This window comes from Equus quagga, chromosome 11 (assembly GCF_021613505.1).
Source record: "Equus quagga isolate Etosha38 chromosome 11, UCLA_HA_Equagga_1.0, whole genome shotgun sequence".
Taxonomy (NCBI): Eukaryota; Metazoa; Chordata; class Mammalia; order Perissodactyla; family Equidae; genus Equus; species Equus quagga.
The window spans coordinates 42022564-42077128 of NC_060277.1; the positions used below are offsets into that span (position 1 = coordinate 42022564).

At 46.7% G+C, this 54565-nt stretch overlaps 1 protein-coding gene across 1 annotated transcript; it reads left to right on the forward strand.

The window, feature by feature from the left end:
• Positions 1-1965: 1965 nt before the first annotated feature.
• Positions 1966-47860, forward strand: GABRR2 (gamma-aminobutyric acid type A receptor subunit rho2). The gene is made up of 9 exons (XM_046674714.1): positions 1966-2192; positions 10134-10240; positions 30449-30516; positions 32120-32343; positions 33103-33185; positions 33385-33525; positions 38859-39011; positions 40006-40202; positions 43622-47860. The coding sequence occupies exons 1-9, from the start codon at positions 2005-2007 to the stop codon at positions 43919-43921; spliced, it is 1461 nt and encodes a 486-aa protein (XP_046530670.1). The 5' UTR covers positions 1966-2004; the 3' UTR covers positions 43922-47860.
• The last annotated feature ends 6705 nt before the right edge of the window (positions 47861-54565 follow it).

Here is a 54565-nt window from a genome sequence, read left to right on the forward strand (position 1 = left end):
AAGTTGGTAAGACCTAGTTGGATCTGGAATGGAACAAAACAAATATTTCTTGAAAAAAAACCCATCTGGCACAGTGCTAGGGTTCTAGCTAGTCCTCGGTAGGCCTGTTCCATATGGAACAGAGGAAAAGAGAGATCTTTTGATCAAAATCTATGGAAAAGAACTTTAATAGGTCTCACCCTTTCCCCAGTAAGTCTTCGCCAGGAATGGGACTTTTAAACAAATTGCCTGGATAATTCTGAAGAATGGCCAGATTTGGGAACCACTGAATTAGTCTCCATACTGAATTATTCCCACTCCCAAGTTCCTATTTAACCCATCGTAGTGTGTCTTCCTGCGCATCTCGCAACTGAAACTACGGTTACCTGAAGTTAGGAACGATGTTCTGGTTGCCAGATCCAGTAACCTGTTTTCTGCCCTCACTTCTTCGCAGTACCTCCGTCCTTCCTGAAACTCACCTTTGGTTTTCATAGTCAACCTCTTTGCTACATCTATGCTTTTGTTCTGGCTGCCCATCCATCCTTTAAGAGTATGGATTCTCCAGGATTCTGCGCTTGGACTTGAACTTCTATTTCCCTAGAAGATCTCACCCTTTCCTGTGGTTAAACTACCACGATGCACTGATGGACCCAAACCCATTTCTCCAATCCAGCCGTTTCTCCTGAGCTCAGGCTCATACTCCAGCTGCCTGTTGAGCATCTGCAGCTCCCATGGCACCTCACACTCCACAAGTCAGAATTTGTCTCCTCTCTCACAAACTTGTCCACCTCTAATGTATATAAATTAATGGTGGTACCATGCACCAGACCTACCTCCAGACCGGAATCCTAGGTATCACTGTTGACATCTCTTACCTCCTCTATTTAGTCGCCATATGTATTCTACTTCAGTAATAACTTGACTGTCTCATTCTATCTTCCCTCCTTCCCTTCCCTTAGGGTAGGACCTCATCCTCTTTTGTTGTTACAACTTCCCTCATCTAACTGATCCCAGTTAGGAATTCCTTAAAAAATAAAGCGGATCATGTCATTCCAGTTTGCTTAAAAGAAATTCTTCTGATTCCTTCTTACATAATAAAATGCCAATTCCGTTTCATTTCTGGCTATTATTCTTCTCGCCCTCTATCCTCATCTCCCTACGTCTCTACCACACTAAACTCCATTCTCAGGACGCAGCAGGCAAGCAATAAGTAGTTTTTAAACATTTTATTCTGTGCAGTACATTAAATCTAACCACATATGTCTTTACAGTTCTAATGTTCATAATTGCATATCCCAGGATAGGAATCCAGTCTAATTCATGATGTGTGACATTAGACATCTTAGGATGAAAGACCAAAATTAATCTAATGCTCGTAATAGGAAGAAGAGCTTATATGATCATGAGTTCTCCTTTGGTTTTATGTTTTCCTTCAAAATCAAAATGTCTTTTATGCTTTGATAAGATATGTTTTCATTGAAAACAAGGCGTATATTTGGGGGAAAAGCAAGCATCCTTGGCCAGAGGTTAAGCACAATCTCTTAGACAGGAAACACAGCAACCCTGTGAAAACAGGTCATTTGTGTGCTTCTTAGCATTTCCTGAACACATTCATGTGCTCATCTCCAGGGTCCACTGAGTCTTCCCTGCAAATCCACTCAGGATCCGAGCTGACTCCCTGGTGGATGTGACAGACTGGTTTTACGCAGCCAGAGAGACGGATTAATGATCTCAGCAAAAGCTGACATGTTCAAGAGATTTAATTTATTTTTTTTATATAACAGTTTTAGCCAAAGCTGTTTTAGGATTCAGCGGAAGCAGTGTTTCACAGGAGGACAAACTTGTTGACTAATGGCCAATCAGCAGGGGAGAGCAAAGCCTTGGTGTTTGTGTCACGGCCTGGGGGGTGGCGGGTGGGGTGGGACAAACATCATTATCAAATATTAAATCGGGAAAATCAGCCTGGCCAGCCATGCCCTCGCAGCCCCTCTGAGAAGCACCGTCACAAGGCAGCAGGCTGAATCAATGGTTAAGCCCGGGGAGATTTGCTCTGCCGCAGCTTACTGGAAAGCAGCTTGTGGCATCATAGACATTCACAGAATGCCTTATTTTACAAGACTCATCTTGTTCTTGTTTTGCCTGATGGTTCTTGTGGAGAGCAGAAAGCTCAAGAAGAGGAGATGGACAGGGCAGCTGGAAATGCCCAAGCCAAGGTAAAGTCGCGGGTGGGAAGGGAGGGAGGTCACCTGCGGCAGCGACAGCCACGCACAGTGGGACAGCTCTCAGGCGGGCTGGGGGTTATATCATCCTATTGGAATCCGTTTTCCATCCCTAAGTAGACGGAGCCTCACAGCCTCTCACTGGGCACAAATACTCTTCGTGTCACAAGCAGCGAGAGAGCGAAGCTAGAGTGGGTTGAGCCGTTCATTTTGATGTCTGTGTTCAGCCAAAGCATTTTGATTTAAGGCGGATAGTTGAAGACTTGGTAGATAAAACTTCTCAGACTGTGCATTTTTGTGTCTCAGGATTACATCCTCTAGGGAGCATAGATGGCCTGCTAAGTAATTACACTCCAGTATTTCGGGGGGAACTATATATAGGAATTTAGCCTGAACTGTTAAGAAAAAATGTAACTGGGAGTTGTCTTCTTTAAATTATTGGATTGGGAGCAACTTTATAATGATATCGAGTTTCATTTTACTGTTTTGATCCTAGAAAAGGTGTTTGAAATTTGCTAGGTTATCAGAAATATATGTGTGGACAAGAGTGAATGCCATTTCATGATGTAATGGAAATGTTTCCAGGGAGTCCTGGTTGGGCCCATAATTTGCATTCAAAACCATTACATTACAAATTAAAGTTCCTTAATGACTTTATGTTGGATTGATGCACAAAAGACACTCCAGGCCTGATGCACACATAAGGAATGTTCAGCATGAAGAAAAGAGCAAGCAGTTAAGATAAAAACACCACGCGTGAGAGGTTACACATCTGTTTTCCATTCTACTAAGCATTGGGTGAACTAATGATTATAAATATAATCTAATATCTTGAGGCACATTTTCTAGGTCGGTGGTCTCCATTTTTCATCCTGCACCACTATCAGTGACAATTTTTTGAAACTGTACCTCCAATATATGTATATTTACTTACAAATTACATACACGTACTATTATAATATGTATATTAAATTAAAGCTTGATTGCTTCCTTATTTTTAGATAGACACTATAAATGAGAATTACGATCTCTACTTCCTGCATCCCAGTGGACCACTTAGCATCCCAAGTGTGCGCCCCTGAGTTGGAGATGCTGCTCTGGGAGACGTAAATAACTCTGTAGGGCCTAATCCTGCTCAGTCAGAAAGTGAACAGATAAAAATCATCCTGGGTGATGGGAAGAGCTCTGCTCTGGAAGACAGCCTGCACGCATCGCCAGACTCACAGGCTGTCGAACTGACAGGGACCTCAGAGATCACCCGGTCCAGCAGTTACTCTGAGTTCTAATTCTGTGAGATGTGAGTAGGTGTTGTGTGAAAAGGGGATTCTAGCGTCAAAGAAGCTTGGGAAACCACGTTTGAGACCATTTTAAACAGATGTCTTTATAGCAGAACTTCTAGAACATTTATTATGCAAATAGACATTGTGAATCTTAAAGAGGGGGATAAATTGTGCAATGTTTCTCAAAAGAACTCACCCTTTTTTGAACTATCTTGTGGGATTCATTTCCGCAGAGCACACTTGGGAAACGCTGCCTCATTTGACAGCTGCTGAAATGTTGGTGCAAAGGCACGAGTGATTCACACAGTTTGCTAGTGGCTCACCGGGACGGGAACATAGATGCCTGATTTACTCAGCCTGAGGGAAAAGCATTGTCTGGAGTTGTCTATTCCCCAAGAAGGGGGTTGGGGTTCCGCCCAAGTCCCTCAGGAATCCTTGGGGATCCCACTTGGCAGCCTGGGCTGTCACATCTCTGTCATTCCTCAGAAGAGCCAGTCTCATTCCCAGACACCTGCATGATTGAATCTGACCCGTAGGAGTGAGGAGAATTTCTTGAAATCCATCCCCTGAGGTGTTAAAGTGAATGAAAAGATGAACACATACATTCAAAGAATATAAAATAATTCTTGAGCAGAGGCTGGGAAAAAGGAAAGAGAAAATGTTGCCTTGGGGAACACGGTTCTAGGCCTTTCTGCGTCTACCATGGCATGCACCTGGTCAGAGAGTCATACAACTATCTTGGTCTGTGAAAAATTTTAGCCAAGCATCTGACTAAAAAATTACTTTCATTATTGACACACAAGAGTTAAGCTACACTAACAAATAGGAATAAAATGACCTGACCCTCTCTCGTTACAGTCTTAGAAAACTTCACCTCTGTAGAGTTGCTCCTTTTCTTGGAAATCCTGTTCACACACTCCCCCCTCCACACTCAGTCATACACACAGGCCATATACCACACGTAGGGTTTCACACAGTCACACACGCACAATGTACATGATCACACTCACCACACACATGGTCTCAAACCCATAGTCACACATTCACATGCAACACATATGGTCACACACACACATACAGTCACACACATGCACACACACACACTGTTGGAACCTCTTCTAACCTGTAAACTTCCCCTGCCTCACCCTGGCCAAGGTACCCTCATGAAACAGTTATTTCGCCCAGCAGCTTTTTCAAAAACTGTTTCTGGTTTCTGATTCTACGTGTCACTCTGGGTGAGCTTGTTTTCTCTTAGTGGTTTGTTTTGTTCTGTTCTTCCGGCCTCTCAGCTTCACGGCTTTATTCCAACTCCCGCCCTGCTGCCTAAGTGGCCTCCTGACCACACAATTGCTTTCTTGTCGAGGGAGGCTCTTCTGAAAATCTGAAAATAAACCCAGCTCTGGGCTCTGCTCTGGTATCACCCTTCTGGTCCCGGAGCCCCAGGGCCCCTTCCATATTTCTGTCCCCACTTGCTGCCCCTTGGTACCGCTTGCCCTTGGCCATCCTTCTCGGTTTGCATCATGGCTCAAGTTGTGCTGGACCCAGGAGCAGCTTCGCTCTCCTGCTACCCAGTGACCTTCATCCTCCCCAGAGGGTCTGGGGAAGGAAGTGGGTTGGGACCTCAGGGAAACCAGGTCCAGGCCCTGGTTCTGCTGCTCTCTGGCAGTGTGGCTGTGTAGCCATGTGGCTGTGTTTCCCGATCTTTCTGAACCCCATTTCTCCAACTGGAAAGGGGGTAGTGACACCTTCCCCACTGGGCTGATGGGATGACCGCAGCTGACGGCCTGTGCAGAGAGGGGGCGACTCGTGGAAGCGTGGTCACTATGATTGCTGCCAGAGAAACCTCAACACGATGGCACTAGCCTTACTTCTCAAAGGCATTGTGAACACATCTTTCTTCTTCTCTAACCCTCCCCAAAGGCTGGGCTTAGGTCCTGTGAAAGTTCTGGCTGCCTTGCTGTGGCGTTGGGACTCCGGATATTGCCTCAGGGGTCTGGGGTCCAAGGCCAAGGTCCAGGGATCTCCTGTGGAAGGACAAATTGAGGGCGTCCAGCTCCCACAAATAGCCAGGGCCTGGATATTATCGAATAACTGGTCCCTGAAAAAAAATTCTAGGCCCTCCTTGATGGCACCGGGACCTCAATCGCCCGTCCTGCGGGGGTGCTGGCATTCAGGACTTCCGCTCCCCTGTCCTGGCCTCTAAACTGTGCCACCAAGAGGGATTTGCTCCCTGGAGGCAGAGGGGCAGGGAGGCGGGGGCACTCACACTTCAACGTCTGTCATGTGCTAAGCCCTCCACGTCCCCGGGTGTCTCTGCTGGGGCGTCTGAACATGGCCCCCCGCCACAGTCGCCACACAGAGAACAGGCCTGGCCCATCTCAGCTTCTCCAGCGAGGTTTGGGGAAGAAATGGGTGAGAATGGAGGGCCCTTGGCAGCCCCCAACCATGACCCCACATGCCTCAAGGGAATGGGACTTAAGTCTCATGCTCCAGCTAACGAGGATGGAGAAGTCACGCTGGACTTTCCTGCTGGAGGTGCAGCTACGAGGGCTTGTCCAAAAGCAAATCTGACGATGGCTTCTTCCTCCAACTGCCTAACACCCTTCAGTGTTTTCCCTCTGCCGTTGGATGGAGACAGAATTCTTAACATGATCTTCAAGGCTCTGCCTGTCCTGGCCCTGCTTGCCCCGCAGCCTCAATCTGCCCATTTCAGCTGCACCCTTCCTACCCTTTCCTCCTTTCATCGAACGTCCACTCACCCTCCAGCTAGGCCACCCCAAACTCAGCATGGCCCAAACCAAACCACGGATGTGTAGACTTTAAACGCTTGTAGGATACCCAGCTGGGGCTGATCAGTTAGGCAATGCGATATAAAGGTCTAGAGCAGGGGATGTTGATTTAGGCATCACCGCCATGTCGCTGACAACTGAAGCCACTGACACCGCGAGCCTGCCAGGAGGTGTAGAGAGAGAGGAGAAAGCGGCTGGGACAGGGCCCTGGGGACACTGGCATTTAAAGGATGGGCCAAGGACGAGGGGGAGGTTGCAGTGAACATTGAGAAGGAGCTGTCCGAGAGGCAGGAGGAAAATGAGCGGCCTGGCCTGAAAGACGAGGGTTCTGATCCGCCCTGCGGTGGCGAAGCCAGCCCTCAGCAAGGGTGCCCGCACCCGGTTGGCGAGGGGGCCGGCAGAGCTTGGCAGTGGGGAGGTGGCAGCAGTGCGTGGAACAGGGCTCTTTGGGAGAATTACTTATTTATTGGGAAGGAGAAGACATTTTGTTTTTTAAAAAAAGGAAGTGTTCAAAGAAGAATGTAACTACCACACCTGTACTATCACTTTTCAATAAATTTTGCATGAGGACGACGTGTGGTCTAGCCAGATTTTCTGCTTAGTTTGGTCCAAGCTGGGGGGTCTTGAATCTGGTTTGAACGCTGATGAGAATGAACAGTGGAAACAGGAGACGCCGAGGAAGCCAGGGCCAGGGGCAGGCTAGCTGGCCTTTAGACCAGCACTGAGTAAGAAAACGTCAGTGACTGCGGAAATGTTACGTATCTGCACTGTCCAATATGGTGGCCACCAGCCACAGGGGGTATTAATCATAGAAGTATGGCTAGGATACCTGAGGAACTGAATATTAACTTTTCTTCTTTTTTAAAAGATTGGCCCCCAGCCAATAGCTAACATCTGTTGCCAATCTTATTTTTTCTTCTTCTCCCCAAAGCCCTCCAGCACATAGTTGTACATTCTAGTTGTGAGTGCCTCTGGTTGTGCTATGTGGGACGCCACCTCAGCATGGCCTGACGAGCGGTGCCATGTCGCATCCAGGATCTGAACCGGTGGAAACCTGGCCACCGAAGTGGAGCACGTGAACTTAACCACTTGGCCACGGGGCCGGCCCCTGAACACTAACTTTTAATTTTAATTAACTTAGCCACACGTGGCTAGTGGCTACTTGCCGGGGTCCCGCCCCGGCGGAGTCCAGGTTCCTGAGGGATGGACGGCGTCGGCGCAATGAGGGAGGGGAAAATAAAGGGGACGTGAGACTTGGGTTGGTGTTAGCAAGTCCGACTTTACTGTGCACAAGTGTCGTTTATATATTTTTCAGGATTAGTACAGAAATAGTTCCACAAATATTCTCAGAGAGATAAGGAAGTAAAAAACGAGCACAAGAATATTTATTAGCATTCCATTCTATAGAGCATAAGGTTAATGATCGTCTTCTCTGCAATTAACTAGTGTTTGTTGTCTCTAAGCTAAAGGAGATAGGTACCTAGGTATCTGTTGTAATTCATGGTAAAGTTAAATCAAAGAGAGAAGGTCCAGGCCTCCAGACAGGACAGCAGTCTGTCTGGTTACATCCTGGTGGAGCCATCCCTGCCTCCCTCAATCATTTACGCCATTAGTGTAGATGGTTAATGGGAACAAAAGGCGACTCCAGGGTGTCTTATCCCCAGGGCTATCTGCATTCTCAGCGGGCAGTTAAACATCTTTACTTTTTCGCGCCCTTTAGGGGGTGGAAGCATTCCTTTGTCTTTTAGATTGTGGAGCTAACAGTCCCTTAAGCACACTGCTGGAGAAAGTATCATTTTGTTAGTAAAGTAAAGGGCTGAAAAGCTAAGCTAAACTATATATCTTCAAGAATAAAAAAGAGAAGTAAGTATACACATAACCTTGATAGAAAGCATGCATATAATTCAGAAAATATCGGGGGTGTTGGCTGGCCATCCTTCACCGAGGGGCATTCTTGCACCCCTCGGCCCTTCTACTCACCAATTATTTATTATTTATTGCTTTTAGGAGAAAAGCTTTATAACATTTTAACAGAAAGCAGAAGGTCAAGAATAATATATAGATACTTCTTGATCATCCAATTAACCAACAAACTTAGAAGGACGATGCATATATATATTTAGACAAAGAACTGGAGGGAGAAGGAAACATTAACCAGATGGAGGCCATAAACCTAATTCGACATCTTATCTGGGCAGGATTCCTTTCTGATTGTCTCAAATAGGACTGTGTGCTCCTCCAATAATTAACTGAAAAATATCTTGAAAGTTACCTGCAGGTGGTCACATTCTCTTACTATATCTAATTTTCCCGGGAGGTAGTGCCTCCCAAGCAGCCACCCAAAGGAGTGAAAACTGGAGGTTAAGAAAGGAAAAGGAATGAAGGGCAATTAGAAGCAGCACAGGTTTCAGAACTATGTGAGGGGCTGGCCGGCTATTCTTCACCAAGGGGCGACCCTGCACCCCTCAGCGTTAATCGGCTGGACCCTGTCAAACAGCCGATCAAATGATGTAGCCACGGCTCCCAGCAGCTACTTTAGTGGCCACTTCTGCGGCCAGCTTTAGACCTCCCATCAAATGATATCATCTGGGCAGAGCTAGTAGGGAAGGAAAGTTAAGAAGGATTTCATAGGAAGATGTCTCAAAGAACAGGACTTCAAGAGAGAAAACATGTCACTTCCCTCTTACAGAGTTTAAACAGGAAATATGCTAGTTTCTCTAAAAAAAATGCATAAAGTGTGACAAGACCTCTGAGAGTAAAATAGAGATTTGTATAAATGAACAACAAACACTCAAAAGAAAATCTCTTCATTTGCTTCTAAAAACCTTCAATGTCCTACACATAACGGAAATTATAGCAACACTGACTTCTTACAAGGTTATTATTTTCTGTCAAGAATTAGACCTCACATCTTGTCAGACCCAAATGTCCAAATGATCTGCCCTTCTTCCTTTCTCCCTCCCTCCCTTCCTCCTCTTTTGTTTCTTCTTCCTTTCTCTCTCTCCCTTTTTTCTCCCTCCCTCCCTCCCTCCCTTCCTCTCTCTCTCTCTCTCTCCCTCCCCTCTTTTCTCTTTTTCTTGTTTAGTGATAACTCTGTCAGTAGAATATTGCTTTAAAATATTTTAAATTTCATTACTTTAAGATTATGTGTGGTTGCAGTAAAAAACAAAATGATCTGGAAAGAGTGTGTGTGAATGAGAGAGAAGAGAGAATTACTCCTTTGTCATCTGGATTAAAAGGAAGAGACTGAACCAGGGTCTGAGATCCTGGGCTCCAGCTTCCACCACCTGGCCGAGTGGCCAGAGCAACTGCGTCCCCTGTTGTGGCCTTGCTCCCTGCTGGCTGTGGGTTGTCCTAGGGGTTGAGGCACTGCCACGAGCTGGATTCTGCAGAGAGCTGCCAACTGGACTGATGTAAGGAAGATCAGGTCTGGCTAAGATAAAGCCAGCATTTTAAAACTTTATATTTGTCTCAGAATTTTATTTATCACAAGATCAATATTTTACAACATAAGAGAAATATTTAAAAAGAAAAAAACATCATAATGCTCCACCATCCAACCCAGACATTGTCATCCAATCATAACTTCTGGCAAGACAGTTAAGAGCTTGCCAAGGAAGAATGCTGTCCTGCCCAAGGAAGACTCTAGAAGGGCCTGGTCCTCAGCTCAGCCTGCCTGTGAGGGCCTGGGGTGGTGGGGGCAGGGGACTGTCCATCGGCTCTTGGTATCCCCTCCGTGGAGAAGGAGATGGGAGGACGGAGAAAAGGTGCCTGACAGGTAGACCCTGCAGGGAGTAACTGCCCCACATCATCTCACACAACGCCTTGGGGGGCCAGTGGAAAACGGGTCTTGCTTGTCTTTGCAGTCACCTATACAAGAAGAACCTCGACGTGACCAAAATCCGCACAGGAAAACCTCAGCCGCTTCTCAGAGTGGACGACCACGATTTCACCATGAGGCCCGCCTTTGGAGGTAGGACTGCGTCCTCCCCTCAGCCCGGGGGGCCTGGTCCCCAGGGCTGCCTGCTGCTGCTCTGTCCGGTCCTCTCAGGCACAGCTCTCCCTCAAAGCCCTGATTTTCCCGCTCACAGTCAGAACAGCCCAGCTCACTTCCAGAGTCACTCTTTTCCCAAGGAGAAAAGAGCTGGAAGGAAGTGAGTGGAGAGGGTGGGAGAGTGACTAACCTGTTCACTTTCAGCATCTGCCCTGTTGCTGCCAACTTTCTTTTCCTAAACGAATGAGAGGTGGTGGGGAGAGTCTGGACACAAAATGGCTCCCTGGTTCCGCCACCTCATGCTTAGCTGGGAATTTTGGGTTTTGAAGGGTCCCCTGCTTTCCAACACAGCAGCCACAATTGAACCCACTACAAAGTCTCCTCTCAGCTTTGGGGTCAGGGAGGAGTGGCGTTGCCGGTGGCTGTCCCTTCCAGGAACTGGAGAAATGCCACAGGAGGCCCTGAAAAGGAGCCACTGTCTGCTGGGACCAGGGGGAGAGTGGGGCAAGAAGAGCTGCATGCATGAGATGTGGGGCCAACATCGCCCATGTGCTTGTGGGGAAACTGAGGCCTGGAGCATTGCAGCTGATGGGCCCTGGCTTCCACTTCCCCCTTCTCTCTGCTCTGGATCCCTCTTAGTTCCCAGCAGTCTCCTGGGGTCGCAGGAAGGAGTAGGGGTGACCTGTAGGCAGGTCTCTGACCTTCTCTGAGCCTCTGTCTGCTGGTTTGTAAAATGGAGACGGTAATCCCTCCGGCCGAGGTTGTTGTCAGGATTAAACGAGATAATATATGTAAAGCCCCGGCACATACGGGGTCACGTCCCCTCGGAAAACCCAGCTGTCAGGCCTTCCTCTTGTGTGACTATTAAGGGATTAAGACATTAATTTATTCCAGAGGCCTCTGCATTTTAAAAGGCCTCAGAGCCTCCCACTCAATTCCCTGAGCTCTGACATCTGCCCAGGGAGGAGGCGAGTGGGCGGCAGTTTACAGCCCCGCCTCTCCTTCCGCTGGAGGGATGCTCACCCCGGCTCAGGGCTGGGGTGGAGGACGCCGGCTCCCTGGGAGGGCCCGTTCCCTCGGGGGCTTGCCCTGGGTGACTCTGCCAGAGAGTTTTAGGAAAATGAAGTTTTCCTGAATAAGCGGCTCTGAAACAGCTGTATCTGCTCTCGGAGGTCCGAGTGAGGTGTCCCGCAAGCGGAGGGTCTGCCTTGCCTTTCTCCTAGAAGGTCAGTTAAGATACAGAAGGTCAGCGAAGCAGCTAGAACAACAGTAAACAACAGTATTAATAACAACCAACACTTTGATAGTGATTACTCTGTACCATGCCCCTTTCCAATCAAGGTCATTACATTCTGTGAAGTAGATACTATTATCTCCAGATGGGGAAACTGAGGCACAGAGCGGTGAGGTGATTGGCCCAGGTCACACTGCTGCTGAGGTTAGGCCCTCCCTCCTAGCTGGGTCTCTTTCTTGTTCCCTCTACCTGTGTGTCCCTAAGGCAGGGCCCATGTATTCATTAGGCAGAGTAGACACAGTATTTAGAGCCCACAATACTCTTAGGGGCCTCTGAAAATGTTTTAATTTATTTTAAAATCAGAAAAAAAAAAGAAAGTTTAGGTAGAAGAAAATGTTTTTTTAAGTGTATAATATTAATATATTCATCTTTATACCAATACAGTTGTAAAGTATGCTTTTTAATATTTTTTATGGTGGAGGGGACCCATGAAGGCAAAAGTCCCCCGGACCCTCAAAAATCATAGCGTGGCCCTGCCTCAGTGCACAGTTTTGTGGGGCAGGTGGGTGATATTCTGAACAATGTGTTGTAACTTTCTAACGGGGCCTGTTGTGACTGGCAGGGGCCTGAGCCATCACCTGGTCAGTACCTTCAGTTTACAGAAGAAGAGCCTGGGTTCCAGGAGGTGAAGTGTTGGTCACAGAACAGCTGGGGGCTTTCTGCCCTGTCTGCTGCAGAGCTGAAAGCCTCATGGAAACGGCCCCTCCTCTGAGAGAAAGCCGGGAGCTGGCTCTGAGGCCTGGCGGGTGAAGCCCTGCCGCGTTCCCGGGAAATCTGCTCCGAGCAGAACCATCCAACAGGCTGGAGCCGCAGTCAGGGTGCTCCTGCCTCAAGCCACGCTCGAGGGGCAAATTGGACTTCCTGTACCCTGATCTGGGCCCACCGATGGGGTCCCCTGTGTGGAGGGTCAGGACAGTCCCCCCCTAGCCTGAGTGAGCTGCTGAGACTGGGGAAGGCCTCGGCTTTGGGGAAAGCTGCATGGGAAGGAGGAGCCCTGAGGGTCTGCTACATTAGGTGTCAAGGTCTCAGTCACCAAAGCCTGGGGTGGGGGCCGCTCCTCCTTCCTTCCAGCCCTCTCCCCCAGGACAGGTGGTCCTCTGGGCACCTTTTGTCCCTGCAGGGTTTTCCTGGATGTCCAGATGTCACTTGGATGAAATAGGGGAAAGGGAGCACATAGTGAGCTGCCAGGGCTGCACCCGCCACGAGCCCATGAATAAGAAGGTCTGTGACTCCCGGAGTCCTGGGCAAGCAGGTGGGATGGGGCCTGCTTGTGGTTCCAGTGATTGCTATAATCTGTGATCCCTGGGAGCATCCAGAGATGGTTTAGAGCCAGGAAGCCTTCCTGGCAGGTGCTCCTGAGGGTCTCCATTCCGCCAGGTGCCTCATTCCTGGGCGGGGAGCACTGGCCAGAGGGCAGGTGGGTCTCTGAGGAAAGAGGCTGGCAGATGGCACATAGGTGACTCTGCGCTTAACAGAAGGCTCTCCTTCCTTGGCGGTAGCCCTCTGCAGGCCCTCGGGAAGAAGCCGAGCCTGGGCCCAGCCTGTCAACACCCTCTTCCCTTGGCACCCACGCTCACAGAGCGGGTCATCTGCACAAAGCTGTCCGTCCACAGTCGTGGGATATGTCTTCTCATTCCTATTTTATTTCTCCAAGAGGGACTTCCTTGTGGATTGATGTTTAAAAGTAACTGATAGAGAAGAATTTATCTAAGGCTATATACCCGTTGGATGACCTTTTCAGTCTGGAAAGAGAAAAGATTAAAAATCTAGCAGCTTCCTAATAATCCCAGGGATCAGTTGAAACAAAAATACCGTGTCTAAGCTCCCAGCTGCCTCCCAGCTGCCTGATTCGGCGCTGTGTCCTGGTTAGAAGGAACTTCAGCGGCCGGGGCTTTCTCCTCTCTTTGTTAGGAGAAATATTGCAATGCTGATTTTTTTAATTTAAATTTTTGAAAATGTGGTAAAAAGACATAACATAAAATGTATCATTTTAACCATTTTTAAGTGTATGGTTCAGCGGCAGGAAGCATGTTCGCATGGCTGGGCAACCAGCACCTCCATCCATCTCCAGAACTTTTTCACCTTCCCAAACTGAAGTTCTGTCCCCATTAAACACCAGCTCCCCACTCCGCCCTTCCCCCCAGCCCCTGGCAACCACCGTCCACTCTATGTTCTGTCTCTATGAGTTTGACTCCTCTAGGTGACTCATCTAAGTGGAATCCTACAGTTTTCAACTGGCTTTTGTGACTATCTTGTTCACTTAGCATAATGTCTTCAAGGTTCATCCATGTTGTAGCATGTGACAGGATTTCCTTCCTTTGTAAGACCAAATAATATTCCATTGCTTGAATTACCACACTTTGTTTGTCCATTCATGTGGTAATGGACAATTGGGTTGTTTCTGCCTTTTGGCTATCATGAATAATGCCACCATGAACATGTCTGTACAAATATCTGTTTAAGACCTTGCTTTCAGTTCTTCTGGGTACATACCCAGAAGTAGAGTTGCTGGGTCATATGGTAGTTCTGTGTTTAACACTGGTCTCTCCTACTAGAGTGTAAGACTCCAAGGACTGTGGCTGTCTTGACCACTGGGTCCCCAAGTGCCCCAGACTCTGACTGACACATAATAACAGCTCAAAAAAAATCATATTTGTCTTATGAATGAAAGTGTTTTGATTGGAGAATCTAACTCACTTTGTTGCCACTTCTTCTTGACCATCCTGACAAACTCCTTGGATATGGTTCAGAAGAATCCATGACGACCCTACACTCCTCCTTTTCCTCCCATCTATACAGTTCGAATGAAAAATCAGCATGGCACTGGTGGGAATGTAAAATGGTGCAGCTGCTGTAGAAGCGCGGGAGTTCCTCAAAAAATTAATGAAATCTTCACATCAAGATGTCAGACTGTGAGAGCTGCTGGGAAGGACAGCCGGGAGCTGCGGGTGGGCACAGCAGGGTCTGGGCAAGGGCACCAGAGAACAGCTGCCCCAAGGAGCCGGCGAGGAGGATGGGCGAGGAGCCGCCCTCACCTCGGAGTGTGTGCTGTTGGAGTCCTTTACATTCCGTTACTTTGCCAGAAGCGATAGATTGTTCTCAAGAAGCTAACAGTCTACAGAGAAAACAGCGAGGTGATTAAGTGCAATCAAGTGTCACAGAAGCAATTTAGGACGTCTCTACTGCTGGAGTGGGAACTGAGGGAGCAGTCAGCTCTGCCCAGAGCGAGGACCAGAGAAGGAGAGGATCACAGAAGCCTTCCCTTAGGGCCTGAAGCTCCCAGTGAGTCTGGAAAGAGGCGCAGTGGGTGAGCCCAGTGAGGGAGGAGGAATTGGGGAGACGGGTGATCACTGATAAAGGTGGAGCGTGTCAGGGGAACCTGTCCTTGCACTATCTCGTCTGTTTGTGTGTGTGTGTGTAGTTGGAGAGGGCGTGCAGGGCCTGGACAGAGAGATAAGGCTGGGGCGCCGGGCAGGGGCAGCTCTGGGAGCACTTAGGACTCTTGGCAGCACGGCGCAGACTGAGGAGTGACAGGATGAGACCTGCGCTTAGATGGCTCGCCGGGGGCCTGTGGGGAGGATACTGGAGTGCTCAAGAATGGATGCCGGACACGGGCTGGCCACTTCAGCAACGGGCCAGACCAGAGCTGATGAAGGATTAAGCTAAGGCTGTAGGAAGAAGCGGAGGGACCTGTGAGATGCTTAGGAGGGAGATGGCTTCAGATGGAATCGAGGAACCTGGGACACCCAAGTGTCTGACCTGTGGGAGACCATACACTGAGATGGAGCTCCAGGGGAGCCCCCAGGGCGACTGCACCACGCAGGTGCGCACGCCTTGTCCTGAGAGGTGGCCGACAGGTGGCTGCCGGAGGGGGCTGGATGGGAGCTGAGATACGGGGTGGGGTGTCACATGCACACACACGAGGTTCTTCTCTGTGTGGGGCGCTGCTGTGAGTGGGGAAAGAAAGGCAGCTGAGAAGTGGGGCCCGTTCTCCCTGCCCTGGGACAAGATATAGAGGGTCAGGAGACGGATGGCCTGCTCATAGGGGTGAGGGCAGAGAGTTTAATGAAGGTCTGTTGACAAAGGTGTGGGCAGGGATCAGGGAAACCAGCGAGCCCTGGCGAAGCCGTGAGGCAGGAGGAGTGGGGAGCCATTACCAGGCTGAGGCCAGAAGGATGAGGGGAGGGAGTGGTTTCCTGAATCTGGAAAGGGGCTAGAGCTGAGGAAAAGGGCTGTGGATAGGAGCCATGGCCCCGGGAGAAGGCTGCAGCCTGTAACCCTGCAGGGGATGCTCTGGAGAGAGTCAACTGCTCCCACCCTCCTCCTGTCTTCTTTACGTACTGGCACTGTCATTGGCTGAACCCAACCAGAAGGCAGAAGGGAAGGGCCTGCTGTGGTCAGTGGCAGCCTTGGGCTTGGGCCAGGAGCCCTGCCATGGCCACCCAGCTGCCCTCACCTCTGGGGCCAAGAGGACATGCCCACCTGGGGTCTCCTTTCTAGGCCATGCTGGGGGCCTGGGACCCAGAATGACCTGTCCACACAGCCCTGAGTCTGCTTCCAGGACCTGCACAGGCCTCTTCCCCAGGGGAGCCCCCAGGGCGACTGCACCACGCAGGTGCGCACGCCTTGTCCTGAGAGGTGGCCGACAGGTGGCTGCCGGAGGGGGCTGGATGGGAGCTGAGATACGGGGTGGGGTGTCACATGCACACACACACGAGGTTCTTCTCTGTGTGGGGCGCTGCTGTGAGTGGGGAAAGAAAGGCAGCTGAGAAGTGGGGCCCGTTCTCCCTGCCCTGCCCTGCGCCCAACCAAACTCTGAGGAGACTGAGAGTTCTGAAGTGGGACTTGGCCTTCTGGGTGGATATGGAGGTGTATTTGTCAAAGAAGTAGGATAGGCTGTGTGCCATTTTGCAGTGTCTTAACTTGCTTATAGCCTTTAGATATTCAGGCATACAGCATGTGGGTCTCCGGTAGTACTCTTGCAGGGGTGGGCTGCAAACGTGGGTGCTGTCCCTCAATGCTGTAAATGTTGATGCAGCCCCTGGCACAGAGCAGGGTGGAGCAGAGTGGAGAGCGGGTCTGGAAGGGTAAATTGAGACCACCCAGCGCAGACCCAGCGGTCAGGTTGAGATTGAGTGAGTCGGGGGACGGGACCCAGCCTGTGAGCAGGGGCGAGTCGGGGCACTGGCTGGGCCTCTAGTGCCGTCCCCATGTCCAGATCACAGGAGAGAAGACAGCACACGTGTTGGCTCATGGGCTTCCTTGAGGTAACTGCACAGCCCGGTGCTCTGCCTTCTGAGCGAACCTGCAGATTTTCCGTCAGCTCTGTCTCCAGTGGCTCACCCTGGGAGCTGCGGGACCCTTGCTCATCTTCCCTCCTCATCCTTGTCCTTTCCCCCTTCCAAATCAATCATGTTAAATCCATTCGTCCATCAAACTATCACTCAGATCTGCCCCCTCCGACCCCTGCCCCACCCCTTTAGCTCGCGCGTTCTCACTGTGTTCTTGGTGAAAAAATCCTAGACCTTGCAATGGTTTGTGGCCCTCCACTGCTTAATCCTCCCCAACAAAGTCTTGTTCCTTACTATTTCATTTAAATTTAAATCGGTTACTATCCTTAAATTCAGTTAAAATTTTCTCTTTGGGAGGCACTAATGATAAGAAGGTTGGAAGCCCTGCCTACAGCAACACCATAGCACCCACCCTCTGTAACCAAGTTCGCCTTCTGGGTTTCCCATATTTACCAGATGAAATGCAGCCCCCACCTCCCCCACACTGGGTCCTGAGACCTCCACAGTCTGGCCCAGCTGCCTCCTCGGCTCACTCTGCTCTCCCCAGTGGACCAGGGCTCTTCTCTCCTGGAATGTTCTCTGTCCACGCACATCGGTGCTTGTTTGTGTCTGGGAGCGTCTGTCCACAGCGGCCCCCTGTGCCGTCCTGCTTCATCCGACATCTGTCCATGCCTGAGCCCAGCTTAATTCCATTCCTCTAACATGAAGCATCTCTTGGCTATTTTGAACTGTACGACCTTCTTCTTCTTTGAAATCTTTGCACAGATCCATTCTTTCACTCACTCATTGGTTAATTAATTAATTTGTTCACAGTGTAATGATTAAGAACATAGATTCATTTCTGGTTTCTGGTTATCCACTCCTTCATAATAAGCCACCCTAAGACTGTGGCTTAAAAAATAATGCATTATTTTTGCTCACAAATCCGGGTGACTGAGCTCAGCTGGGTGGTTCTTGCTCGGGGTGGGGGTAGGTGGGGGGCAGTGGTTCTCATGTGGTTGCCCCAGATGGTGGCAGCTGATGTGTCCTCTCAGAGGTATCTCCATTCTCATGTCTGGTGTGGCGGTGGGAAGACTAACACTGGGCCTGAAACAGCTGGGGCTCCTCTGGCATCATGGCATCATTCCCATCATTTTCCCTCTCTCTGGTCTTTCTGTAATCTGGCCACATGGCAGCTGAAGAGAAACCGGCAGATCCTGGAAGTTTCACAGCATCGTTACTCCTGCTGCATTTTATTCCTCAAGCGAACCACGAAGGTCCGCCCCGGTTCAAGGGGAGAGGAATTAGACTCCATCTCTTGGTAGCAGGAGTGTTAAAGAATTTTGCAGACCTGTTTTAAAACCGCCACTCTGTGGCTGTGCTGCCTGGATTGGTCCAGACTTCAGTGTTGCCTCTTAATAGCTGTGTGACCTTGGGCTGGTTCCTGAGCCTCTCTCTTCCTCAGTGCCTCACATTTAAAAGGGTAATAATAGTTCCTGCTGAGAGGATTGTTCTGAGGATTAAATGAGTATTCTGTGGCTCTTAGCACAGTGCATGGCACCTAGGAAGTGCTTAATAATGTTCGCTATTTTTATTAAGAATGTTCTGCGCAGCACAATGCGGGGTTAGAGCAGGTGGGCTGGAGGTGGACCGCCTGGGATCAAAGCGCGGTTGTGACTTCCTCTAGCTGGGGACCTTTGTCACCTTTCTAATGTCAAGTCTCACCTGTAGAACGGGTATCTGCCTTGCTGGGGTGCTGTGAGGACAGACTCAAGGGTGCTATGCGAAGCACTCAGCACAGCCCAACACAGCAGAGTTGGGGCGCCTGAGGATGGTAACAGTGGTGGCCGTGTGTCGAGCACTGGATGCGAACGTGATAAAGGCACGGCCCCTGCCCCGAGGAGCCATGCCCTGGCCCCCTGCCGCGCATCATATGCTCCCTTAGGGCCTGTCTTGGGGTCAGGGCTTCTACTGCTGCGGCTACTCTGATCTGGTTCTGCCCACAACACTTCTGACACTGATGTGTGGGTTTCCCACACCAGGCAATCCTCCAGTTCTCTGCTGACACCAACTGGGTGCCCTATAGTTTACTTCAGTTGTCACACTAAGTACCGGGAGTTAGCGTAGACCCCACAGGGCAAGGGCTCAGTTCCAGAAGACTGCCTCCCCCTTCAGACACCAATTACAAGGGGTGGGTCCCCAAGTTACCTGGACTTCTGTCCGACTTGGCTATAGAATCAGAGGTTCCCACAAGCCCCTCCTCAGGTTCAATAAATTGCTATAATGGCTCACAGAACTCAGGGAAATTAGTTACAAAGAGTATTATAAAAGACAGATGAACAGCCAGATGAAGAGGTACACAGGGTAGAGACTCGAAGGTTCTGAGCACAGTAGTTGGGGTATGCCACCCTCTCTGAATGTGGATTTGTTCACCAACCGGGAAGCTCACCGAATCCTGGTGTTTAGGGTTCTTATGGAGGTTCCATTACATAGGAAGGACTGATGAAATCATTCACTATTGGCGATTAACTCAATCTCCAGCCCCCTTTTCTCCTCGGAGGTCAGGGGATGAGGTAGGTGTTCCAGCCCTCTGATCACATGGTCAGTTCTGACAACCAGCCCCCATGCTGAAGCCAGCTAGGGGTCCACCTTATAGCATAAACTCAGGTATGACAACCAGCCCCCATGCTGAAGCCATCTAGGAGTCACCTCATTAGCATAAGCTCAGGTATGGTTGGTAGGGATTTGTTATGAATAAGAAAGACATTCCTCTCACCCCTCTCACTCAGGAAATTACAAGGATTTCAGAGCTCTGTGTCAGGAACTGGGGAGAAGACCAACTATGTATTACTATATCACAAGTGCTGTGTCACTTCGCAAGGTTATTGTCTATGTCAATGAAAATAATCCCTAACCAATCTATAAATGAAAATTTGGGTGAGTTTATTCTGAGCTGAAATCTGACGACCATGGCCTGGGGCCTTTCTTCCCAAAGGAAGAAAGGGCACCAAAGAAGTGAGGTGCACAGAGTGGTTATATACCCCCATACAGGATGTCTCACATATGATTGAAATGTCCCTCCCACAATAGTCACAGGATTGCCCTGTCGGCACAGTGCTTGATGGACACAGCAGGTAGTGGGTCTGCTGTCTCGGAGGGCATAGCAGGAGGCAAGCCTATTGTCTCAAGCTGGGTGGTCACAGGTGAGCACAGCAATCAGTTCCTAGCCTAAGGAAAGATGCTTAATCCTTAAAGAAATGCCAAGGTTGGGAGGGGGAGGGAAGTTGCACCTTTATCTCAAGGGCCTTTGTTCTTGCCATAGGGAATGTCTAAAGCAGATATACAATGCATGCTCAACGGCCTCGGTCAGGCCCTTTTGGAAAGACAAGGTCAGGCTGAATTAGGTTTATACCAAATGGCTTCCTCATATATCCTATTGCTTGCCATTTTTATTTGTCATTTAGTTACTTCTGCAGCTGGACTGTCTCCAATGGGCTGCCTTCCTAAGGAATTTTCTAGGGTAATTCTGACACGTGCTTTTCACCTTGGATCATTCTCTGGTACCACCCCCACTGAAAGTGCCCTCTGTGTTTGGGGCACAGACTGTGGGCACAGACCCTCCCTGATGGCCTCAGGGCTCTCTCAGTCTTTACTCTGTGACCTCCTCTCTAGGAGGTGTTCAGCCCTAAACTTCCAAGCCACAGGAGTCTGGCCACCAAAGCCCCAAATGCCACTTAGCTGGTCCTGCTGAGGCCCGTGGAGTGAGCTCCAGGTTCCAAGGAGCTGTGGCCTCCTCTTTTGAGTGTGTTTTGGAGCTCGTGGCTCTGCCTCCCCGCTTCCCCATGCTGGGAGGGGTCTAGTGCTTCACTGTTACGTTGGAGGGTAACTGGGCAGGGGAGCTGAAGTTGGGGAGAAGGCTGGCCCTCCTGCAGCCTTTTTCGCAGGAGCTACTGCCCTTGGAGGAGACCCTTATGACTCTTCCTCAGCACCCTTGGCCCTTCTCTCCTGGAGCACAAACCCTAACTTGCCACCCACGCCCTGCTCCTACTCGCTCCTTCCCCTAAAATTAGTCTTCTCCTCCTGGCCTCTCCCTCACTCAGCCCCTCCTCTGCAGTCCCCCTCGGGGCAATCTCACTCTTGCCCTCTCCTCCTTCATGACCCCATCTGAGCCCAGGTGACCAGAGAGGTCACCATGCTCCTGAAGGACAGGATGCTGGTGACAAATAAAAATGACAAGTAATAGGATATATTGGAGTATATGAGGAAGCCATTTGTTGTAAACCTAATTTGGCCTGACCTTGTCTTTCCAAAAGGGGCTGACCGAGGCCATTGAGCATGCATTGTATATCTGCTTTAGATATTCCCTGTGGCAAGAACAAAGGCCCTTGAGATAAAGGTGCAACTTCCCTCCCCCTCCCAACCTTGACATTTCTTTAAGGATTAAGCATCTTTCCTTAGGCTAGGAACTGATTGCTGTGCTCACCTGTGACCGTCCAGCTCGAGACAATAGACTTGCCTCCTGCTACGCCCTCCGAGACAGCAGACCCACTACCTGCTGTGTCCATCAAGCGCTGTGCCGACAGGGCAATCCTGTGACTATTGTGGGAGGGACATTTCAATCATATGTGAAACGTCCTGTATGGGGGTATATAACCACTCTGTATACCTTACTTCCTTGGTGCCCTTTCTTCCTTTGGGAAGAAAGGCCCCTGGCCATGGTCCTCAGATTTCAGCTCAGAATAAACTCTCCCAAATTTTCATTTATAGATTGGTTATGGATTATTTTCATCGACACCACATATAAAATAAAGGAAGATGGGCACAGATGTTAGCTCATTCTTCCTCAGCAAAAGGAGGAGGATTGGTGGTGGATGTTAGCTCAGGGCTGATCTTCCTCAAAAAAAAAAAAAAAACTTGTTAGATACCCAGTGGAGACTTCTTTTAGACTTTAACAACAAGTAGGGTCAGAGTTTGGATCAGCGATCAGGCTCAGGAAGGAGACTGAGAATTGTCATCAGCTGTAAGGGGAGAGCCGGTCATGGGAAGGGCTGAGTGTCTGCAGGGCAGAGAAGGGGCCCAGGGACCTCAGAGAAGGAGCCAGGGAAGAGCTGTGTTGCAGAGACTGCAGAGGGAGGAGGTTTCAACAAAGGAGGGGTGGCCATCAGAGAGAAGTCCGGGAGGCCAAGGTCCAGGAAGAGATTCCTGGACTCAGCAAGTACAGTAGGGACAGGACGGGATATAAGTAGGAAGTGGAGACAGCTGGTGGAGACGGGAGAGTAGAAGAGTTTGACAGCAAAAGGAAGTGGTCACCAGGACATGGGACATTAAAATCTCACTTCTGGAAGTCTGCTTAAAGGTCAGTTGTCCAGTGGTTCTCAAACACAAGTGTGGAGTGTCATCACTGCAGGGCTTGTGTAAACCCAGACTCCTGGGCCCTACCCCAGGATTCGCTGCTTCAGGAGGCCTGGGGTGGGGCCGCAGAATTGCATCTCTAAGAAATGCCCGGTGATGCTGATGCTTCTAGTGGAGGGGAGTGCCCCTGATCCAGGCCAGCCTCGCCCACCCCATCTCACCCCAGTTGGATGGTTAAATGCCTGCCATGTGGCACTCACTGCCTGCTGAGGAGGCAGCACTCACTATGAGAAAACTTGGGCATATTTTAAAACTGAAATGTTCAATTACACCCACCAACAACAGCAATGTCTCAACCATTATTTCAAATTAACTCAAACTTTGCAAGAAGCCTTCAAGGAAATGGGGAGAGCCATGGAGGAAATGCAAAGTCAAGGCATCCAACCTGCAGTGATGAAAATTCCATTCACTATGTATGCATCCATGAGATGAGATTCATCCATGTCATTGCAAGAAACTATAATATTTGATTATATGAATATAGCAGAATGTATTTATCCTCAACTGTAGAGGACATTTGGGAGGTTTCCAGCTTTTAGTTATTACAAAGATTGTTTTGTGAACATTTTTGCATATGTGTCTGTGTACACATTCACGGTACATTTCTAAAAGTGGAATCACTGGGTCGTAGGGTGTGTATATCTTCCATTTTACTAGAAAACGCCTTCTAAGGTGGTTGTGTCAATATATACCCCTGAGTGACAATGTAGGAGAGTGCCTGTTGGTCCATATCCTTGTTGACACTTGGTGTAGTCAGTCTTTCCTTTGAGCCAGTTTTGTTACTATATAGTAATAATGTCTCATTGTGGTGCTAATGGAGCTATTAATGTAATGGCACACTTTTTTCATGTGTCTATTGTTTATTTCCTCTTTTTTGGAATGCCTATTCAAGCCTCTTGCCTGTTTTTGTATTGGGCTATCTGACTTTTTCTTAGTAAAACTCTTCAGAGTTATTTATATATTCTGTATATGAGCCCTTTTGTCAGTTATATGTATTGTGAATATCTTCCCTCACTCTGTGGCTTGCTTTTCACTGTCTTCATGATGTCTTTTGATAAGTAAGAGTTCTCGATTTTTTCAATGAAAATTTTTTATTGAACCGCACATATACACAAAAGCACACAAGTCATAAGTGTACAGCTTAGTGAATTATCAAACAGCAAACACCTTCCTGTAAGCAGCACCTAAATCAAGAAACAGTGTTTCCAGAACTCCAGAACTCTCTCCCTTCCCCCATCAATCTCCGCCACCACCGACAACCGTTATCCTGATTTCTAAAGCCAAGGATTAGTTTTTCCAGATAGTCTTAATTTTAATGTAAATTTATTAGTCTTTTCCTTCTGGTTAGTGCTTTTTGTGTCGTGGTAGAAAAGTGCATTGCTATTTGGAAGTAAGAATTTGTTACCTGTGTTACCTTGTGGATCTTAGCTGTTTTGCCTTTCACATTTGGATCTACGATCCACCTGGCGTTGTCTTGCACGTTGCATGATTTTCATATATGTAGCCAATGGTTCCGCGTTAGTTATTAGACACCCTTCTCTCTTCAGTGATCTGCAGTGACACCTTTATGATAAGAAGTCCAATGTTCTTAAATGTGTGTGTCTGTTTCTGGACTCTCCACTTTGTTCCATTTGTCAGTTTGTCCATTTTTATGCCAGTCCTTCACTTTTTAATCACTGTAGTTTTATAATAAATCTTGATATCTCGATGAGCAATTCCTCCCACTCTATTTTTCTTCAAGAAGGACTGCTATTGGACTTTCGAATTTGCTAACAATCTTTTTTGTCAAGTTCCACAAGAAAGCCTAATAGGATTTTTGTTGGAACTGCATTGAGTCTATAGATTAATATGGGGTAATTCATATCTTTGCAATATTGAATATTCCAATCCATGGACATGATCTATTTTTCCATTTATTTAGGTATTTTAAATTTCTGTCAATAATGTGTTGTAGTTTTCTTCATAGAGGACATTCAGATATTTTGTTAGATGTATTTCTAGGTACTCATTCCGAGCTTTTTTTTTTTTAAAAGATTGGCATCTGAGCTAACATCTGTTGCCAATCTTCTTCTTCTTCTTCTTCTTTTGTTTCTTCTCCCCAAAACCCCCCAGTACATAGTTGTATATTCTAGTTGTAGGTCCTTCTGGCTCTGCTATGTGGGACGCCGCCTCAGCATGGCCTGATGAGTGATGCTAGGTCTGTGCCCAGGATCCAAACTGGCGAAACCCTGTGCCACCAAAGAGGAGCTCGAACTTAACCACTTGGCCACAGGGCTGGCCCCGCCTAGGTATTTGATGCCACTGTTAATAGCATTTTTGAAAAATTTCCTTTTTTTAACTTTGCTAGCATATAGGAATACAGTTGATTTTTGTGTCCTGAGTCTGTCTTCAACATCCTTATTAAAATCTCTTGTGCTGGGGCCAGCCCTGTAGTGCACTGGTTAAGTTCGCATGTTCTGCTTCAGCGGCCCAAGGTTCTCTGGTTCAAATCCCGGCTGTGGACCTATGCACCCCTTGTCAGGCCATGCTGTGGTAGGGGTCCCACATAAAATAGAGGAAGGTGGGCATGGATGTTAGCTCAGGGCCAGTCTTCCTCAGCAAAAAGAGGAGGATTGGTGGCAGATGTTAGCTCAGAGCTAATCTTCCTCAAAAAAAAAATCTCTAGTTAATTCTAATAATTTACCTACTGACTTAAAAAAATGCATATACCCAATCTTATAACATACAAATAATGGTGGTTTTGTTTCTTTCTTTCCAGTTGTCATAACTTTTTTCATTTCTTACCTTATTGTACTGTCTAGGACTTTCAGTACAATGTTGAATAGAAGTGGCATTAACAGGCATTCTTGTCTCATTCTCAATCTTAAGGAAATTTTATAACACTTTACCATTAAATATGATATATACCATAATTAAATGTATTTTTTGTGGCTAACTCTTTAAGTTCCCTTCTATTCCTATGTGTTTTTAAAAATCATAACTGGGTACTGATTTTAGATTTTCTTTTATCAGTTGAGATAAATTTTTTTCTCTTAGTTTGTTAATGTGGAAAATTATATTGATAGATTCTATATTTATAGATTCCATTTTACACATTCTCAATTTTTTAATCTCTTTGTACTTAGTACACTTAGATATTTTATTTTATTTATTTTTATTTTTTGCTGAGGAAGATTCTCCCTGAGCTAACATCTGTGCCAATCTTCATCTATTTTGTATGTGGGTCACTGCCACAGCATGGCTGATGAGTGGTGTAGGTCCACACCTGGGATCTGAACCCACAAACCTGGGCTGCCAAAGCAGAGCATGCTGAACTTAAGCACTGGGCCATGGGGCTGGCCACATGGCTTGATGAGTGATGTGTAGGTCCATGCCCAGGATCTGAACCTTTGAACCCTGGCCCGCCAAAGTGAAGTGCACAAACTTAACCACTATGCCACTGGGCTGGCCCCTCTTTTTATCTTTTTTTTTATGTTTACAGTGTATAGAGTGATGTCTTTATCATTCCTGATATTAGCGATTTTTGCCTTATTTTTTGTTAGATCAGTCTCAGAGTTTTATTAATTTTATTCATGCTTTCAAAGAACTAATATTTCACTTTATTGATCCTCTCAGTTGTATATTTGTTTTCTATTTCAATACTTTGTGTCCTTACCTTTATTGTTTCCTTCCATCTACTTTAATTTACTGCTCTTTTCCTAACTTTTAAAGGTGGATGCTTAGCTCATTAAATTTAAACATTTCTTCTTCTTCTTCTTTTTTTTCCCCCACCAGATTCCACCAGAACATAGTTGTATATTTCAGTTGTGGGTCCTAGTTGTAGCATATGGGATGCTGCCTCAACATGGCTTGATGAGCAGTGCCGTGTCTGTGCCCAGGATCTGAACCCGAGAAACCCTGGGCCGCCAAAGCGGAGAGCATGCAAACTTAACCACTTGGCCATGGGGCCAACCCCTCTTCTTTTCTGATATATTCAGTTAAGGTTATAAATTTCCCTGTAAGGAATACTTAGTTTGCATTCCATGAATTTTGATATGTAGTATTTTTTTAATCGTTTAGTTAAAATTCTCTAATTCTCATTATAATTTCTTCATTGATGGATCTTCCAGAAGTATATTGCTTAATTTCCAAATACATGGGGATTTTCTAGTTACACTTTTCTTATTAATTTCTAATGTTCATCGAGTTCATACTTTATCTAAATTCCAGTTTTTAAAAGTTTGTTGAAATTGCTTAAGGGCACAGTACATGGTCAATTTTTGTAAATGTCCAGTGTGTGCTTGAAATGAATGTGTACTATATGGTTTTGCATTCCTTGTCCTATACATGTCTATTATGTCAAGTTTGTTAATTGTTCTAATCTTATATGTCCTTATTGGGCTTTTTTGCCTGCTTGTTTTATCAAGCCCTAAGAAAGATGTATTAAAATCTTTCATTATGACTGTAGATTTGTCTGTTTCCTCTTCAATTCTGTCCATTTTTGCTTTCTGCATTTTGAAATCATATCATTAAATGCACACAAATTAGAATGGTTATATTTTATTGGTGAATTGAATAAATTGGTCATTTATTGTTATGAAATGACCCTCTTATCTCTACTTTCATTCTCTGTAAGTCTACTTTGCTTGATATCATATGGCTACACCCAATTTCTTTTGGTTATTATTTGCATGTTATGTCTTTTGCATCCTTTTATGTTTAACTTTAACATAGCTTACATTTTCAATGCATCTCTCTAGACAGCATAAAGTTACGTTTTGTTTCTTGATCCATTCTTATAAACTTTCAGCATTTCCGAATTATCAAGTCTGAAAATATTTGTTAACTGGAGCATTTAGTCTGTTTACATTTATTGAATTATTTATTTATTGGTTTTAAATCTATCATCATTTATTGTCCAACCTATTCTATGTTCTTTCTTTTTTCTTTCCTTTGTTGCTTTCTTTTGGATTGATAATTTTTTGCTATTCCTATTTTGACTTTCCTATTTTAGTTTTGAAAATACATGCTCACTATTTTTTGGTGGTCCCTCAGAAAACAACATGATTCCTTGACTTATCATCTGAGTATGTTAATTAGCTACTTTTACTGTTCTCCTGGAGAACACAAAGACCTCAGAATACTTTTACTCCATTTACATCCCTCCCTACTTAAATATTGTTTTCATTGTGTATTTTTGTTTCGTTTTTTCAACCCCACAAGACATTATTAATATTGTTCTATATAGTCAATCTTCACTTATAATTATATGGTTTTTTTAATACATATTTACCATTTTTATTCTTCTTTATTTGTTCTTGAATCTCCAGCTTTCCCTTTGGGATCACACTCCTTCTGTTTGGAAAATCACCTTCATTTAGGGCAGGATGCCTGTCGGCAGATTCTCTCATTTTTAGCAGTTTGTCTGAAAAGTCTATCTCACATTCATTCTTGAAGAGTTGGTGGGGAAGAAATGACATATATCTTTATTTCAAAAGTGGATAAATTCCTAACGTGTGCTTTCAAGGACCACACCAAGAAAAATAACGTCAGAAAGGCTGGGACCCAAGAAAAGCCCTTGGCTAAACATGTATTTCCTGTAGGCTGCCTTGAATTTGTCACCTTGCTGGCTCCACTACCTGAAATCCCACCAAGGACTTGTATTTGGCTTACCAGATCCCTCTCTTAAAGCAGAAAACCCCACAGCTGTGTTAAGGGGCCAAGGCATGGATGCCTAGTTTAACTAGACTATATTCCTCCTAATACCTGGTAGGACTCAGTCCCACTCAAAACATAAAATTGTTCACAGGAGGAGGAGAGGACCAGTAATTTGGAAGAATTTCTCCCAAAACCAGGTAGAGAAGGGCTACAAAATGGAGAGTTCAGAAGAGCTCGGAAGTGTTGGCCTTGGGCAGTGGGGTAGGTTAAAGAGAAAGGTCAACTCCATTGCCGCTCAGACGTAGGAGGGCAGGGCCATTGGTTCTGTTCAAGCTTGTGGTGTGAGTGCCCCTGAATGTAGCTCTAGACGCTCCTGCATGCACAGATTGTTCACCTCCAGCAACCAGGTTCCCTGAGAGCCTGACCTGCACTCCCACGTGGGCGATACCTCCAGAGCACTGACGCCACCCTCACTGGCTTTATCTGATTTCTCTTAGAACGGAGGCTGGATCTGCGAGAGCAAGGCCGAGAGACACAGTAACAGGCACCCAGCAAGCTGATATATTGTATCTGGAAAATGTCCTTTGTCAAAACCAGCTCCTGACCGAACACTGTGCTCATTATCTGAAAACCAGGCCGCTGGGAAATGGGTCCAAAGAGAGTGATAGCTATATCGTTTCTTCCATTTGGCTCTGGAACAGCTAGGTGTTGCAGGTCACGTGAGACTTTAGAGAAAGGAAGAGAGGGGGAGCGGCGAGCCAGGTGGAGTATAGCACACCTTCCATGAGAGGCAACGCTGCTGGGGGTCGAGAGCTTTGCTCTGGGCTGTTTGAATATCTCAGGCTAAGGCAGGCCCAGAGGATGGGGAAATTAACCAGCTCCACTTTCCCCATGGCATTGTGGGGCGCACAGAGCCCTGTGCAGGGGCGATGGGGTCCGGGTCCTGGGAGAGGCCCTGGCCAGGCTGCGGGCAGACCCTCCCTCGTCTTACAAGCCTCTTGGGTGAGAAAGGCAGGCCAGTCAGGGGACCTCCTCGCCACACTGAACATTCCACTCCTGGCATCTTCCAAGCACTCCTGGAGCTGAGAATAAGAAGAGAATGCGGCTGTTTGGGCAGGGATTTCTCCTGGTCCCTGACCGAAGCCATCAGTTGAGGAACACGGGAAAATAAGAGGATCAGTTTACACCCTGATTTATCTGAGAGAGAAAAAGTAAAAATAAAAAGTAAAGCGCTGTACTCATTTGCTTTCACATTTGGGAACACAGAAAATATCCACTAAATCCCACTAGTAATAAATAAAATGCTCCCATTCTATGAGGCTCAGCCAAAAAAGCAAATCTTTAAAGGAGGGATTGCAAGTATTAGTAAGCCTATGGGGGAGACGTGGGGGGAGACGGTGAACCCCTCCAATGTCCTGGGTCACCTCCATGAGGACCTCCTGCTGCCGCATTTGGGCTGAACCTGAGGACTGAGCCTTCTAGCTCCTACTCCACCTCAGAGCTCCGATCCTCCTTCCCTTCCCACCACCAGTCTCAGTCCCTTCCAGTCCTTCTCCCCCCCTGAAACCCAAACTGCCCTGCCACCCTGAGGTTCTCTGGTCCTGCACCCCCAGGCGCAGCAGGGCTGGCCTCAAGATGCCCTCTCCCCGGGAGGCCCAGCCCAGCTGCCCCCCGACTCTCTCAGAGAACTTTTGTACTTGTGAGTGTAGCGGTCTTCGTTAATATGCTTGACAGACACAGATTTCCAGATATTCCCATTCTAGGGGTTTTGAAATATTAATATCTGAAAAAACATGTTATGGGAGCATAACATATACACAGAAAACTACACAAGTTATAAGTGTACAGCCCACTAAGTGAACCTACCAATGTAACCATCACCCAGCTCAAGAAATAGAACAGGAAGCCATAGGTAAACCCATAGATAAGCATGATTTTAGAAAGCTTGCCTCAGGCCAGATAAAATTGGGTGTTGAGTGTCTGTACTACGTATGTATTCTTGTACTTTTCATCTGACATGTGCAGTTTCAAAATCTCACACAGTGTCGTCTTTCACTGTGATCTAACTGTGCACAGACAAAATTTTGTCTCACACCAGGTCGAAAGCTTCTGGAGGGCAGGACCCTGGCTATGTGTTCAATAACTGAATGAATCCAGATCTGGCATGCAGGTGCCCCGACTCTGGGCTAGAGGCTCAGGCCTCATTCTGTCCTTTATGGATGTCATGGGAGGACAAGTGACTAGGGTCCCCACTCAAACACTAGAGCAGCGTTTTTACCTCTGCCCTACAGAGACAGCCCTGTGATGTAGAAAGTGGTAATCCAGCTTGTTGACTCCTCCAACAAACATCCCCGTTGGCCCAGGAAAGGCACGTAAGGCAGACACAGTCTCTACCCTCACGGCAGAAGCTCAGGAACCCAACACGTCAGGAATTTGCAAGAAAACCCTTATAGAATTGGAATCACTGCCTCACCCTTGCTCTAGCCAGACTACCCAGGAAGAGGTTTGGGGCTGTCTCACAGCCAGGTGGCAAAGAGAAATGCGCCATAACCAGCTGTCTTTGCTCTTCTGCAGGCCCTGCCATCCCAGTAGGCGTGGACGTGCAGGTGGAGAGCCTGGACAGCATCTCGGAGGTGGACATGGTACGCAGCGCCCTTGGCAGGGCAGCCCTCAGGGCAGGGTCTTGAGACTAAGTTTCTGCGAGAGCCATGGCTGGAGGGCTATGTGGGTGCAGGCTGTGCCTGAGTGGGCACAGCCGGGGATGGGGGGGAGACAGCTTGGAAGTGGAAGTTGGCCCAGGTGCAGTAAACTCTAGAGCAGAGGTTCTCAAGCTTCGTGGGTAAAAATAACTTGGGGAGTTGGTTAAATGCAGATTCCTGGGCCCTGCCTGATTCAGAGTCTCTGGGAGTGAGGCCCAGCACTTGACGTTTTGAACACACTCCTGAAGTGGTGCGTGTGGCCAGATGAACACACTTGGAGGAGCACAGAGGGTGGGCGTTTTCAGACTGACGTTCTGTGGTTCTTTGATCTCCAATGCCCGCGGAGGGCATAGCTTCCCTACGTGCCCTTGGCAGTGCCCAGTAGGGTCAGGTGGTAAGGGAAGGCTCTTTGAAGAAGTCTCATTTCAGCAGAGACCTGAAGGATAAGAAAATGACAGCCATGGGGAGGGCCAGAGCAAGAGCATGGAAAAAGTGCCCGAGGCAGAAGAAACAGGAAGTTTACAAACTAAAACAGCAGCGTAGGAAACAGGGAAATGGGGTTAGAGATGGGTTTGGAGAGGTAGGCCGGTGGAGGTACTCTCTCATGGGCGAGCCCTGCAGGACAGCTAGGATGGGGTCTGGGTGTGGGGGTTGAGCAGAAGTGGGTGCTACGTTCTGACCCCTCCACCGCCATGCATCTTTCCATCCTTCCTCCACTTGCTCCAGAATCGGATCTTTTGGGCAGTCATTGACTTATTTGCACTTGTGTTTTAGCTCTGACTGTGGTGTAAGGCCCAACTCTTGGTTTAAGGCATCAACTATTAAGGCAGGCGAGGAGACACTTTTTTTTTTTTTCCTTTGTTTTGGAAAAGAAGTGGGAAACACTGTTTTCTCCCCCATGCTTTTGAGGAGACACTTTTTAACAGGATAAGCTTTCAGGCCGAAATTATAATAGATGCGCAGCTGCCCATCCCCTCATCTGATCATCCCCTGATTTTTCTATCTTGCAAATATTTATTAAGCACCCACTATGTGCGTTTCCAGGCCCAAAGTAAGGCCTGGGGATTCAATGGTGAGCAAGACACAACTGTACCTTCAAGGATCTCACAAGTCCAACAATGATAGAAACTGTCCCAAATGGGACACTTGACTGTCCAGGCTTCTCGAAGTGTCCACTAAGCTGAGACTGAATGGCCAACCAGTAGGTAAAGGGCCTTGTGTGCAAAGGTCTAGATGAGGAAGAGCAGGCCTCTGGGGAAGTCCTGCAGGCTGTCAGCCTCGCAGCTGCAGGTTTCATTTGCAAAGCCTGACAGATGGGCAGCTCAGCCTCCTGGCTCCAAACTCACGATGCACAAAAATGAGTCCTTCTCTCTCCCGTTCCTGCAGCACCACCGTCTTGGCCATTGTCCCACGGGGCTGCAGAACTGTCACCTCTGACTCTGGAGGCTGAGGCTGAGGTGTCCATTCCAGTGGTGGCTGGTGGGTGGATTGTAAGGCAGGAAGCTGTCTAAGCCATTTCTGTCTGGTCTCCCTCCGGCTCCCACAGGACTTCACCATGACCCTGTACCTGCGGCATTACTGGAAGGACGAGAGGCTGGCCTTCTCCAGCACCAGCAACAAGAGCATGACCTTTGATGGCCGCCTAGTAAAGAAGATCTGGGTCCCCGACGTCTTCTTTGTTCATTCCAAAAGGTCATTCATCCACGACACTACCACTGACAACATCATGCTGAGGGTGTTCCCGGACGGGCACGTGCTGTACAGCATGAGGTAACTGCCCGTGGGGTCACGGCTTCTTTGTCCGACGCCGTTCTACTATATGTGGTCCTGAAGAGTTTGTCGCTGTGGTTGGGTCTAAAGGCTACTGGGTGGTACCAGTCTTCCTATGCCAGTTAGAACTCTCTCAAGATAAAATGGCCACCCTCGTAGCCGGTGACTTCCCTGTACTGGGGACCTTAAGCTTAAGTTAGGAGGCTAGTCGGGCCTGAAAGATTTGAGGGAGACAATGACCTTATATGTACCTTCCACCTCTGAGAGCTTATGATTCTAGTTTATTGGTAATAAAGATTTTAAATAACAACAGCTACTGTTTATTGAGCGCTGTTGCAGATTGACTTCTGGGCTAACTGGAGGGATCACACAGTCTTACCCCACATCCTCCAGCCTGCCTGTACGGCTCACCAGAATTACATGCTAATAGCCTTGGGTGGCGGCTATGGAGAGGGGCATAACCTCCTGGGCATCTCTGGTGGGGCTGGTGAGGGCAATGCCCAGAGAAGGGTGCAGGTGTGGGCCATTAGCAGATAATGTCCTCAGTAGCTGGGATCCAGGCAGAGCACCAATAACATCTCCTATGGAAGTTGAAACTCTCAAAGTTAAGGTTCTGCAACTTAGACACCTGGGTTTCCAAACTTCTGCAGTAGACACGAGGAGGCAGCTGCAAGTGGTCGGCTGTGTTCTCTGCCTCAGGGCAGGCGTATGAGCTGAGCATGTCCTGCACGAGCCCACGTGTGTGTTTGGGTTGTCTAGGATTACGGTCACTGCCATGTGCAACATGGACTTCAGCCACTTTCCCCTGGACTCCCAGACCTGTTCTTTGGAGCTGGAAAGCTGTGAGTATCAGTACTCCACATGACAAATCTTTGCCTTATTCCCTCTTCGATCTTTGTGCCATTTTAGTAACCATGAGACTGAGTAGGGCCTGCCAGGGTTAAGACCTATTCACTCCTAGGCTGGTATGGGATTTCCCTGTTGCTTCACCCTGCATCAGAAGCAAAGGAATTGAATTAACTTATTTTCCTCTCCCCAAAGATGCCTATACAGATGAAGATCTGATGCTGTATTGGAAGAATGGGGACGAGTCCCTGAAAACAGATGAGAAGATCTCCCTGTCTCAGTTTCTGATTCAGAAGTTTCACACCACTTCCAGACTGGCCTTCTACAGCAGCACCGGTAGCTAACTTTGCCACGGTCTGATTCCAATGTGAAAGAAAACACATTAGAATTCTTCCTCAGCCTCAGCCTTTTCCCCCTCCAGTGAAAATGCATTCTTCTTATTAAAATAACACATAGTCCTACAAAACACCAATGGCACTTAAAAGCAGAGAGTAAAAAAGTTGCTACCCTCTGAAATCCTATGGCCAGAGGTAATCATTCCTAACAATTTAGCAGACACCCTCACAGACATCTTGCTTTAATTATGAAATTTCCCAAAAGTGAGTTCATATGTTACGTGCCATTCTGTAACCTGATTCGTTCAACTTGATATAGACAGATAGCTTTCCAAGGAAATGGATTTATTACCTATATTTAAGTCTGTAGATTCACTTTTTAATAGTTAGCATGACCTCTTCTTGGACCCTGGGCCTTGTTTGAAGCTTTGAGAGGATCCATGTGTCAGCTCTTCTCTATTCTCACCCTTAGCGCTTGTATTAGTTTCCCAGGGCTGTCATGACAAAGTACCACAAACTGGGTGCTTGAAACAACAGAAATTTATTCGCTCATGGTTCTGGAGGCTAGAAGTCTGAGGGCCGTGCTCCTTCTGAAGGCTCTAGGCCGGAATCCTTCCTTCCTCTTACTGGCTTCTGGTGGTTGCTGTAGCATTCCAATCTCGGTCTCCGTCGTCACACGGCATCCTCCCTGTGTCTCTGTGTCTTCATATAGTGTTGGTTCTGGGTATCTATGTCCAAATCTCCCCTTTCTTTAAGGACACCAGTCATTGGATTATGGCCCATCCTAATACACTATGATCTCAGCTTTCCTTGATGACACGTGCAAAGATCCTACTTCTAAATAAGGTCACATTCACAGGTACTAGGAGTTAGGACTTCAACACATCTTTCTGGCAGACGCTATTCAACCCACCACAGCTCTGCAGGGGCTAAGGGACCCCAGAGGACTTCTCACTTCATTACCCTTTGTCCCAGTGCTGAGAAGCCCAGGCCCTTCAGCAGGAAGATTTTGTGCTGTCGTCTGCCCCTGCATGGCCACCATCTCCCCATTCTTCTGCCCCCACCCACACTCCTTTGTCCACAGTATCAAACACCAGAAAAGAGAGAGCCCCAGCCAAGGTTGTGTTGGTGCTGGGGCAGCCAGGTCTGCTTCCGTTTATGCCCACAGGGCTCCGTCTCACCCCTCTCTTCTCTCTCACTCTGATACGAATTGTCACACGGTTCTCCTTTCTCATGTATTCTTGGCAGGTTCAAATCAACTCTTTCTAAAATCATTTTTAAGAGTTTTTTATATAACCTTTATCATGTGCCACTGTTTTGAATACTTTATATGAGTTAACTAATTTCTACCCAACAAACCAATGCTGTAGATATTATCCCCAGTTTACAGATGACAAAACTGAGACTTAGAAGGATTAAATTGTTTATTGAAGTTACGCAGCTGGTAAGTGGCCGGGCAATCTGCCTTAGTCTCTACGTGTACTCGTCTTAGATGTTTCTCGTATTGGACTAGCATACTCGTTTGTTTGTGTTGTTCCCCATTCAAGCCTTTCTGGAGTCCAGTTTGAATGCATCTTGCACGCCCATTATTTATGATGTACCAACAAGTAGGTTTATGATCCCACCCCACAGGGACTGTGATCTCACCCAAGAGAGCTCACTCTGTTTGGAACACAGACTGTACATTTTCAAATCTCCTGCTTCCCTCCTAGTGTTTCCAAGGCAAATCTCCCTCGTTTTCTTAGAAGGAAAGGATAATGGAGTAGCCTTTCCTGGAATAAAGGCAGCTTTCAGCCCTTCCAGAAAGACCCTGTGCAAACCTAGGGAACAATCTGATTAGCTTCATGGATGCCAATTTAGGTAGGGAAAATAGAGCTGACGTGATCGGACAAAGGCTGTGGGATGAATAAATGATTAGTAGTTTCTGTCATTTTGAGGATCACTTTCTATTTATCCACTCCACTGAGAGCACCTGCCTCATTCAAACAACCCAGAAGCCTACACAGGAATTGTCTGGACCCACCCTATTGTTCCAGCCTTTCCCTGTTGACCCAACCCTTCCCTTACCTGACTCGGTACTAACCTTCCACTCCAGCCAGATGCCCTTTGTCCCCTCAGCAATGTTTCTCCAGGTGCGGTCTGAGGTCCGCCTACATCCGAACCACCAGGGGAGCGTGTTTGACAAGCAGATTTCTGGGCCCCCTTGCAAGTTCCTGAGTCAGGATCTTAGGCACTGGAGCCCATGAATCTGCATGTTTAACAAGTGATTTGCATGCACATCAAAGTCCAAAGACCATTGCTTTTAGCCAATGTTCTCAAAGTATGGCGCTCAGACCAGCAGCATCAGCGTCACCTGGGAACTCTGGAGGTGGAGCCCAGCAATCTGTGTTTTGATAAGTCCTCCTGGGGTAGAATACACATTGCTGGGCCCCATCCCCCACAGTTGCTCATGAGTAGGTCTTTCATGGGCCCCGAGAATTTGCATTGCTAACTAGTTCCCAATGAAGGTCTTGCTGCTGGTCCAGGAACACCCACTTTGAGAACCACTGCTCTGAGTTAACGTTTCTCAACTCTGGTGGCACATTAGAATTTCCTGGGGAAACTTTTTGTTGTTATTGGCTACTATTTTTGTGTGTGTGGCCTCAACAAAATATACATGACATAAAATTTACCATTTTAGCCATTTTTAAGTGTACAATTCACTGGCATTAAATACATTCTCAATGTTGTGCACCATTGCCACTATCTGCTTCCAGGACTCGTTTATCAACCCAAACAGAAAGTCTGTCCCCGTTAAACACTAACTCTCCATTCCCCCTTCCCCTCAGCCTCTGGGAACCACTATCCTATTTATGTCTCTATAAATTTGGCTATCCCAGGTACCTCATATAAGTGAAATCATACAACATTTGTCCTTTTGTGACTGCCCATTTTACATACCATATAATTTTGAGGTTGAGCCATACTGTAGTATGTGTCAGAATTCCATCCCTTTTTATGGCCAAATAATATTCCATTGTAGGGATATACCACTTTTAAAAAAGTTTTATTGAGGTCATAATAGTTTATAACATTGTGAAATTTCAGTAGTACGCTATTATTTGTCAGTCACCATATATTTGTGCCCCTTTACCCCTAGGCCCACCCCAACCCCTTTCCCCTCTAGTAACCACTAATCTGTTCTCTTTGTCCATGTGTTTGTTTATCTTCCACTTATGAGTGAAATCATGCTTGCATGTACCGCATTTTTTATCCATTCATCTGTTGATGGACAGTTGAGTTGTTTCCACCTTTTGGCTATTGCAAATAGTGCTGCTATGAACCTAGGGAAGTTTTAAAACATAACCAAGCCTAGGTCCCCTCCCCAGACCAATTCAGTCAGAATCTCTCTGGAATAGACCAGGGCTTTGGAGCGTGGTAAAGCTCCCAGGGACTCCACTTCTCCTGCAATAACCCATCTCCTCCATGAGTTCTCTCTCAGTCATTCCAGCCAATAGTGACTCGGGTCTCTTTCCCAAAACCCAAGCGCACCGCTTATACTGATGGGCCTTTTAGTACTTAGGTATACATGGTTCCATATCTCAAGCACTTCCGTTCTGTGGGACTTCCATTCAGTTCCTTGAAAATCCTTAAGGGAAGGAACCAAGTTCTAGATTTCTCTCTATCCCCTTCAGCCCTTAGCATAGCACTCACACGCAGAGACCCTCAGTGACCACTGCTGAATTAAAGGGACGTTGTGTGAGAAGAGCCCTGTCCTGGGTGTTGGAGACCTGAGTTCTGACCCAAGTTCATCCATGACTCAAGCCAAGGTCTTAGATAAGCCTCTGGGAGTCTCCTTATGTCCCAAATAAGAGGGTTAGACTCAATCTGGGTTTCAGTTATTTACATGACCTCATTTATTTATGTAATACCATTATGATGTTTGTCTTACTTATGTATCACCAGTGCTGCCATAGACTTAATTTTTTCCTTTAAGTCAACTCCCTTTTTGAAATTTACTTTGAAAAGGAGCTTTACATCATTATAATCAATGGGAAACTGGTTTCATTTCCCGTAAATAGAAGGTGACTTTAATAATAAATGTGATGAACACAAACGAAAAAAGTACCTGCCTCTGTACCCCTGAAATCATCTGTGTACCCCACCATCGTGTGTACCTCACGCTTTGGGACACAGAGCTGGACCATTTCTGAGTTCTAACGATCTCTGATAAAGCTGGGCTGAGATGGGACTCGGGTGGGGGTGTGCACACAGCTTCAGTCCACTTTACACATTGACGCTATCCTTGACACCATCTGTGGTCCCAGTGGTTGGGTAATGATCTTGTGGATCATTTGAAACCTTACAATTTCAGTCCTTTTAAACAGCCATTCATTAGTGATTCTCAAATTGCCATATTGAAATAGATAATGTCTACATCCTCATTTTTTCCTAAGGAATGATCAAATGATAAATGACTTGCATAAGACAGATAGAGTGACTCCACAAGGTGGATGGAGTGTCAGGAGTGGAACTGACATCAGATTTTATTGTTTTATTTTTAGATTTGAAGCCTTTTAAAAGCGTTACTTAAATATTTTTAATATGGTAAATCTAAAGTATATTAATCTTTATTACTTCGTTTCATGGAGTGCTTTTTCGGTAATGACTCTTTATTTTTTTTCCCACTATTATTATTTTTTATTGAGGTATAATTCACATAGCATTATATTAGTTTCAGGTGTGCAACATAATGATTTGATAGTTGTATATATTGCAAAATGATCACCACGATTAGTCCAGTTAACATCCATCCCCATACACTGTTACCAAAAGGATGTCACCTTTAGAATCATGTGAACAGCCTATTTTTTCTTGTGATGGATGTGGAGATTGACTGAGCTGATCAATCTCACAGTAAAGGGGACAGGGACAAGAGCCCAGCTCCGCAGGTCCTGCCTCAGTGGTTTTGGCCTCAACAAAATAGAACCACTCCAACTTCTTACACTCCTGGGCAGCGGGCGCTCAGGAAATACAGGTGTGGTTTGCAAATAACAAATACCAAACAACTAACCATAGACTCTATTTATTTCTACCTTTCCCCCAAATGCCATGAATGCACTGTTCGTTAGATAATACTGATGAAAGGGTGTATGTACTAGATAGTGGCAAGATATTCATTGACGGGAGAGACAGCTTAGATTTTGGAGAGGAAATGTTTTATATTAAGTCAATTAATTATTAACTTTTAACTTTCTGCTAAAGATGAGAGCAAAGTCAGGAAAAGATGGGCTCCCAGGCAGGGGTTTTTTCCTCTCCTACTGAACCTCATGGGCTTTGTCCTGTGTCCCGCAGGCTGGTACAACCGTCTGTACATTAACTTCACGTTGCGTCGTCACATCTTCTTCTTCTTGCTCCAAACCTATTTCCCTGCCACGCTGATGGTCATGCTGTCCTGGGTGTCCTTCTGGATTGACCGCAGAGCAGTGCCCGCCAGAGTTTCACTGGGTAAAAGCATTCGATAGGTGTGGTAGGGCGGTTATTTTTTTCAACTGGTCACTATGTAAAGAAAAAGGATAATCGTTATTCAGAGTCCTTAAGCGATGGGCTGTCAGAGTCAAAAGGAGCAAACTTTCCTCCTGCTTCCAGCCTTCACCGTTCACATGCTGCTCTCAGTTTCCTAGATTACGTTATGAAAACCACAAGGAGCTAAAACTACATCCACTCTACTCGAATCGTTTCAGAAAGGTATGGCCTATATGGGGTATAGACTTCCACCACGGGCAGTCTTAGAGCTTGGTCCTTCAATAAATAAGACCAATCTACAAATGCCAACAACTTATTCTGCAAGTGCAAAAACTTAGCTGGCCTCCTCTAGACAGTCTGAGAGTTTGAAGACAGGGCGGGTTTTCTGTGATTTCTCGGAGAGAGAGGGCTGCGCTCGCTGGAGTTGTGGTTTCAGTTTTTTTGTAGACTGTGAATTCCAGAATGAACTTATAACTCATCATTACCAATTGGGAAAAATCAGGTGGGGCCCCAAGAAATGTGAGGGTTTGACCAGCAAGGCACAGGGAAGAAAAAACTAGCATACTAGTCTTCTAGGAGCTTTCCCAGTCTTCATGGTCTTAACAAACATGGTTTAGAGGGGGAGAATGTGGTCCTTCCTTGAGGTTTGGGAAGGTTCCTTCTGGGGTGCCCTTTAGTCACTGTTTTAATTCCACATCTGCACGGGCCCTGTCTGAAGCACTCCTGATCTTGTCAGCCACCTCACAGAAACCCAGTCTCCCAAGGGCTGCAATTGAGAGGAGACAAGCAGTAAGCTGGGCAGGAGGAAAATGGCCCAGCTGCCTGTGGAGCAGATCCTCACACCTCTACCACGGGGAAAGATGCCTGGGGAATTTCTCATTAGATTTAAGAGATGGAGAATGTCAAATGGTGGCAATGAAATGTAGGGCAGCTCTGTACCCTTGTCAGTGGCTGAACTAAAGCTGGATGTGTGCAGGTATCACCACGGTGCTGACCATGTCCACCATCATCACGGGCGTGAACGCCTCCATGCCCCGCGTGTCCTACATCAAGGCCGTGGACATCTACCTGTGGGTCAGCTTTGTGTTCGTGTTCCTCTCCGTGCTGGAGTACGCGGCTGTCAACTACCTGACCACGGTGCAGGAGCGGAAGGAACGGAAGCTGCAGGAGAAGGTGAGAGGAGTTTTGTTGCTTTCCTCATCTGAGCCTGTGCTACTGGTGGGATGAGAATGGGGGTGGGGTGGGGGGGGTGGGCATTGCATATAGAAAAGGGAGATGTTTATGCAAAAGCAGGAGGATCCATCTTAGAATATGTTCTAGCTTCTACCACAAAAAATCTCAGAAAGCAGAAAGTCTTTGGACAAAGAGTAGGAACAGGAAGACTTGGGTTCTTAGGCCACTTATGCTGGGCCTCAGTTTCCTCATTTGTAAAAAAGGTATAACAGAACCCTCACCCCACCTTCCCCCACAGGGTTATTGTGAGGGTCGCATGAGATAATGTATGTGAAAGTTGTTTTGAAACTGTAGGGTTCTAGACACATGTACAGTATCACTATTATTACTGAACATGTCTGAGGAGAATGCCCCCACCTCCTATGACCAGACAAGGGAAAGTTCTAGAATAAAAAGTTTCTGTATTTATCAGTGCTCTGGCTCAGTGAAAATTCAGCCACATGTGACTTGAGCCTTTAGACTCATTGGAAATACTATACTATCTATAATATCCCGCACTACGCTATAGATAGAACGCAGATGGGGAATCCCAGGCATGAGCCTTTGGCACAGGAAGTGAAAGTCTGTTCTATTCATATTCAAACTCTTGTTAATCACAATAAGAAATAAAATGCCAACTTGTTACCAGATCATTGCACTAATCAAAATGGGTGTTAACCTAAAAGGGATAGAGATCAGGGAACATGAAAATCCCACATTTATGGCCATCTAGGTGGCTGGTAGCTCCTTAGCATAAAAGAGATTTAAATTTTAGGAAAAGAGAATGTGTTGCCTTTTCAAAAATAGTCTTTCAATGCCCACATTTTACGTGTTAATATTTCCACATTGTCTCTAAATATGCTAGATTAAGAATTTATTTTTAAAATTCTACTCAAACCTTTCTTACTTCAGCATTTGAGTATTCGTTCACATTTTCTGTAATTTGTACATTGATCATTATCAAATGCCTTTGGATTATAATTTAACATTTTTGATTTATAGTCCGTTAGATTTTCCTGTAGAGAGCACTTCAAAACATAGCAGAGTCAGAATGTGGACTCGTGGAAGGTTAACTGCACCCAGCTTGTCCTCAGGCAGTTCAGGAGGCTGTGACCATGGCACAGGCCGGTCTTTGCTGGCATTGTTATGACACCGCCTCAAGAGCACCAGGGAAATCACACGCGGAAAGGCCACTGGGCCCCAAGTCCAGCTCCCTGTCTGTGTGAGAACAGACACCCAGGAGGGGAGAGCTTGTCTACACTGTTGTCAAACATCAAACGTGTGATTGAAAGGCTGAGAAGCTGTGATTGCTAGGGGGCAGACCTTGGTGGGAAGTCACAAAATCTGTCTCATGCTGCCTCACAGAGAAACCGCTATTCGTGACCGTTAAAATGGCCCCTGGTGGAGCTGAGGTTCCTAAAGTGAGAGCCAAAGAGCACTGGCCTCGAGCCACCTTCTGAGCCTGTTAAAAGTGAAGATTCTGGGGCTGCAGCCCAGACCTACTGATTCAGCATCTCCAGGGATGGCAGCCTGGAAACCGCATTGTTAACAAGCTCCCAGGTGGTTCTGATGCTCGCTCAAGTCTGACCTCCAGCACTCGAAGGGCAAAGCCGGCTGGAGCCTGCTCGGTGCACCCCGCCTCGGATGGGGACCCAAGCTGCTTTGGGTTGAAGCTGGCAAGCAGAGTGTGGGCCCACGGGGTCTGCCTTCCGTGGACGTGCTCGAATTCCGTGGCTGACCATCCAGACCTGTGCAATATGCCAGGAGCCACTTAATTTCTCTCAGAAACAAGCTGATTTATGGAAAAATAGAGATTTATCATAATTTTTTGGCATTTCCTGATTCTAACTCAAAATCTTAGGAGAAAAGCCTGTCTTCATTTTAGCAGAAAGAATTTCAGTTTAGAGCAAAGAAAGAAGATCTGTGTCTTAAAAAGAAAAGCCCTCAGTAACAATATCTTATGATTTTATCAAAGTTTGAGTGTGATTATACCTAAATACAAAGAATTAAATAGATGACCTTTTTTTTTAAAAAAAAAGATTGGCACCTGAGCTAACAACTGTTGCCAATCTTTTTCTTTTTCTGCTTTTTCTCCCCAAATCCCCTCAGTATCTAGTTGTATATTTTAGTTGTGGATCCTTCTAGTTGTGGCATGTGGGATGCTGCCTCAGCATGGCCTGAGAGCGGTGCCATGTCCGCGCCCAGGATCCGAACTGGCGAAACCCTGGGCCACCGAAGCGGAGCGTGGGAACTTAACCACTCTGCCACCGGGCTGGCCCCTAGATGACCTTTTATACCTAAAATCTATCAGTTAACTACTCTAGCAATGTATTAATGTGCTCCTTAATTATCGTTGCTGATGGGACCATACACAGAAATAACGAATTCATCGTGTCCAATTAAAAAAAAATAGCTCCCCAAACCACCAAAGATTCTTCACGCATGAGAATTCTTAAACAAATTCTGATTTTTTACATAAAATCATTCACTTATGTCTGCATTCTAAAGCTTCATGGTACCCATTGGAGTGTTTCAAGATCCACGATAGGAGGCAGGTTGTGAAACGTCGTTATTTCACTTTCCCAGATGGAAAAACAGAGGCTCTGCAGGGCTGAGAGCCAGAGTAGAAACATCGAGGCTGCAGGTTGAGAAGAATCCATCTCAGGCCGTTGGGCTGTGTCAGGCAGGCCCCACGCCTAGGCTGACACCTCCCTGGCAGGCGCCGCCAGAGGCCCTCTCTTTGCTGACTCATTTGTGGAGAGAAGTTAAGCGGAACCATTTCCTTCCCTCCAACTTACAATTTTTTTAAAAAAATTATTTTATTGAGGTCATATTGGCGTATAACATTGTGTAAATTTCCGATGTATATTATTATACATCAGTTTCTGTATAGACTGCATCAACTTTTAATTTCTTATAAACATTTTCATACTTGCAGAAACAGTAAAAAAAATAGGATAATGTACATCCATATACCTGTGCCTGCCTCCAACATTGTTAACGTTTTGCCATTTTTGTATGAGCTCTTTCTCCATGTAAACATAGTTTTGTTGGTGCAGCTGAACCATTTAAAAATACACTGCAGGCACCATGCCCCTTTACCCGTACGTGTAGCCCTTTAGAGTAAGGACACTCTCCTACTTAACCATTTTTTGATTCATGCACAGACAGGTGGAGTCCCACAACTGGAGTCAGAATGTGTGGTTTTAAAGTCCTGACTCTGACACTAGCTGTGTGATCTCAGGAGAATTGTGTAGTCTCTCTGTGTCTTGGTTTTTGCTTCTGCAATTGAGGTGTTTGCTGTCAGTCCGGGCACCTCTTCTGCCCGTCTCAGAAGCCTACATATGCCTGACACCTCCCCTTGTATTTGCCGCCCACAGTGTGAAATGCCTCAGTCAAGAACCATGATGCTGGATGGAAGCTACAGTGAGTCTGAGGCCAACAGCCTGGCCGGGTACCCGAGAAACCATATCCTGACAGAGGAGGAAAGACAAGACAAAATAGTTGTCCACCTGGCCCTAAGCAGTGAATCCAACTCCTCCAGGAAGAAGGGGCTTCTGAAGGGCCAGATGGGTCTTCGCATCTTCCAGAACACCCATGCCATTGACAAATACTCCAGGTTGATATTCCCCGCCTCCTTCATATTTTTCAACTTAATTTATTGGTCAGTGTTTTCCTAGGGGCTCCGAGGCTATGCCTGGGAAAGGGCATAGACATCTCTGGGGCCTGGCCAGCCGTCCACGTATGGACATGCTGACCACGCTCCCCTCACTAGACAGAGCAGCAGCTCCCGGACCACCATGAGCGGCGCCCCATCTCTCAGAGGAGCCAGGACCCCTCCAGCTGCACTTCCCCAGACCTCATGGGTTTGCTCCTCACTCATGCTGTGTTCTGTGTTCTACTTCATGCCTCTCTGAGACTGACTTCCGTTCTCGTGTTTGAACAGGTGCACGAGAGCCCCCTTCCTATAAAAAAAGACTCACCTGCCTCCCAGATGTTCTAAGACCCTTCTGAATAGGATTCAGTTGCAAAGGGGAAGGGAAAAATGAAGGGCAAGCTTAGGGGCATTCTGGATAGGAGATGGGAAATTAGGATTCAAAATAGGTTTAAAACATCTGTGAACCCGTACAACTGGATTAAGTGCCTACTTAGGAAGGAAAAAACTCAGATCCCAAATAAGAAATGATTTGACCTGTGTGAGTCTGGCAACTTGCGTGATTTTGCAATATGAGGGGATGTCATTCATTCATCCATCCATTCAACCATTCACTAAATACTGAAAACCCACCCTGTGCCAGGTCCTGTGGAAATGAACAAATAGAAGTCTCTTTTCTCAGAGATTTTCTCTAAGCCTGTGGTCATTCTACATATGACAGAAAGTACTTCTGCCCTTCTCTCTCCTTCAACTCCCACTACCCCACAGAGCCATTCTGTTTGCTGATGGTTTTACTCCTAGGTCTGTCTAGAAAAGCATTTCCAGTCTCCCATGAGACCCTCATGAAGCCAGCTCAATGCTTGTCTCCTGCAATCTCCATGCAGGACAAGCCTACCTCTGGGAGGAGGGACAGTGACATGAGAATTAGTGATAGCAGAACTTGGTCTTGGGGCAGAAGGAGGCATAGGTCTGGGAATTTGTTTCTGATGCCATGCTACCTCCCTTTATGGGCTCTTTCCCTTCGCCCCCAGCTGACCAGTGTCCTCAGTAATCCTTGTGTCCAAGCTCTGCCCCCAGCCCGGGGACGCTACCTATGCTGACCAGAAGTGCCCGCACTCTAGAATGACTTCCCCCTTACCCCCATGAGCTACTGACTCTTTCCTCTAATGCAGCTAAGCTCAGATTAGGCAGGTAATCTGATTTATTGAATCTACAGTAAGTTGTGAATGGCCATTTCTCTCAACCCTGTGTTAGGTGTTTGCTAGTTAAGTGAATCTCTAATTAGGAGAATTTCTGGAGGTATAAAGGACACAATTTTGAGAAGGGGGCCTTTTCCTAAATCATAACACTTGGGATCAGAAGTCTGTTCTGGGGGAGTAGGGAGGGAATGCCCACCTCAGATTTCTTGTTTATTGATGGAAGTTGTTCTGCCTTTTCCCTCGCTGCCCCTACCACCTTCCTGCTCAGGGTCTGGGTGTCTGGTCCTTTGGTCAAGAGTAGACAAATGGTACAGCCAAAGAGAGGCCTTCGGTTGAGCAAGCTCTGGCCTGTGAGTCTGCTCCACGGCTCATGACTCCCAGGGGCAGGGATCCTTAGTTCTGAGGATTAGAGCACACATGGCTGCCAGAGCCTCCAGAGTTTCAGGTCGAGGGCCTGTAGCTGCCTGATCCTCTCACTGACTCCCTCGTCATGACTGCTGACACAGTTGCTGTACACATCCCAGCTTCTCTGATCCTTCCCCCGCCCTAGTCCCCCATCCGTTTCTCCTGTTCCCCGTACACACTCCTTGTGTGATCCTGGTCCCAGACACTTGCTTTACCACTCCATTGTCCATGTTAAGGACCAGACTCATCATCTCTGGCCAGAGACTGTATGATCAGGGCTGGGATTCAAGGAGCTGAACTCTCAGAAGGGCTGGCTCCAGGAAACCATATGACATAGATTATCTTGGGGAACTGCAAGTTTGGGAGGTCCCCAAGACCACTCTCAGGTTTAATAATTCACTAGAAGGACCCACAGAACTCAGAAAAGCCATTATACTCACGGTTATAGTTTATTGCAGCAAAAGGATACGGGTTAAAATCAACAAAGAGAAGTGGCATATAGGGTGGGGTCCAGGAGAGACCAGGTACAGAACTTTCAGTTGTTCTCTCCCAGAGGGGTTATACAGATGGCGCTTATTTCTCCCACCAATGACGTGTGACAATATGCACCGACTATTGCCAACCAGGGAAACTCACCCAAGCCCGTCAAGGTGTACAAGAGTTTTTATTGGGGGTCAGCCATGTAGATACAGCTACTGCCCACATGGCTGACCCCAGTCTCCAGCCTTTCTGGAGGTCAAGCTGATAACTCTTAGCTCAAGGTCCCCATCATAAATCACATTGTTAGCACAGACCACCTGGCATGGGCCAAGGCCCCCAAGTAAACAAAGACCTTCCTATCAGGCAGGACATTGCAAGTGTTTAGAAATTACATCCCAGGAGCTGGAGGCCAAGGCCCAAGCCTTTCTTTTGGCAAGGTTAACCCGTTACTGCACAGCAATCCTTGTCAATTCCTTATTGCTAATGTTAATTGCTATTCTACTGTTAAAGATTCATGCCACAAACATTTTAAAGCATCCCTGAATGAAGTATAGTGGGGTCCAAATTAGGACAAAGAGATAGTCACAGCTCTCAGAGAGGAGACTGATAGAAGACATGAGATACAAACACGTATAAGTTAAAAAGTGTTAACTACTACAATGATGGTTCAAAGTGTAATGGGAATTCTGAAGAAGAAAAGAATGATTTTCACTGGGAAGACTGGATCTCCTGAGAAAACAGCCTCTGAGCTGCCCCTCAAAGGTTGGGGATTTGGAGAAGAAGAAAAGTACATGCTAGATCTGTGATGTCTAGTAGGGTTGCCGCTAGCCATGTATCCATTTAATTTAAATTAATTAAAGTTAAATAAAATTTAAAACTCAGTTTTTGCCCCATTGCACTAGCCACATTTCAAGTGCTGCTCAATAGCCACATGCGGCTGGTGGCTACACTAGTGGAAACTGCAGATCTATAGAACATTTCCACCATCACAGAAAGTCCTGTTAGACAACGCTGCTGAAGGTGAAAGGATCAGCCTAAGCAAAGTCACAAGAGAGGCAGGAAGATTTGAGATTGCTGAGTATAGGGTTTGTGGGGCAAGTCTTATGTTTTGGCTGGATCCTAGGCTGTGGGAAGAGGAGATGAGAGACCAGCTCTTTTCTAGGGGTCGTGGCAGGTCCCCCATGTCACTGCTAATGAGCACAGCTTCCCCTCCATGAGTTGCCTGGCCCAAGACCATTGGATTTCCCACCCTCACAGACAAATGAAGAATGAAAGTACGTAAACAAGGATGATTGAGTGGTACAGGGCATTTGGACTTGTTTAGAAACCTTTACCCTCTAGAGACTCTCCTAGGCCACAACGCTGCTCAACGAATGATAATTACATTGTCATTAAATATATCCTATTGCTTTGGTTGTCTTATTTAATTCCACCACTACTCTGCTTCTGACTATGTTGTCTTCATAAATTGAGGCTCATATAACATGGTGGCCTGTTCATGTAAAAAAAATTAAGATGTATTTTAACTAGCTTATGTATTCAAATGGAGTTAATTCTATAGCAAACATGTTAAGAATCATGAACAGCATTTTATCCTGTGGGACCATGATACAATGACACCATTGTGTTCAGCACTGCCTTATTGCGGTGTAATAGTCTGACTGTACTTGAGAAAGTGGAAGATTAAAGGAGGTTGAGAGGAGACAACAGGAAGTAAGGAAATATTGAGAACATGGAAGGTTTCACCCTAGATTGCAGAAGACAGAGGAGTAAACATAATTGTTATCAGGGATGCTTGAATGGCACTTAACTTCACTGAATCCAAGACACCATCAAATGTAAGATGCATCCATATTTTATGTACTACTAAGAAAGAAAAATTGCTGCTAATTAAATTATAGCATGCCAATGATTATAAGATGAATCTTGATTTCACCAACACTAAATTGTGAAAAATGTGCATGTTAGAATAAAAGAAATAGGTATTATACAAAAACTGGTGATCGGACGTACTTCTGTGACATCAAGGAGCTAACATTTATTATGTACTTCAAGGCCCTGTGCCTGGCTGGGGGATGGGGTGGTAGCAGATAAAGAAATGAATGGGAGACACCTTTCAGTCATTAAGAAGCTTACACTGTAGTGGGAGTGGTTCAAAGAAGGGAGAGACCACAGAATTGAGGAGTAAATGCTGTTTGTGGTAAATTTTGAGCAATGGATGGATATAATTTCAACTCGTAGAAAGGAAGGGAGGGATGATAACATGGCAGAAAGAAAACTTGACTGTATTCAGAGGACAGTGAACAGATACCCTATGGAATGTACAAAAGTCTTGGGTTTTCATCTTTCTAGTTCTCTGACCCTGGTGTCAAGGGTCCTTCTAGGTTCATTCCACTTAGAATAAACCTAGGGAAAAAATTTGACTGGTCTGGTCTGTGCCATGCATGTTGAAGATGATCAGAGCTCTGTGCTGTGTGTAAGTTTAGAATATTGTGATTTGGTTCAATCTTTTTGTAAACATCTGCAGAAGGGAAACTATCAATTCAAAAAATGGAAAGCTGCTTAGTTTGAGGGAACCAATGAGGCAGGAAAATAATGATAATAATAGTGGGGAAAATTCATGTTAAGTTCAGCTATGTGTGGGAGCTGCAGCCCATGTGCTGACCTGAACACAGACACAGAAGCCAGAGGAAAGAGCTATACCACATGGAGGGTAAGGAGTTTGGATCTGGCAAGCAAGTGAAGATGTCAAATAAAAGGTTATAAATGCTGATCTGGGGCTGGAGGGAGGTAAAGATTTGGGACTACCCTCCTAGACGTGCTCAATGAAGTTATCAAAGTAGATGAAATTCCTGAAGGAGACAAGCAGGAGAGAGGAGGCCAATGGATAAGAGCTTGGGAATACATACTTAGGTGGGAAGAGAAGGACCGATCAAAGAAATAGAAGGAGAACCAGAAGACTATTGTGTCATAGAAACTGGGAGAAGGGAGACTCTCAAATGAAGGAGGGCTGAGGGCAAATAATAACCATAAAAATTGAGAAGGGTAGAGACCGTGAACCGACACAGCAAGATGGAGGCCTGAGGCCGGGTGGGATCAAGCACATGGGTAGATGGCCCTCCTTGGTAAAGAAGAGAGACCCTTCTCTCTACCACAAGTGGTCTACGTAGGTAGAAGGGAAAATGCCCAGGGAATTACTGCTATTTATTATGGAAAGACTATTTTAGACTCATGTTTTCTTGGAGGATTTAAAAATAGCCCTGTGGCACACCTGGCCTGGATGAAGGTTGGGTCTCAGTGGTTTGTCCCCCAAACTCTTACTTCGAAATTTGGGGGAGTGGTCCAAGAACAGCGTTTGTAACCTGGTCACCAGGTCTGCGGACCCGGGCTGGGGAAACAGCTGTCTTGAGGACTTGTGCCATCCTCCGTGCCCTCACGCATTGGGTGGGCACTGCCAGCAGACAATGTGGCCGCTGCCTCAACCATCACGGAAGATAAGAGAACAGACATTAAAACAATTGTGTAAAAAATGGAAAAGCATTGAGTAACGGGCCAAGTGCTGGATGTGTTCTCTGTGCTCGGCATTTGGTGAGAGGGGGATGCATGGTTCCTAATTCAGTTCTCATGTAAGCCGGGTGAGGTAGGAAGGATCTCCCCTACTATATACCCACGATAGTGTGCTACCTTCCATAGCTGCATTCAACACATCTAGGTAGGTGGACTTCTCTTGAAATCATTCATTTCCCAGCGTATTTTTAGGGAAAAGGTGACTTAGTCCCTTTAGATGGACAGAGAAGGGAAACCCAAACTGGTCTGAGTGGTGCTGGAACATGTCTGCACAGAGTTATCCCTCCACCCTAGTTAAACCAGGATGTGCGGTGAGCTCCTTGAGGCTGAAGCTGGCTTGCGGGACGGGCAGCTCTGCAGGGCAGCAGGACAAAGTGTTTGTGGAGTTCCACCACCTGCACTGTTGTACGGAAGGAAAGAGTTTTCCTCGACCCTCTTAGGGTTCCTGGCTAGGTCTGAAAATTAAACAGAAAAAGACGATTAACAGGGGAAAGGCATACAAATTTACCTAATGTGAGTTTTACACGACACGGAAGCCTTCATAAGGAAATGAAGCCTCAAAGAAACGGTTGAACCTGAGTGTTTTCACGCTAGAATCGATGACGAGTGGAAAGTCGTGGAAAGATATGATAGGACAAAGGGTACAAGGTAAGTGCAGTAAACAGGGAAACTTAGCAAGGCCTGTTCCTTCAGATTCCTCTCTGTGTCCCTCATCTGTGGAGATAAAGATGCTCCTTTCCTCCAGGTCTGGGAAGGCCACCTCTCACAGGAGGGTCATGATCGGCTTCAGGGGAAGGTCTTGCATGTGGCATTTCTCACATTCTTTCAGCTTGAAATACCCGGTACGCCAATGTGCCATATTTTAGGGTTGTGTGTCGTGAATCCCATCATTGTTTCCATGGTACTATTCACTTAATGAACGCACAAGCAGAATCATAATTCCTCCCCTCCACCCCCACCACCATTGGAGATTCTTCCACTTTCATTTCACTGCAAAAGAACTAATGGCCGTGGCAGGGTGGAGGGTGGGTGACAAACACTGGACTGGAAACAGCTGACTTCCCCAGCCCCACCCCCAACCAATCACTAAGAAACGTGACATGAGTTAAAATGGTACCCGCAAGGAAGACTGTGTGCCCAACACGTGTCTGAGAGCAAGGGCACTGGACTGTTCGCAGGGGGAGCTAAATCCAGTGCCTGGAGGGTCCTACGTCCCAGCCTGTCCAACCCCCAGAGCCAGCCGGTGAGCATGCACCAGTAGTATAAAAACATTCCCATTAGCTGATTGAATAAAACACTCAATCCTCCCCCTCAGACCTTCGGATGTCATTATGAAATGACATTTGGGTCAGCCACTGAGAACATTAGGTTTGGGATTTATTTTAAAAGATTAATTGAAAAATAAACTTCAGCTACAGTAAACCACCGTTTCATGGAAACTGGCCAGGTTCCTGGTCGTGAATGCTCTTTTCCACTTTGTCACTTCCGCCCAGGGCATCGCAAACGTTAGGGTGCGCCCGAATAACCTGAGAGTCTCACAAAAATGCAGATTCTGATTCAGTGTGGTCGGGAGGGGACCCAGGATTATGCGTTCCTAACTAGCCCCCGGGATGTCCGTGCTGCTGGTCTGCAGACCATACTTGAAGTAGCAAGGACCTGCTTATCATTTAAAGTTGAGCTCAAATGTCACCTCCCCTTTGTGGCTTTTCCTGACATCCTCTCCCCTCCCATAGCAGAATTCATCACTGTCTCACCTGTGTTCCCAAAGCATTTTATGCGTTTGGGCACTGAGGCACTTTCTTTATGTTGTGATCATTCTCCTTAATCTGTGGTTCCCAGCTCTTCACCTGGGGAGCTTTTGAAAAAAATCACAGTGCCTGAGCCCCACCCCAAGAGTTTCTGGTTTTATTGTAGTCCCCAGTCTCTCTTTTTTTAAAAAAAAAATAATACTAACTTTTTTTTGAAGGCTGGTGATAAGTCTGAAACATATTTCTCTGGGAGAGTATTGGTGTGCATGGTTTGCAAACTGTGTTCCCTGGGACCCACGTGTACTCTGGGGGTGCTTCAAGGTGTACTCCGGTGGTGGGAGATGGGAGAACAGGATGAGCAGTGTGTGGGGACAAGGCAATGGACCCAGCCAGAGTGGGCACAGTGAGGAGAGGAGAGAGGGAACTCTCTTCCCAACAATTTGTTCATCCAACCAGCCCAACAAGGAATACTAAACTTGCTATGAGCAGGTGCTTTTACAGGAACCCAGGCCCCTAATCCTTGTAAGAACCGGGTGACGTAGGGTTTACAGAGGAGATAAGAGGTAAAGATGGCATGTTACAGGGCCAGGACTGGAATTGGGACTTCTGACCCCAAGTCCTTCTCACCTTTCATGGTTCCCTGCAAGAAAGCTGTGGGGTCCGAGACACAGAGGGAAGTGTCAGTCTTGTCCTATCAGCTCTCCCCAGATCAATCCAGAAGGCACTTGGCTTCCTGGTGGCAGAGGTGGAATGGAGGTTGGAGGTGGGAGGGACAAGCAGGCGCCAACCACCCACAAAGCTTTGGGTTTCTGCTCTGATGTCAGATTTGCCCCACGTGTTTGGAGGAAGCCTCCAGCCCCAGGTCCTGGGCCTCTGGTTGCCAGCCTCTTCTGGCCGCCAGCTGGCACCCACTTCCTCCTTTCCCCGCATCTTTCCTTTTCCCTCAGAGGGCACCACTGCTCTTCCTCCAGTAGGAAGCTGGCAGCTGCCGGCACCATATCCCCAGCTTGCCCCCGGTGTCTGCTCTGCCGTGGCATTTGAAGGTTGCCGAGTGGAGCATGGCCGCAAGCCTCTTTCATTCCTCCTGTGAGCAGATAGTGCGTGTGGGCGAAAGAGGCAGCCGAGGACCTAAGCACAGATGTCACAAGCCCTGGAAAGTAAGCTCCATGGGGCAGGAATTTTTGTCTATTTTCTTAATTGCTGTATCTCAGAGTATATAACAGTGCTTGGCACATGGTGGACACATAGTAAATATTTATAGAAGGAGCGAATGACTAACTACTCTTTATAAGTCCCCACTACGCTCTAGACACTGTGCTTTACTTACGTCACGGCATTTCCTGTCAGCTATTGAGATAGCTTATTCATGTCCATCATGGAGACAGGAGCCTGGAGATTAAGTGAACGCATTTTGCCAGCCATGTGACCTTGAGTCATTTACTTAGTCTCTCTGAGTTTTAGTGTCTCCATCTGAAAAAAAGATGGTAATTCTGATGTCTTAGGGCAGATATGAGGAGTGATTTAATGTGTCTAAAGTACTTAGCCCAGTGCCTGGCCCAGAGAAAGTACAAAGCAGATGAAGGCGAGGAGGAGGAAGGAGGGGAAGGAAAAGGAGAGGGAGGAAGGGTATGGTAAGGAAAGTTGCTAGCTTTTAACTTCGCCAAATGAAAACATTAAAACTGCCTCCACAACCCAAAACACCACTTCCACTTTTTTTTTTTTTTGAGGAAGATTAGCCCTGAGCTAACATCTGCCTCCAATCCTCCTCTTTTTGCTGAGGAAGCCTGGCCCTGAGCTAACATCTGTGCCCATCTTCCTCTACTTTATGTGTGGGATGCCTGCCACAGCATGGCTTGGCAAGTAGTGCCATGTCGGCACCCAGGATCGGAACTGGTGAACCCTGGGCCACTGAAGCGGAATGTGCGCACTTAAATGCTGCACCACGAGGCCGGCCCCACCACTTCCATCTTTAATCACAGTCATTTCTAAAATAACAACAAAAATTCAACAAAAATGTAGGAGGACCAGATCTCAGAATATATGAAATCCTTCTCAAGAAAACCCAGTTTGCACTTCACCCTGACATTCTTGTCAAAAGGAGGGATGAAAACTTCCTTATGGACCAGCCGGCACTTTTGGGGACCACCTTGCTAAGGGACAACTTGCTCTGCATTCCACAGATGAGAAAACAGACCCAGAGAGGTTGAGTGCCACGCATAATGTCAGACAGCTAGTTTCTAAAGGGAAAATGCTTGCCCAGATAGCCTCTTCTGCCAATGATAGAATTCAAATTAGTTAATATCCATCAAATTGAAATTGGTGACAGCAAGTGACCTGGGTTGAGACTCCTCACTCTGGCTGGAGATTTCATCCCCTCCGCCCTTTGATCCACTGGGACACCTGTGAATACCCAGACTTTGGCACCTCATATGTTCTCTCTGAAGGTTGCAAAGATAAGATGGCCCATCTCTCAGGATTCTTCACTGAATCATGCCTTTCACTGAGTTTCCTGGACCCTATTTCTGGCCTCAAGAAAACTCGTTTGAAAAAACTTGCTTGATGTCATTGATACCATCCAGGTTTATACAATTGCTTTCAGTGACTTGCTGAATGTCGCCCACATCAGTTTCAATGAGATTCAGCTACACGTAAAAGAACGTGGACTTTTAGTCAACAGCAGTGCATTGGTTTGAGAAGTACTGTGGGCTTAAAGGATGTAAGTGCGACCACAGAGGAGAGGTTCTTCCGAGTTTGAATATCTCCAATGAATTGAATTGGTAGGCAAATCTGATGTACATGTATTAAAAATAAGAAGAATAGCAGAGTAAGATAAAGAGCTGGAGTTTATTGTTCTGGAGGTTCTTTCTCAATAAAAGAAACACGTAAAAGAAAGAGCCATCCAGATGGTATAGCAGCGCTGATCCATGCAGTCCTCGGGGACTGGAAACTCGGGCTCTTTCCAGCCCACTGCTTGCTGCCCAAGAGTATGGCCTTTGACCTCACGGTCCAACATGGTGGCAGGAGCTCTAGCCATCCTTCCTGCAACTTAAGAAGCAGGATGCCTAATGGGATGAAGAAGGAGAAAGGGAGCATGCTAGCTATCTTTCAAGGAAAGTTCCAGGAGGCTGCCACACACTTCCCATTGGCCAGAACTTGGTCCCATGGGCGAATCTAGCTGCAAAGAATGCTGGGAAATGTGTTTACTCTGACTAGGCATTTACCTAGCTAAAAGCTGGGAATTCTGGAAAAAAAGGGAAAACATATAGTGTA

Coding starts and splice junctions, on each gene's coding strand:
- GABRR2 (XM_046674714.1), top strand. CDS start 2,005: ATGGTTAAGCCCGGGGAGATTTGCTCTGCCGCAGCTTACTGGAAAGCA. Junction 30,517..32,119: donor GCATCTCGGAGGTGGACATG/GTACGCAGCGCC, acceptor CGGCTCCCACAG/GACTTCACCATGACCCTGTA. Junction 33,526..38,858: donor GGCCTTCTACAGCAGCACCG/GTAGCTAACTTT, acceptor TGTGTCCCGCAG/GCTGGTACAACCGTCTGTAC.